Source organism: Euprymna scolopes, chromosome 9 (genome assembly GCF_053919585.1).
Source record: "Euprymna scolopes isolate OS-2025 chromosome 9, ASM5391958v1, whole genome shotgun sequence".
Taxonomy (NCBI): Eukaryota; Metazoa; Mollusca; class Cephalopoda; order Sepiida; family Sepiolidae; genus Euprymna; species Euprymna scolopes.
In genome coordinates this window covers 147,398,745-147,470,833 of record NC_136490.1, presented here as the reverse complement: position 1 = coordinate 147,470,833, position 72,089 = coordinate 147,398,745, and the positions used below count along the sequence as shown (strand labels likewise).

At 32.9% G+C, this 72,089-nt stretch overlaps 1 protein-coding gene across 4 annotated transcripts; it reads right to left on the bottom strand.

The window, feature by feature from the left end:
• Nucleotides 1-30,496: 30,496 nt before the first annotated feature.
• On the bottom strand, nucleotides 30,497-56,283 carry LOC145284897 (uncharacterized). 4 transcript variants are annotated; one of them, XM_080133973.1, is made up of 9 exons: nucleotides 56,118-56,283; nucleotides 50,631-51,107; nucleotides 47,839-47,968; nucleotides 46,773-46,991; nucleotides 44,433-44,641; nucleotides 40,077-40,110; nucleotides 37,114-37,143; nucleotides 33,083-33,149; nucleotides 30,497-31,023 (listed from the first exon to the last, which is right to left on the bottom strand). In XM_080133973.1, the coding sequence occupies exons 2-8, from the start codon at nucleotides 51,075-51,077 to the stop codon at nucleotides 33,088-33,090; spliced, it is 1,131 nt and encodes a 376-aa protein (XP_079990099.1). In that variant the 5' UTR covers nucleotides 51,078-51,107; nucleotides 56,118-56,283; the 3' UTR covers nucleotides 30,497-31,023; nucleotides 33,083-33,087. The 4 variants fall into 4 exon arrangements, with proteins under 4 accessions (XP_079990099.1, XP_079990098.1, XP_079990100.1 ...); XM_080133972.1 differs by lacking the exon at nucleotides 33,083-33,149; XM_080133975.1 differs by lacking the exon at nucleotides 37,114-37,143 and having other exon boundaries at nucleotides 30,824-31,023.
• Between the last annotated feature and the right edge of the window lie 15,806 nt (nucleotides 56,284-72,089).

Sequence of the window (72,089 nt, the reverse complement as noted above, 5' to 3'; positions counted from 1 at the left end):
GTCTTCGACTAAGGCTCTTAATTGATCGTTATGAACATTCGATGGCCGACCACTACGCTCATCATCTTCTAGACTCTTGTCGCCGTCACGAAATGTCTTAAACCACCATTCTGCTGGGCGTTCAGTGGTGGTTCCTGGACTAAACGCTTCGTTAATATAAGCAGCTTTTAATCCTAGCTTAAACTGAAATAAGAAAATTGTGCGAATTTGCTTTTTTCTATCTTGTGTTGAACGTTCTGAAAAGAAGACATACTTGTTTAAAAATGATTGTAATTTAAACGATTAAAAAAACGCTCTTTAAAATGATATATAAAGTAAATGTATTATAGTGATAATTTTTTGAAAATGCATCATTTGAAATCAAAATAAAAACTTCGCAAGAAATTTTTTCTCAGCCTAATATACGTATATTAATAGACTTCTGGATTGTATCACTTTTTATTATATGAAGTTTGATAACGATTATTGAGATTATTCGGATTGCTTTTCTCATCTGAGATAGTATTACCAACATGTTTATGCCGACGTAAACTCTGAGCTGCTCATTATCACTTGATACTTGTGAAAGAGACATAGTTTAAGCTCTGTTTGATTCGCTTTGGTTGTACCTTTGTACAGAATTTCAACTCTTTTGATGTCATTGAAAGTCTAAAGTAAAATACTTATTATAAATGATTACTTATATATGATTAATTGAACACATTTTTATGTTTATCCACATTTGAAAGGAGAAATTAAAGACCATGCCTTTTTCAATAGTATTAGTGTGCAAATGATTGTGATATATCTGATTTTGATTTGATTACATAGTCTGCGACAGTATCCATAAGACAGAAAATGCACCTTGTATTGAATAAATAAAACTAGTAACTATCTAATAAATACTTTAATATAATAAAAATTAAAGCAAGTTTTTTTTTAATTAACCGTGAGGTTTCCGCGGATTCCGCAGCAGAAGTGATTCTTTTATTAAATTAATTTTTTTGTAAGTTATCAGTATCTTCGAAATCTGCAGACTTGTCAAGTGAAACGAGTCTATCGACGCCATTTTTTATCTTGATTTGTAATCTCTGAAAGAGGAACAAGACAAAGTCTTATTTTAATAGGTTTCTCTATTGTAATCTTATATAAGGCTTATATCAAAGTCGGCCGAGGAAACGTCAGTCTATGAGATCTATTTTAATCATTTGAACTTTCATTGGAATCTAATTAAAGTCCAAATCTATGTGGAGCACAAAGATGTTCCACATTTTGAAATAAAAAGAAAAAAAATCACAACTGAGAAAATAAACTTATTATAAAAAAATAAAATAGAATAATATTAATATAAAAAATGCATTTTAAAAATGATAAAATACATATGGCGACCGTTGTTGGTAATATATTGATAGAATCCTTCTACGTCGCTCTTCGTGCCATATTAAGCAAAATTGCGTTGATATTCGCATTTATTTCTTGCGTCAAATACTAAAGAGTGGAAAGGATAATGTTGTAAAAAGTTATAAAAAGTTCTTCTTTTCCTATTCTACTAGCAGATCGCCTGGCGTTGCCCGGTCATAAGATACGCTTAAATATGATATCTTAATTTATGCAGATTACGTATATATTATCATAGAAACAATTCGCCCTCTATTGTCATAATGAACCTAATATATAGTAGTGAAGTCAAAACTAATATACGTACATATATATATATATATATATATATATATATATATAAATTGGGTGTCATCAGCTAGAATCGAAACCCAAGTATACAACTCACCACCCTCATTCCATAGCCTCTGAGCCACGCTCATACGCGTATATATTTATTGCTGTCGTCAAATACTCACGTGGTAATATTTTTTTTAAAAAGTTCTCCTTTTTCATATTCTATTTAGCTGCTACTTAGCAGGTTCAACACGAGGTCAAGTGTGAATACAATGATCTATTTACATAAAAATACTGAAGAGAAATATATAAAGAAAAGCAAAGATATATTTTAATACTAAAAAGACGAATCTAAAGACTATTTTTTTTATCGGACGAGCAAATATCGCATTTAAAGATGAAAACAGTTTTCAGCGCACATATTTTAGAGTGTGCGATGAGTGCTTCAAAAAGTAATCCACAATATGCTTCAATGGTTTAATAAGGTGGAAAGTCGTGGTTTCTTTTCGCATAACAATCAATATTATAAAATCAAGTGATTCGTATTATTTGGGAGGAAAACCCCAGGAATGTTACTTAGTATTGGTTAAGCGAAAAACTGTAAAGCGCAGTATCATTCAAGTGAAATAATGTTGGATAAATGCATGGCATTTAACCAACAGGTCAGCAAACAGTTAGTTGTTGATGGGGGGGGCAGATATGTAGAATAGGGTGTGTGTCACAAAAACTCATTTTTGTTCATTGCTTTCATTAAACAGTATTTTCTTCAATCAGAAAGCAATACTTTATGAACAAGAAATTCAGATGTTGCCATTGTTTTGAAAATCTTTAACAGTAGTTTCATTTAAATAACTAATTTGTTAAATAATAAATAAATTGCGTTGAAATGTTAACTTTTTGAATGTTAGTACAATAAAAATTATATGGATATTTTTATTAATGGCACAATTTATGCTTAGCCCGGGATTTATTGAGTGGAGTGAGAAACTATACTTATTCAACCATCTTGCATAATGCAGTTTTGAGATGGATTATTTATTTAAATCTGCACGGAATTTCGAACGGAATCCTTTATTTAATCATCGAGAATAGTATGCTCTCGTTCCGTTAGTCATGATTGGGTTGAAGTTTTAAGTACTTCGTAATTGTATTTTGAATATCGCTCGCGCTGAGGATTGAACCCGTACATTACAGAAGAGTGTAAAATACAACGGACTTTTAACAATTATGCTATCCATTATGCCACGGGTCCTTGCGAGTTCAACAAAAAGAACTCTGAGTTCTATAAGATAAAACTTGAAGAACGTCGGAGGTTACAACGACTGAAACGTTGTGAAAATAACACTCAAGCTGAAGAATATAAACAATACGATTAATCCTCATTTTAAAAAAAGGTTCAGAAACAAAATAAAATGAATCGGATGAGTATCATGGAAACGGTTTTCTTTAATTTTTTGATAAAAAGTGTGGCGCTATAAAATCCTTACTCAGAATATCGACTTGTAATATCAGTCAATGAAAATAATATTAACAGCTTCGGCTGGTCGCTTTGAATCCGATTTTCATAAGTTGAATTCATGTCTCACCGGCAGTGATATATGACAAAATAACGCAAGTTCCTGGGGTGAGCATTTATGGCCGATTAAATTCCTGACTTCGTCTCTTCTAGTCCAAATCTCATACATAAGGTAATAATGTTTCCTTTTCTTTCTCTTCTCCTTGGTATCTTTTTCTTCATTATCGATGTTGTCCGACCGAAACCTTGAAAGCATCTGGCGCTATTTGTCTTTGCCCCTTAGTCTTAGAGATTATATGGACGTCATTCACATGACCGAATGTAAGGGCGCCAACAATATGTATGTGCTTCATATGTATTCTAGGCAACCGAGCAAGTAACGAGACCACATTATAGTTTTCTAAATTTTACCAACTTTACCATGTAAAGGAGTGCCACCAAAATCATATTCCATCCTCCCCAAAAAGAACAATTCTAATGCTTTAAAACTAATGCTATATCCAGTGTTTATACTTATTCTTGAGCGACCATTCTTCTATTATATATATATATATATATATATATATATATATATATATATATATATATATAAAAGAGAGAGAGTAAAAAATGTAAACTCAAAATAAATATAAATATTATAGAAAAATTCATACAATAATTCAAACCAGATGTAAAAGCTCAATAAATCCAGAAGAGCTTAAATATACTCCGCAGAATAAGGTCTTTCATGTTTATTTTTACTCCTTGTCGAATAAATAAAATTTTGTATACCTTCTTTATAGGTTTAAAATGTTGTTGTTGCATTTTTTTACTTTGAATATATTTTGAATAATAAGATTTTTCTATTATAGATAGATAGATAGATAGATAGATAAATGGACCATCGATTTTGATGTATGAAGTTAGCACAATAACAAATTTGTCAGAAATCCACACAGATGATTTGTTTATGGTCATGAAAGCATTATGTGTGTGTGTGTGTGTGTGTGTGTGTGTGTGTGTGTGTGTGTGTGTGTGTGTGTGTGTGTGTGTGTGTGTGTGTGTGTGCGTGCGTGAGTGCGTGTCTGTGCGTGTGTATGATTTTTGTATAGTGGTAAAAAATTAGTGTGTTTGTACATATATATATAGAGAGAGAGAGGGGGAAGAGAGACGGAGAGGGAGAAAGAGATAAAGAGAGAGATTTAGAAAAAGATAAAGAAAACCAGTGATAGAGCTGAAGTGAGCGTTTGTGGCAGATAGATATTAACAGAATGGTATAATTAGTAAGCTAACTAGATTCATAGCGAGTTGTAGAGGATAGAAACTCTCTTTTATCAGCTAATCCTTCTCCCTCGATCAATAAATCTACTTCCGAAGAATCGATAAGTAATGATTGATTTGCTCATTTGGCTTTTCGAACTTTTTTCGTGCTCTTGTGTTTCTAGCAGTTTCATCGATTCTCATAATTGCAACATCTCTTCATTCCCTTGTTCATTCGTCCAGCCACACAGATCGCAGTATCGAATCCTTAAATGAATAAAAGGAAAATGTCCTTTATTCATGCTTTACCATGTAACGCAGAACTAAAACACTGACCGATTATCTTTTATTATATAAATCTCACCTGTCTGCTAGTGTGTATGCATGTGTGTATGTATTTTGTATGTATGTATGTATGTATGTAAAGGGCGAATGAACTCTTTTTCTGGGTCAACGGCCAACTAGCACCGTGTATATTTGTGTGTGTGTGTGTGTGTGTGTGTGTGTGTGTGTGTGTGTGTGTGTGTGTGTATTGGGGTAGAGAGGGCTCCCGTAAGCCGTGGTGAAGAAAACCTTTCTAGGAGAAGCAAATCTCTGATTTAAAAAACAATAAAGCGGAAGACCCGTACCCGCATTAAGCTGGTCTGCAGTTTAATTTGTTGCTGGCTATCTTGCTCTTGCTTGTTGCTGGATCTCAACATTTTGAACCGAGAGAGAGACTTAGCTGTCGTACAAAGCTAAGACTCTGTAACATCATATTTGTATAGATACTCCCTTAGACATTTGGGCTCATGGACTTTAAATGTCTGAGGGAGTGGCACTCGTCTGACAAGACGTTGCAATCATCATGTATGTATGTATGTCTGATGTATGTCTCGCAAAAACTTACGACAAAGGCAACGGATTTTCACGAGATCAGTATTGTTTTGAAGCTCGACCCTTCGGAAGACAAATATCGAAAGATTAGCCAAAAACATTAATTCCTTCGACCTCAACTGGGCACATTTCTACAGGGAGTGGTCGCTTTTTTCGCCGATATTTTCGAAAGTCATCTCTTTTCGATTGTCTAGCTTTAATTTAAACCTACGTCACTTCCGGTTTGTCAATGGGCGCAACATCAAAGACGTCACGTTGATTTTTCATGTTACTATTTGTAAAACAAATACTCCAAGTCATCATCATATCGTATGAATCTGAAGGTTTTATTTTTGGCATTGCTTTCTCTGATATTTTTAAGTCGGAATTTCTTTCTGAAAGACATTCGGTACTTTCCAGAGGAACCACGAGAAGGTTGTACAAATTCTAAGGGAAAGTGATTTTTATGGAACCAAGCTAAATTCGAATCTGAAACCTTCAAGTCGTCAGTCCTTGTCGTTAACCACTTTACTATCGTCATTTCTCAACACTTCAAGTTAAAGCTAAATAACAATCATTACTTATCAAGTTAAATAAACTTAGCGAATAATTACAACTATCGGTAATTTCCATAAGAACGAGTAATGACTCAAAGGTTTTTAAGTACTGGCTTTAAATTTCACTTAATTGTATGAAACTTAGCGTTAACGTGTGTATGAGCTATACGTAACATACATACGAGGTGCTTTAAATAAGTTTCCAGACTTTTTTGTACATACATTTGTAGACTCTTGAAAATTCATTATATTATCGTTATACATCATATGAGATAATTGATCAATTTTTATGATTTTAGGTTCAAATGAACAGATACAGCAGGAATTGGAATACACCCCACTAAAGCCTGATTGTCACAGCTGGTGAATTTCAAAAATGCAAGCCGGACGTGAGGATACTATAGAAGAACAATATGCAATACAATCCTGTTTTAAACTTGGAAAAATGTCATAGAAAGGTATGGAATGCTTCCAACTGCTTTTGGGCCATTTTGCATGAATCAAACATCAGTTTTTGAGTTGCATAAGAGATTCAAGGAAGACAGAGAGTCTGAGGGATGATGAGAGATGTGGGAGGAGTAAGGAAGATAAAACACCAGAGTTGATTGGCCAAATAATTTCATAGATAAGGACTGCCGTGTGTCCATAAAGACAACTGAATATGCGGATGATTTGCGCAATTCCGTCGAAAGATACCAGGTCTATGCATCAGTCGACAACACTATCCCTGTAATAGACTATTTGATCAAGATAGGCATCAAGACAGTTCCAGACCTTCCTCCCTATGACTTTTGGTTATTTACTAAGCTCAAGAAAAATCTTAGAGGCTGTCGTTATAAGACAATTGAGGGGATGAAAGAGGCTGTGACGAGTTTCATTGAAACGCTCACACAAGAGGACTTCCATGAAGCCTCCCAAAATTTGTTGAAACGGTATAAGTGCATTGCAGTCGGAGGAGATTACTTCGAAGGGGACTAGAGTTACATGTGTGTACTATTAATAATAGTACCCATACGAAAAAAGTCTGGAAACTTATAACATCCAGTCTGTGATAAAAAGCACTATCTATATAATAAAGCTCAACGTATGTGTGTTTGTCTGTTTGTACACGAATAGGTTCCTATATGGTTTACTGTTTACATGGTTTAGACGAATAGGTTCCTATATGGTTTACTCGATGCCTCCATTCAGTTTCAAAAGACAAATGATACCCACCCTGTATAGGCAGCTTCGCGTGTAATTGTGAGGCAAAGGTTGCGCAATCCTAAATCACACCATTTCCTGAATCGACACTGTTTGATTCCAGTCGCAAGGAAAAGTCCAGGACGACCGGAAAAAATGCTGAGATAAGCGGAGAGCGCATACAGCACCTGGAAGCCTCAAATGACCAGGTTCAACGTTGCTTAACTACGGTGATCCAGCAGAAACCGGTCTGCCAACGTGATTATAAACTAACCACATGCAATGATAGAAAAGATATCAAGGATCTGGAATGGGTCCGATAAAGTGGGGCCCCAGGGGGAGGTACCTAAAAAATTTGTCAGGATAACCCACCATTGGGAAGGAGAAGTTGTGACTGGTCACATCGTTCACTCCCATTAACGGTGGGGGGCAGGGTGTCACATAACTGGAAACACTGAGCATGCTAGCAAAATAACCCACTTTGGTGTGTGGGAAGTTTTGACTGGTTACACAGCTCACCCTCACCATCGAGGGTGGGGTCCCAGTTACAACATCGTTTGGCGTAGACTTACCGAACTTGCCATGATAATCCACCATGGAAAGGAAGGTTACGGATTACATTGCTTACCATCCCCCTAACGGAGGTGGGACCTCATGGTGGACACTTATAATGGGGAACCCGAATTGGTGTTCTAACATATGTGTCAATAACGATTCCTTCTACTATATAAATCAGAGCATATTTTTGAAAAAACGGGTAAGACAGCTACTTCTGTTAATATATATATATATAGATAGATAGATAGATAGATATACATATATATATATATATATATATATATATATATATATATATAAAGGTTAGAGCGTTAGAGGAAAAGAGCAAGCTCAATTCTATGAGAGGAGACTTATCTGGACATTATAAAGCTCAACAATTATCAATGGAGCTTATTATATTTTTTGCTAGAATATCTTTTCCAGTTTTAACAACTAGTCCTTTACTTTTCCATGTTTAAGCTTAACCATATTATTTTCATGCTCGCATTTTTCTATTGTAATAATGTATCCATAGGCTGTATTAATCACTTAAACTTTGTAAGAAATAAACATTTTAACATTGGTGGTTTTATTTATTGTCTTCATACGATCAAAATTATTAGTTATTTGATATCTTATTTATTTATTTTTTTTTAGAATTAGTAATATTTATTACTTTATATATAATACTTTATGCTTAGAATTTTCCATATTATATTACATTTTATAATATAGATAGCTAGATAGATAGAAAAATAATCATATTTATAGATAGATAGATAGATAGATAGATAGATAACCATATTCATATTTATAGACTAGCAGGGAGACCAAACGTTGCCCGAAATTAAATGATGATCAACGAATATTTCACACTCCTATATTTTTATTGTTATCGAAATTCGTGAAATCGCCTGGGAGGAAACGTCACATGCATCCATGCAGTAACTTAGTCCAAAAGATATGTTATTCTACGTTGTACTCTAGAGAACCTACAGTTTCTTTTATAAAAGTAAAATTATTTATTATAAACTTCTTTCCAGTTAGCGAAAAAAGGCATTAAGAAATTTACATACGAGGTCTGGACGTACCACGCTATGCAAAAGCAAAAATTTCAAGTCTTATAAAATTCTTTGTAGTTTATGAAAAAAATTAAGAAATTTACGTACGAAGTTTGAACCTACAGACCACGTCATGCAAAAATTTTAAAAAAAAAACGCTATCAATTTACCCACTGTAGAATTTTCACGACCCGTTGTTCTATCATTGTTGCTAAGTAACGATATGGAAAAAATGGCTTTACAATGATAGATAAATTAAAATAACGGTTTCGATTATCGATTATTGGTAATTATCGGGGGTATTCTGAGACAAAACTTAACTAAAATCACTCCCAAGCTGATACGCTAAGGGACTGTAAATTTCAAAGAAAATCTGTTCGACCGTTTTGGAGTTTATAAGGAACGATTTCACAAACACACACGCAAAATTGCATTTAAATAATTGTAGATAGATAGATAGATAGATAGATAGATAGATAGATAGATAGATAGATAGATAGATAGATAGATAGATAGATAGATAGATCGGCCTGGCCATGGTTGTGAACTCTGCAATTCGACAATGATAAATTCCAGAGAGAAATCTAAAGTATTTTAAACGGACACAGAGCAACGGTTCGTAAATCGATGTTGCAGACAATCGTTCAGAAAGAACGTTTTCTTTAAAACGAATCGGATCATCGTGATCGATTTATCACACAAGACTTGAGGCGGACATCTCACCAATCAAACGAACACTGCGGAAGAGACCATTTTGTCCATTTTATTTATTTTGCTTTTGAATGACGTAAAACTTTCTTTATATTTCTGAGGAACTTACTTAAGCGAGCTACCGTATCTCGTCTATGATACAGAACACTGTATTGATAACCAGAATCGATTGCGCAGCGATAGAAAAGTATCGCTGGAGGTCCCTTTCCAATACGTTCCTTTGATCTTTCAAGCATATACAATTCGTCTCGTGATTCCGTATAAGCGATTGGATCTCCTTGTGATTCGAGATGAGCAAAACTGGCCATCAAGTGTTTGTCAATGTGACCAAGTGTTGACCACAGGTCAGTGGCAAAGGACTTTTCCGTTAAAAAAATTAACGTATGAGTTTAGCATCGTTGCTATCTACAAACTTGAAATTTGGTATGTAGGATATTCAGACATGTGGAAAACTTTTTTATGTTTTCATCCGAGAAAAAAGGGCTACTAAGGAATCAAAATTTAAAAAAATGAGTACTTGGGGGTCATCAGTTTTGGCAAGCTGGTCTAGTGGTTATCGTACTTGATTCACTATCTTTAGGTTTTTGTTTCGATCTTAGCACGAGTATTTTTTGTTTACTTACAAGAAGTGAGCTGTTTATAAAAAAAATATATAATACTCGGATGCACATGTCTCAGGTTATTTCCGTTTTTTTGTTTTGTTTTGTTTTTCATTTTTAAAGGAATTTAACGTTACGTTTAATACCGGGCAACGCCAGGTACATGTAGTCATTATTTTCTACGGAATATTTACATAAGTTGTGGGAGGAGTTATGTGATCAACATCAGATGGCCCGTACTTCTTTTTATATCATTATTAAAGCGGGTAGGGAGGGGAGAATTGTATTACCCGGAATCAAGATTGCCATTATATTTTAAATAAATGTAAGATTACAATATTATATTTAAAAGTAACAAACAGTTGCTCGAGAATTAATGAGCATCAACAAATATTCCACACTATTAATACTTTTATTGTCATTGAAATCAATGAAAACGCTCATTTCTTAATCGAATCAATTGATTGCCTACTTTAGTCGAGGACCCACCCCGGTGCACTAGGAGGAAGCTTCACATCCCTCCTCGCAGTGACTTATTGTATGTAGTCTATATTGCACTATAGAGAGCCTACTGTTGATTTTATTATTTTTTATATATAATGGCTTGAATACAGGTTTAAAATACAAAAGTTAAGTATCATGGTCCAGTTGTTCTCTAAACAGAAATATTCATTTCGAACGCACATTTTCTTATCAAGGAAGCAAGTCGATTTTATACACCGGGCCATTCTGCTAGGTCAGTGATAAAACTTCACAAATCCACTTCTGGTGTTAGGCTGTATAACTTTGTTCAAAATCGGACTCTTCCTTCTTTTAAAAAATATGATGACGATTTTTTTTAGACTTATCGGAAACATTTCCATACAAAACCTATCTAGAAAAACTCCATACACATAAAGTACATTCATATAAAAAAAATTTAAAAATTAGCTCAGCCGTTTCGAAGCCCATAGGAAACGAACTTATCGCACACACATACAGAAAAATGCTTTTGTAAATAATATGTATATATTATTTGAGGGTAAACAGTTACATATGGTCGCTACAAATAGCCATCTGTTTCAGATAATGAGACTTCCTCAGGCGACCTGGGTCGAGTGGTTCCGGGTCGCCTGAGGAAGTCTCATTGACTGAAACAAATGTTTATTTGTAGCGACCATATGTAGCTGTTTACCCTCAAATAATAAACTAAAATATTTTGCTCTGTTTATCGAGCACTATCTAACAATCTCGTTGTCTTAATTAGTCCCGACTTTTAAACACCCCAAACATGATCCAGCAACGATTACTGCTGGTTGATTGTGTGTAAAACTACATACAAATAAATATTAAGAAGATTGCAAATAAAGATTGTTTTAGTATACAGAGTAAAGCGACATATCGCAATATTTGGAATTTTACTGGAACATAAAATACCATAACAGTTAATGTCATATATATTCACTCCACTGAGAAAAAGATAGGAAAAATTATTTATTTCATACTGTTCACATCTGTTTTAAGCAGTAAATTTAAATGATTTAGTTATATTTTGTTTTGTACATAATTAATATTGATCACATCAATATAACACGTCATCTAACAATATTAATATTAGATTTACAAGAAGGTTCTTGCGGAATGGTTAATTTTAATTTCAAATAATGTATTTCCAAATAAATTTTCACTATAATACCTTTACTTTATATATCATCTTAAAGAGTTTTTTTTCACTCTATCTAATCATTTAAATTACAATCGTTTTAAAAACAATCATGTCTTTATTTTAGAACGTTTTTTTTTTACATGGAGGTCACCACTTATCAAGGCCCGAGGGCCACTCAGGGATACGGGTTATTGCGTGTACAGTAATCAATGAGATAGTATTGTAGTAATCATTAGTGTTGGGGGTTTTGATAGATTGTCTTACTTAAGGGGGCGTCTTGTCAGGAGTTTTTTTTTATGTTGGACTTGAAGACGTCCAAGTTGTAATCAGGTGGGAAACAGACAAGCGGCAGAGAGTTCCACTGGCGTGCAGTTCTAAGTAAGAAGCTTTGCTCATGGAATCTGCGTTTGGGTTTAGGCACAGATAGAGAGTGGGGAAAATTATTGACAGTAGTTTCAGCCATTTCTAATTTCAATTCAAGTTTAATCCGAAAATCTGCTAAAACAGCCTCACTTCTCAACGCACAGGTGGTTTAAGAGATTTTCGTGGCGGCGACGAGAGTCTTTAAGATGATGAGCGTAGTGGTCAGCCACCGGATATTGACAATGATCAATTAAGAGACTTAGTCGAATCCAATCAACACACAGCTGTTCGAGAACTAGCTTCTGTATTAGAATAAACGTATACGACGATGTATTGATTGAGGTTACTCTCAATATCATTAGCGATTTAACTGCTTATGTAACAGTTTCTATAACCGAAAAAAACAATAAATAACTTTCCTTTTTTGAGAGTACAACGAATGACAATTTCTGAACGTAATTCTTATTCTTAGACATTAAATTAATATTTGTTATGTATGATAAGTTGTACTAATCATTCTATAATAGTGATTTAACAAAATCATAACGATTTTTTTTAATTTGTTTAATGAAACCATATCTTCCCGTACTTTCTTCTGCTACATAAAAAGCGATGGAAGCAGGTTTAGCAACAACGGTACCCAATAAACTTTTACAATATTAATATCATGTTGGCAAATCAATATAATATCATGTTGGCTTATATAAAGTAAAGGTATTATAACGAAAATCTATTTGAAATCAAAATAAAAAATTATAGAACGATATATAAAGTAAAGGTATTATAACGAAAACCTATTTGAAATCAAAATAAAAAATTATAGAATGATATATAAAGTAAAGGTATTATAACGAAAACCTATTTGAAATCAAAATAAAAAATTATAGAATGATATATAAAGTAAAGGTATTATAACGAAAACCTATTTGAAATCAAAATAAAAAATTATAGAATGATATATAAAGTAAAGGTATTATAACGAAAACCTATTTGAAATCAAAATAAAAAATTATAGAATGATATATAAAGTAAAGGTATTATAACGAAAACCTATTTGAAATCAAAATAAAAAATTATAGAATGATATATAAAGTAAAGGTATTACAACGAAACCCTATTTGAAATCAAAATAAAAAATTATAGAATGATATATAAAGTAAAGGTATTATAACGAAAACCTATTTGAAATCAAAATAAAAAATTATAGAATTATATAAAGTAAAGGTATTATAACGAAAACCTATTTGAAATCAAAATAAAAAATTATAGAACGATATATAAAGTAAAGGTGTTATAACGAAAACCTATTTGAAATCAAAATAAAAAATTATAGAATGATATATAAAGTAAAGGTATTATAACGAAAACCTATTTGAAATCAAAATAAAAAATTATAGAATGATATATAAAGTAAAGGTGTTATACCGAAAATCAAAATAAAAAATTATAGAATGATATATAAAGTAAAGGTGTTATAACGAAAACCTATTTGAAATCAAAATAAAAAATTATAGAATGATATATAAAGTAAAGGTATTATAACGAAAACCTATTTGAAATCAAAATAAAAAATAATAGAATGATATATAAAGTAAAGGTATTATAACGAAAACCTATTTGAAATCAAAATAAAAAAAATTATAGAATGATATATAAAGTAAAGGTTTTATAACGAAAACCTATTTGAAATCAAAATAAAAAATTATAGAATGATATATAAAGTAAAGGTGTTATAACGAAAACCTATTTGAAATCAAAATAAAAAATTATAGAATGATATATAAAGTAAAGGTATTATAACGAAAACCTATTTGAAATCAAAATAAAAAATAATAGAATGATATATAAAGTAAAGGTGTTATAACGAAAATCAAAATAAAAAATTATAGAATGATATATAAAGTAAAGGTATTATAACGAAAACCTATTTGAAATCAAAATAAAAAAATTATAGAATGATATATAAAGTAAAGGTGTTATAACGAAAACCTATTTGAAATAAAAAATAAAAAATTGTAGAATATATAAAGTAAAGGTGTTATAACGAAAACCTATTTGAAATCAAAATAAAAAATTCCGCAAGAACCTTCTTGTAAATCTAATATTAATATGGTTAGATAACGTGTTATATTAATGTTATCTATTGATTATGTATAAAACGAAATATAGTTAAATTATTTAAATTAGCTGCTCCAAACAATTGCGAAAAATGGAATTTCAGTATGAAATAAATAATTTTTCCATCTTCTTTGTAGCAGAGCGAATATATACGGCATTAACTGTTATGAAATCAAAATTAAAAATTCTGCAAGAACTTCCTTCTCAACCTAATATATATGCATATATATATATATATATATATATATATATATATATATATATATATATATATATATATATATATATATGTTTAGAGGTACAGAATTTAAATAAAGTTTTAAATATAATGGGCGGAAGTCTCTCGAGAGCTCTTTCAGCTATCATCTCATCAGGAGAAAATCGATAGCGTAAAAATAATACTACGTCGAAAGTAAAGAGTTCTGATGGGGAACTATTCAATGTGTCAAAAATTACGGGGACACTAAAATAAAGTTTATTAACGTTTATATATATTATTAACGTTTATATATATTTAAAACTATATATATATATATATATATATATACATATATATATATATATATATATATATATATATATATATATATATATATCATTATCCAAGGTCGATGAAAAATATTTGAAGACTTAATCCAACGACTGAATGAGCAAGACTTGATTACGTACGAAAGCAGTTTTTGCCAAATTTTGGTTTATTTCGGATTCAAGTTTGTTTGTTTTTTTTTTAATTTAGCAGATAATGCGTTAATTTATGTTCTTCTTTAGCTGATTTGACACTCCCATCAAACTTTGTCTTTGTAACTCTGCTTGGGCATCGAAATCCGGTTTCTAACGATTTACGTGTACTTTATCAGCAGAAAATCTTGACGTAAATGGCACGAAACAGTGAATAAGCATGCTTGGTTTGAGTCAACGAACAGGTTTTCTATTAAGAAAGAGAGTGATTTGGTTGGCTGGATTTAAAACTTGACTTATTTATGGTTATATTGTATTACAATGTAGATTATGAATCAGTCATTTACTTACGTCAACATTCCCTAAAGTTTTGTTTTATTACTTATTTCAGATGACTTTAGCTTTGGACTTGGATAATCGAAAAACACAGCTGACCAATCTACTTTAATTTAACACCCGATTAAATTTGCATATAACAGAAAATAACATTATGTGCACGTTCATTGCTCATTAACATATTGAATTTTTAAAACTTTATTAAATAAATTACTAGCAGTAGTTAGTTTATATTGAGATATATTATAAATAATTTCGTGGATAAATCTTAAGAGAAATATAAAAAAAAACGTAAGAATAACTGTATAAGAATGAATAGAATTGTGTTATTTATTCGTAAAATAACTGTCATTCATTGATAAACATAGAACTGTTACTACGACACCTACTTCGAAATGACAGTAGTAGTAATGCTTTCGTATTTCTATTTGATCGACGTTTGGTTTGTTTCAATCATCATCATCATTATCATTATCATCATTATCATGATCATATCGTGTGAATCCGAATATTCTATTATCGGCATTGGTTTCCCCGATATTTTTCTAGTCATGATTCTTTCTAGAAAGACATCAAGGATTACAAGAGCGACCACGTGAAGATTAGCAACATCCTAAGTGAAACTGGTTTATGTAGAACGATTGGATTCGAAATTGGGGCAGTCCGTGTCGTTAACCACTAGACCGCCGTCACCTCGATGTTTATTTAATTTTTTTTGCTTTTGCTTTTTTAATTTTCACACTTTTGCATCGATTATCTCTCGGTAAACTCCAAATATAAAAGTACGCATGAGTTCGAATACCCTATATATTAAGTTTCACGTCTGTAGACAAAAAACTGACAGAGGAGTTTGGTAGGCATTTTTTAAACACATATATACACGCATACATATATATATACATATATATATATATATATATATATATATATATATATATATATATATATATATATATATATAGAAAAAGGTTTGTGTTTACTATAATCTTTTTACGCAAATATTACGCAAGTATAAATCATGTAGAATATCTGCATAAATATAATTACACGTTAACTAAATATGATCATCCCATAAGAAAACTGAAAAAACACTAATAGGGAATTAATTAAAATAGATGTTTAAAACAATATGCAAATTAGCTATATTTTGGCAGATGAATGCAAATCCACGGTCCATATATAACAAAGTTGTATTTTCTTTTTAAATAAATAGGAAAAAGGGTTTTTAATATGAATATCAATCAACAAAATAAAAACAAATTTATAGGAGTATAGATTGTGATGTTTGCGGTCGTGCCTTTTAGCAAAGACGGCATTTTACTTAATTTCATTGCATTAAAAATGGTACTATGAGTTTTAGATTTTATAGCAAATTCATTCCCGAGTAACGCCGACAGCGCGTCTTAGTCTAATATGAATTTTTTAATGTAATTTTCTCTACAACTTCTTTCTCTCACACAAGTTGCTAGTCTCTATCTTTTCTATGACTGCTATTATGGCATCTGTTTATTAGAATTGTTTAATCTTTTTCCTGCTTCCTTTGTTTCAGCTCGTTTGACTTGTTGGTCTAGTGGTTTCCATCAGTTCGCTGTTTTGATCCCTCATAGTAATTCAACTTCTTTCCAATAACTGAAGGGTTTTGTAACTATCTCCTGATGACAGTTTTCATTCTACCTATAACCTTTGTCTTTTCAAGACTAAGGCTTATAAACATCTCCTGTCTTTGTGATAATCATTTTTAATTCTGGTTAGCTTCTTAAATCAAGTGAATTCAAGCCTTGTCTGGGTTGATTTTCAATTAAAAAAACACGCTATGAACAAAAGCTGCTTGAAAGTCAAGGTTGGATTAAGTGCCCTCTCATTTATTTTTCTTAACCAATCTTCATCTAGCGATAAACAAATAAAAATGTGTGTATGTTTTAACGCGCTAATCTGTATATTAGTAAAATGATATGGACATTTCTCATGTCCCTCTTTCCGTGTGTATTTTTCTCGTCTTTACGTGACTTATGCAATTTTATTTTTATGGCCAATCAAATATATATCGAAATCTAAAATTGCAATTCCATTCAAATAATAATTTAATGGCGAAATTAAATCCATCAGAATGTATTTCGGTTTCTCGTAAGCAATTGTTGGAAAAATGAATGAATTATTTGAAAGAAATTCAGAAAGTGTTTTGGGACCATAGACTGGAGCTCAGACGAGCACTTGTCATAGAAATAAACAATAGAACAAATACAGACTCGCAACGTCCCTTCTGTAGGAAAGAGGTTGTAGAGAAAAGAAAACGTCATCACCTACTAGATTTCATAGCTGGTTTTGAACTCTATGAAGGCAAGATATGAAAAACATAATTATTAACCAATGTTAAAGTTCCAAAATTCTATATTAAATAATATATACGAGCGAGACCTGTGGCATTTCCACAGCCGCATCTTTCGTGTGTAATCTATTGATGCTGGACATTCTGTGGACGTTCAGTGTGAGTGGAGATCCCGCGGTATTATTGTAGCCCTTTTGTTAAAACTGTCAAAGTATTTTCTAAATAATCTGGTTAATATAGTGTCAGACTATATCTGGTTATTACGGTTTATCTCCAATATTCTTATAGAAGTCTCTGAGATATCTACCTTGTATGGACGCCCGGTACGAACGGAAACCCCATGACATCATTATACCATCTTTAGACAGAACAGATACAACCCTTAGATTCAAGGAAGTATATTTTAGTTTCATCTACGGCCTAAAAGCGACATCATTTGTTTTTATCATTATTTTTACATTGCGCTTTCGGTGATCGGGAGATCCTATTTATTAAAAAGGAAGATAGAAGCTGATAATATATTACGAACATTAAATTAACGTATCTATATATTAATTTAATGTGTGTAGTATGTTATCATCTTCTATCCTCCTTTTTAATAATTAGAACTTGCCGATCGAATAATTTATATTCTGGAAACCGTGACACACGTACGTACGTTAAAGGTACTACGATATTAATATATAGATAAACTAGATAAATATCTATTCCAGAATAGGTAAAATTAATTCCGCGACTAGAATAGTTTTTTACCACTTTTATGTCGCCTTACGAAAATTAAATTCGCGATATAACAGATCTAATTCAATGCAAATCTGATACCTTTGCATTTTGAAATGAGAAATGGTATCCATAGTATCCCTCTCCATAACAAAACATTATTTAAAATGCTACAATAGACCTAAAACGGCTTCGAAACTGAGTAAGCTATGCCCTTTTCTCTTCCCTGTGACCTCTTTCATGGCAGATGCTCGTCTGAGCTTCAATCTATGGTTCGCTCTGCCACACTTTCATAAAAAAGCACTCATCTATCTACAACCACTATCAACAATTTCCCTCACTCTCTCTCTCTTTCTCTTTTTCTCTCTTTCTCTCTCTCTCTCTCTCTATCTCTGCACCTAAATTTAAACGCAAATTCCATGAAAAAAACTTATTTCCTAGAACTGTGTAATTCTGTTCTGTGGGCCTGCTTTCCGGCTTACTACAATATGATCGTCTTCAAGTCCAATGTAAACAAGTTCTTGTTGGGCCGTCCTTTTAAATAATCAAATTATATCCAATTTCCTCAATGAACGATTACTATTCTGTAGTCCCGGTGACTACCGTGCATTCATTAACCCTTACCCTTAAGTGGCCTTCGGGCCTTGATAAGTCGTGACTCCTTCGTAAAAACATCATTGAAATATTTGTTCTTGGATGTCTAATACGTATCGTCATAATTTCACAAAACTTGAAGGTACCTGAATGTTCGCAAAGAGCTTCCATCCTTTTTGCATCCTTTGCATGAAACTAAATTGAACTAATTATAACTAACATTTGAACTCCTTACGTGTGACCGATGTGCTACAAAATTCATAATGATCGGTTAATTAGCTTAGTATTGAATCTTGTATATAGAAAATATATAAAAATTTAAAATACTTTTATATGAATAGATGTAAATGCTGACACCGAAACACGATAATAAAATGGTTGACAAAATGATGCAAAAAAAAAATATGAAACACTAAAAATCAGATGCAAATGAAAACGTAGAAATTCAAAATGGCGTTGGAGTGAAACAAATCAGCAAGGGAATCATTATCAATATTGACCTATAGATTAAAAACACGATAAACTATAACGATAATGATAAATGTAAGAAAATCAAAACCAAAGGTGTAAGCCTCATTTGTGGCCTCTCATCAGATTACAAATGACCCCATGATTCCAAAAATTGTGATAACATTTAATCTTATTACTTCGTTGTTGTACTTATCCGGCGTTGTCCGGGTAGACACATATTTGTCATGTGATGGGCACTGAGAAAAATAATTCAAAATATTTTACTGTTTACAATTGTTTTAACTAGGATTTTTTAAATTCGATTTACTCTTTTCATTTTAATTTTGATTTCAATAAATATTCGAGTAATAATCAAATAATCATTCACTGTTAATATATTAAAGTTAGGAACATGCGATAAACACGCGAGAGGTCTTTTCTTGTATATAATTAAGTTGTATTCCTGTCTGCATGTATGTTTGTTCACAAGTTAATTAATATGTACAAAAGGTACGCTGTTTCACAAATTAATTTTCATACTTAAAACGAACATATACGTTTTAAGTCTAACATGATTTCTATTATGATTATATTAGTATATGATACTATTTATTCAAAAGAAATCTACAGTCAATGAGTAACCTCATTTGCATATTACATTAAAAAATCTATTTTCGTAATTCGCTCGATGTTATTAATTGTTTATTATAAAAAACATTATTTAAAGATGATTTATTTCATTTACTTTTAATTTAATTTATATTTTAAATATTTAATATTTTTTAAATATTAAATATTTTTTATATTTAATTCATATTTTAAATTATTAATAGCTGAAAACAGTTGCGTTTAAACGCTATTTAATATCTATTTAATTTTTAAGTTATAAGAGTTATTTCCTGTTTAAGCTATGAAAATTATTCCTGCTTGATTTTCATAGATCAAGATGAATATGTTTTATGCTTTCCTAAACACGCTATGAGATCACTTTTCGTAACAAGTTGGGATATTCGGTGTATCTTTAATATTAGATTGGTGCAAAAATAATGTCGTTTTTATCATGTGTCAGTGGATAATTATATTTTTAAAATAATATATATGTCGCTCCCCATTAAAAGGGGGTACCAGATTGGTCAATGGGAAAATTATTCCCAACAAGCATTTAGGTAAAAATGCACTTTCGTATAAATACTTGAATTCATTCAAGAAAGTATCGCTAACAAAAACAAATAAAAACATCTACGTAAAAGTGATACATTTAGTAGTCCGGCGAGGTTAGCACTGTGGTAAAGGTTTAGGCTTCTTATCACGAGGTGCCGCTTTCGAATCTCGCTAGATTCAGCCACTCTGATGAGTCTTGGACGACGAAACACGTGTCAGTGGATAATTATATTTTAAAAATAATATATATGTCGCTCCCCATTAAAAGGGGGTACCAGATTGGTCAATGGGAAAATTATTCCCAACAAGCATTTAGGTAAAAATGCACTTTCGTATAAATACTTGAATTCATTCAAGAAAGTATCGCTAACAAAAACATCTACGTAAAAGTGATACATTTAGTAGTCCGGCGAGGTTAGCACCGTGGTAGAGGTTTAGGCTTCTTATCATGAGGTGCCGCTTTCGAATCTCGCTAGATTCAGCCACTCTGATGAGTCGTGGACGACGAAACACGTGTCAGTGGATAATTATATTTTAAAAATTATATATATATATATATACATCAAAAACGACATTATTTTTGCACCAACCTAACAGTATGTGACAAATCCCTTTGCTCGGGTATACATAGATAGTAGTTTTATAATTGTAGAGATAAGGAAATGTTTCTAAGAAGTCGCGTTCAACAATTAAGCCGGCAAAGAGCATGCGTTATATTGAATTGGTCAAGACGTTTGTCCGTTTCCTGCATATCATATTTCCGACCTACTAAATATGAAATATGTCGGCAAGTTAAAATGCAAAATATTTTTAAAATTTAAAAATTCAAAATGGCATAATGGAAACATATTAAAGGTATATGCAGCTTATCTTCCAATTTTCGGATTTTAATCATGTCAAATCACACTTCATTTCCTTTTAACGGATTGATTGTTGCTATTTCTTCTGATGAGTTAAGGGCATAATAGATTCACTGATTGATATAATAATTAAGTGATTGCTTTTGCGCTACGAAACAGACACTGTGAAGAATTGTAAAAGTCAACTGAATTAAAGGAATAAATTATAAGATGGTCAACATCATGAAATTTTGAATATAGTTTTTGTCATTTATTCTCTATACTGCATTGCTCCGTAATTACATTGAGCTTCTTAAATAAGGATTGGTATATATTATGAGAAAATATATTTCTATAGATATATATATATACATACATACATATATATATATATATATATATATATATATATATATATATATATATATATATATTATCTTCATGTGAAAGGAAAACATTTTGTTACTTACTTTGTTTATCAGTAAAGCCAGTTGTTGTTTCATAGCTCCAAAGTGTAACACATGTAGACAGATAGACTGATGACACAAGCATATTAATCGTATATGATGAATAAGGCTTTTTACGTGAGAGTCACTACTTATGAAGGCCCGAATGCCACTCGAGGATAAGGGTTAATGAATTAAAGTGGTAGTGTAGTAATCGTTAATGGTGTAAATTGGGTAGAATTGGATTATTTATGGGGGATGGTTTAACAAGATCTTGTTTACATCAGATTTGAAAGCAACTGTGGTGTATTCAACCAGGAAGCAGGCCAACGGAACAATGTTCCACAGGCGGTCAGTTCTGCGAACTAAGCTTTGTTCATGAAATATGCGTTTAGATTTAGCACAGATAGAGAGTGGAGGAAACCATATATAATGGTTGTAGTTAGTCGGGTATTTTTGTGAAAGTTTGGCAAGGGAGGGGGACAAATGAATGTGAACTTTTTGAAATGATGTTGTCAACATATTTATAATGCCATTTGTTACTTAGAGTTGTCTAATTGTCTGGTTAAAGACTACGTAGTAAAAGTTATTAAATATAATAGAAGACTGTTTGCATGTCACAAAAAAAGATAACTACAATAAATACATAACGCAGAACACGGAAAGGATAATCATGCCAGCAAAGGGCACTAAGAAATTCAACAAAACAGAAAAACAGAGAGATGAAGGATAAGACAAGAAAATGAAAAATAGGAAGAAAAACATGGAAGATTCATAAGGATGACAAAAGACCAGAATAACGAAAACATTCGGATATGGATGCGAAAAGGACACATAAGCTGAGAAACTGAATCTCTAATACCACAGCGCAAGATAACTCGATAAGAACCAATCATATCAAAGCAAAGATGCATAAAACACAAGAAAACAGTGAATGTAGAGTTTGTGAACAAAGAGGCGAAACGATCAACCTTATAGTAATTGATTGCAGCAAACTGGCCCAAAAGCAATAAAAGAATAGACATGACCAAATGGGAAGGGCAGTACACTGGGAATTATGCAAACAACTGCATCTCAAACGCATAGGCAAGTGGTAGAAACATAAACCAGCAACTTGAAAATGAGAATCACAAAATCCTTTGGGACATGGACATACAGACGAACAAGCCCATCCAAGCAAGAAGACCAGATGTAACAAGAACGAAAAATCCAGTCAAATCGTAGACTTTGCTGTTCCAGGTGACCACAGGGTGAATATCAAAGAAACGGAGCAAATACACAGAGCTAGCCAAGGACCTGAAGTGGATATGGAAGATAAAGAGAACACTAAGAACAATCCCGAAAAACTTTGAAAAAAGAATGGGAGAAATTGGAATCAGAAGAATGACTGGAAAATACAATGAACAACAATAATGAAAACAGCTGAAATATTAAGGAAACCCCTCGAATGTGGAGACCAGCACACACAAACAACGAGTGCAGACCAGACAAATACTTCAGAGACAAAACATGAAGGACTACATGAAACCAATAACATTGAAGCTGCATGCCTATAAGTTATCTAACCCCACCCCCATCCCCCATTTTCACATCACTACCCCAGAGTGAGACCGAATAGCCAAGTAGTCAAAGAGTAAGGAAAGACTGAGAAGTGGGCACTGACCAGACGTCCACTGTATAAGTGCGAAAAGAACTGGGACCTTGGGGAGGCTTATTGCCACTCAAATTCCAGTAAAGACCAATGGCCGCCGCCAACAAAAACTCAATGGCAAGCCACTGTTGCGATAATGCAAATTTATTTCCAAATATTATCGAAAAAGGTGGAGAGTACTGGAAAATCTGGGGAGACTTGTTGTCACTCAGCTTCCAGGGAACACTACAGGCTGTTTCCAATGAGATCTTTGATACCCTGTGTGAAGGCTCCTTGTGAGCCGATAATAATAATAATAATAATAATTATTATTATTATTATTATTATTATTATTATTATTATTATTATTATTATTATTATTGGCTCACATGGAACTTTCATACAAGTCAAAAAACGATCGGTTTGGAGACCTGTGGGTTCTCTGGAAGCTGAGTGACAACAAGTCTCCCCAGACGTCCAGCTCTCTCCACCTCCCTCGATAGCATTTGCAAATAAATTTGCGTCATCACAACAGCCTCATACCATTGATTTCTCGCTGGTAGTGGCCATTGGTTTATACTGGAATTTGAGTGGCACTAAGCCTCCCCCCGATCCCAGTTCTTTTTGCGCTTGTCCAGCGGAGGTCTAGCCAGCGCTCTCTCCTCGGTCTTTCCATCCTCCTTGATCCTTCTCGGCTCTTTGGTATCACTTTTCTATTGGGGGGAATGGTGATAAGACAATGAGGGGATGCATGTGTAGAACTTGTAGATATGCAGCTTCGGCGTTCTTCATTCCTTGTAACGCTTCTTTGTTATATTGTCTTGTGTTATTCCCCACATTCTAGGGTTTATCTTAATATTTCTCGGTTTATATGTCCTTTTCGCATCCATGTCCAAGTGTTTTTGTAATTCTCATCTTTTGTCATTCTTATGAATCTTCCGTGGAATTGTTTCTCTTCCCATTCCTCTTTTCTCATTTTGTCGTTTGTCTCTCTGTTTTCTGTTCTGTTGTTGTTGTTTTGTTTTTTTTGTTTTTTTTTCAGTGTCTCTCACTGCCATAATTAACCTTTCAGTGTTTTGCATTATATATTTTTCTAGGCTTTTTTCGTGTCCTTCACACAGTCTTCTATACAGATCAGTCCTTCTCGCCGTCTTTCCTTTTCACGTAGAGTCTGTCAGTATTGTCCTATGGGTGTAGTGCATTATTCATGGTCATGAGTTTCCTGGTTTTCTGGTCGAGTTGTCTCAGTTCTTTTTTTGTCCACCCTATAAACGGTCCAGAGTATCTTACTAGTGATACTGCCCATGTATTTATACCTTTTATTAGGTTTCTGCTATATAATTTTGTTTCCAGGAGTTTTCTTCTTCTCCTGAGGTATTCCTTTCCAATTTTCTCTTTCATTTTTGTTGCTCTGATGGTGTCCGCTTCCAGAATTCCCAAGTATTTATAGTCGTCTTGTTCCCCTAGTGCCCTCATTTCTGTTTGGTTGGGTAGTTCCATGCCTTCTGTCGTTTCCAGTTCTCCCTTTCTTATAACTAGGTGTGCGTACTTTTCCATTCCAAATTCCATTTGGATATCTTGGCTGAAGATCCTGGTAGTGTTAATTAGTGTCTCTAGCTCTTTTCGGCTCTTGCAAAAGGTTTCAGATCGTCCATGTACATCAGGTGGTTCATTTTTTCCTCTGTATTGGAGAACTTGTATCCGGCTTGGTACTTTCTCAGAATACTGTTCAAGGGCATCATGGCTATGATGAACAGTAGTGCTGATAGTGAGTCTCCTTGAAACATGCCTCTTTGTATGTTAATTCTGTTATGTGTTGTCCATCAGCTGTCAATTCCAGTCTTCATGTTTTCATTGCATTTTCTATTACGTTGGTGATCTTGCTTGGTATTTTATACATATTTAGGCATTCTATTATCCATGCTTGGGGGATCCTGTCGTACGCTTTTTTGTAGTCGATCCATGCCATGGCTAAATTCTTTCTCCTCGTTTTTACCTCCTTTAGAATCTTTTGATCAACATATAGCAGATCATGTGTTCCTCTTTTTCCTTTTTGGCATCCTTCCTGCTCCTCGCAGATCAGTCCACGGTTATTCAGGGAGTGGTAGATTTGTTCCCTCAGTTGCGCTGTCAGTATCTTCCACATAGTTGGTAAGCACGTGATTGGCCTATAGTTGCTAGGGACGGTTCCTTTCTCCGTGTCCTTCTGTAGCAGTGTGATTCTACCTTTTGTCATCCAGTCTGGTACGCTTGCTTCCTGTATACATCTTCTCAGACTTTGGGCTAGGCTTTCATGTAAAGTTGTGAAATTTTTAACCAGTATGCATGTATCCCGTCGTGCCCTGGTGCTCTCCAGTTTGCCATTTTTCCTATGGTTTTCTTTAGGGTTTTCTTGTTGATTTCATTCCCTGTTCCTTCTTCTATTTGTTGTAACTCTTCTTTCATGTCTTTCAACCATTCGATATTTCTATTGTGATCACGTCGCTCTTCCCATATTTTACTCCAGTAGAGTTTTGTTTCTGTCGGATTTGGTTGTTCTGTTTTTGTTTTTCCTCAGTTCACATTTTGGTAGAATTGGCTTTCATTAGTTTCAAATGTTTTGTTTTGTTTGCATTGTTCAGATTTATATCTATATCGTCTCAATCTCGCTTCTTTTGCTTTTATTTTTTTATCTAGTTCTTCATGTTTCTTGTTTAGCCTCTCCCTGCCAGTTACATTTCCAATATTCGGTTTTCTCCACATTGCTTTCTTCCTGTTGATCATTTTGGTTTCTTTTTTTTATGTTTGTGTATTTGGGTTTCTAGTCTTATTTCCCATCCAGGTTTTGTCGGTCCGCTTGTCCCCGGTTGTTTTTCTGATTTGAAATTCATACTTACCATTTTGGCGCCTGCGTAAATGAGGTTGTTTAAGTCTGTGATTGTATTTGTTGGGATGTGTGGGAAGAGCTTGTTAACCTTCTTTGTTTCTGTTTTTAGTTTCTTCTGCTCTTGGTTCCTTAACGACGGTAGCTTTGTTTTTTCCTCATTCATCAGCTGTATTATTTTATTTACTTCATTTGCTTCATTCTCTGTTAGTTCTGTTTCATTGTTCTCGGTTTCTACGTTTGTGGACTTCATTCTTTGTTGGTCCTCAGCCTTTGGTGTTTTTATTTGTGGGGCTTCAACTTGTGGTGTTGCTCTACGTGCGGTTCCGTTGGGGGATGCTTCTTGTTCAGTTTTATCATTTATTTTTCGCTGCATTTCTGTTAGTTCTAGTTTAGAGAGCCAAACTTTCTTGAGTATCAGTCTTGCTTGGTCCGCAATTCTTTGTTCTGTCGTATGGAAGTCACTGGATAGGTCCCATAGTTCTTTCATTCGTTTCCGATAACCTCAATTATTATTATTATTATTATTATTATTATTATTATTATTATTATATTAATAACAATCACGAGGGGAAACAAATGAACACATATCTAAGGAAAGACCTCCAATCTGTGGCTGAATGGGGTCAAAATGGATAGTCACATTCAATGCAGCTAAGACTAAGCTTGTTTCCTTCAATAATTACAAGAAACTTTTTCTACCACTAATAGCTATGGCTAAAGATACATTACCAGAAAGTACCTTTTTCAAACTCCTCGGCTTAACGTTCACAGGGAACATGAGTTGGAACATATACATTGAGAGCATTGCCAGGGCCGCTACAAGGAGGGCGGGCTCTCTCTTCCGTGCTAGAAAGTTACTTACGCCTGAAAGTATCCTGTACATCTATAAGGCCACCATTCGCCCATGTATGGAGTACTGTTGTCACGTTCAGGCTAATGCACCCGCTGCTAGTCTCTCGCTCCTAGACAGGGCTCAAAAAAGAGTCGCCAACCTGAAAGGTACTGAACTGTCATCTAGGCTTCAACCTTTATCCCATGACGAAATGTTGCATCCCTCTGCCTGTTCTACAAGTATTTTTATGGTGGATGCTCCGACAAACTACAAGCCCTTGTACACCCTCGACGTAAATACTTTCAACAAACCTTACAAGCAGCAAAATCCCACCCCTACAGAGTAGAGATCCCTAGATTTAAGAAAGCCTTCTACTCTAATAGTTTTTTCCTGGAACGTCCTTTCAGGTTCCTGCTTTCCCAACTGTACTGGCATGCAGAAGTTCAAGTGTAATGTGAACAGACATCTTGCTGCTCAACTCCCTACATAGCATCCCTGTAACTTATATCCCCGATAGTAGCCCCCTACATCAAAGTAGCATTGTGCCTTGTTTGGGGTGAAAATGGTTGAAAAATATTGCTATTATCATCATCATCATCATCATCATCATCATCATCATCATCATCATTATTATTATTATTATTATTATTATTATTTTATCTCACTTTAGAGATTTATTCTTTCTTACTATAACTTTCCAATGACGTCATCTTTTACTCACGTCTTCCTATTGGACGAATATAATGCAGCTTTAACTTCCTTCTTCTGCATCGGGTGTTTTTCTATTTTATAACAAAAGATTTTCTGCTTTTTTTTCATTTTATTCGTCGTTTTACTTGTGTTTCTACTTCAACTACAGTGTCCCTATTATATTTTCACACATATTGCTTCAACAAACTCGTGACCTACATTAGTATTTGTCTATTTTTTTTCTTATTTACAAAAGGCAGCTTTTTTTACAAAAAAAAACAACTACAAAGTAAAATACACATTATCAATTTCTCTCTCTCTATATATATATATATATATCAAGTTAGGTACGTGTATCTGCTCATTTTTTTTACATAGGCATCACAGCTTATCAAGGCCAAGAAGCCACTCGAGGATAAGGATTAAAGAGTGTACAGTAGACAATTGGACAATATAGTAATTGTTAGTAATGGAAATTCGGTAAATTTAACTTATATGGAACAGCTCATCAAAAACTTGTTTACGTTAGACTTGAAGACAACCATATTGTAGTCAGCTGTAAAGCAGGAAAACAGAAGACAATTCCATAGGCTTGCCGATCTAAGAAAGAAACTTTGTTCATGGAATCTACGTTTAGGTTTAGTCACAGACAAAGAGTGGGGAAATTATTGGTAGTGTTTCCTGCTATCGGTCTTCACCTCGGTCGATTTCCGACGATTTAGAAGTGAGTTACGCAAAAGTATTGTCGTCGGTTGTCAGCACACATCCAAACCATCTGAGCTGCCAATCCTTTATCTTGCCCTCAAATGATGCTGTGCCTTATCGCCTTTGAGTATCCTCACTACAGATGTGATCGAGTAGTGTAATTTCTAAGATGGAGTGAATATTCGCTCTGCCTTCCTCGTTGTCGATGAGAACTCGGAACTATACAAAGCGACAGGTCCCACAATTCAATAGGTCTCCGATTGATTAGTGGTCGTGTACCATTTGAGATACATCACATTGATGCAAACAGCTGAATGTATTCGCACCATCTCTGAATGTTAGCATAGATACTTAAAAGCGTGCATTCGTGGTAGATTCTGTCTGTCGATCATGAAGAGTCCGTGCACATCTGTTTGGTGATTATAGATTAGTATTAAAAATTTTTTTAATAGACTTACTTAAAAGAAAAGATAATTAGGATGGTGTTCTCCATTCTAAAAACCCTTTTCGGTCTAATGCATGAATTTTGCGCAACTATAATATCATAAAGTTTACAATTTGATTATTTGTGTGTAAAAAATTCGATAATTTATGCAAAACAATCAATCAGAATATTAAAAAAAACGATATTTACTTTTTTTTCAAAAATACTTTATTACAATTCATAAAATTTGTACATAATTTGAACATAATTTACACGAATATATTTTAAATAGTTTCTGTTCAAAACAGATATATAAATAAATATATATATATATATATATATATATATATATATATATATATATATATATATATATATGGAGACACATATAGACGCATACACATAAAGAAACATGCATGCAATCATATGCATATAAATGTACACGCACACATACGCATATACACAAAAATACACGCATTTATACGCATAAAATGAGTTAATTGGCACACTTTTCCTATTTGTCTCAGCTTAAGGTACACAACATGTGTATATAAAGGTTTGACTAACAAATTTGAATCAATTTTAACTATTTTATAATTGATTTACGGAGTTTTAAGTTTAGCTCCATCTTCGGGATATTGAGCACATTTGTCTACATTTTAATGCCAGTGGATGGCACACCACAATTCATTCACACGCACGCGCGTGTGTATGTGTGTGTGTGTATGTGTGTCTGTGTGTGAATAAAAACGAATCTGATTGGATAGTTAGCTACATTATATTGCTATATAAAACAATCAGTAATACAAAGACACCGCTTAACGATTCTCTGTGGGAATGAAACGCGGACGCCTCTGTAGTTTAACTGTCATAAACATATTTTCATATTTTAAGAGTATATATATATATAATTTTAAGAGTATATATATATATATATATAATTTTCAGAATGTGAGAGATTATATATAATTAGTTTCACAGCCCAAAAAACACCGCAGCCCACAAGAGCCATAATGATGAGGGCGAAACTCGAGTCTATATATGTGTGTGTGTGTGTGTGTGTGTGTGTGTGTGTGTGTGTGTGTGTGTGTGTGTGTGTGTGTGTGTGTGTGTGTGTGTGTGTGTGTGTGTGATGAAAAAGGAGGTGGAAAGACCTAAAAACTCGACGAAGTTTCGCCCGTTAAGTGCAGGCTTTTTCAAGAGTAAAAATGTTATATATATATATATATATATATATATATATATATAATTATTTCTTGTATCCACATGAAATGCTATAAGGAGATATAATGCTTTATGTATCAATTTTCAGCATTTTCATCGACAGTGCTCAATACGTGGATAGATCGTACGTAGTAAGTTATGAAAATATACATGGCAATTAAGCTACAGAGCGTTTTTGCATTTCATGGAATTGTCAGACTAAAATTTTATCATGACGAGATGTTTTAGGGATGAAAAGTGGAAGATGATGTAGTTTAATTGCTATGTTTTTTCATAACTTATGAAGTATCTAATATATATAACAAATACTTGCCCAATGAGTCACAAATTGATAATAATCTTGCTTTGGATCGTTTGTTTTCTTTTGTTTTATAATATCGTAGTAATCGTTCGTAGTAAAAATTTGGTAAATTGGATTATTAAGGAGATGACTCATCAAGAATTTGGACTTGAAGAAGACCAGTCGGGTTAGGGTTAGTCAGCTTCAACGAAGGGAAATGGAAGAGAGTTCCACAGGCGTGCAATTCTAAGAAAGAAGCTTTTTTCATGGAATCACGTTTAGGTTTTACTTTTAGAGAGTTTTTACATCAGTGTTGTGTGCCGAGAAAGTTTGTATTTTCCTGAACAAATCCCTTAATGACAAATTGTTTGAATGTCAGTCATTTTCTTATTTGTTGTTTTGTTTCATAAATGAGGTTTAAATAAATAAATATTTGCTTTGCTGTTTTTATCAGCACAAGCAAGTTTTGCGTGCCATTTTTATCAAAACAACAAAAAAAAATGTAATTATATCAATTATATTGAAAACGTCGACCTAAAGATGATTGAACCGATTGCTATGAATAGATAAGTCTATTCAATTGATTAACAAAAAAAAAAACGTTTCAGATCGCCAGTTCAAGAAACAACGTTTGAACTATTTGACAATTTGTATTCATTACAACTTGGAGGAGAAATGAATAATTGGTCTGATAATTCTTCAAATAAGTTCTTCAAATTATTGGAGGCATATTTGTCCGAGGTGGAATAGATGGTGGTGTCTTCAAGCTTATGCTGTCTGCCGAATCTGTAAAAAAAAAAAATATATATATATATACATTGATTACAAATAATTAGAAACATTATAATAATTTTAGCTAGAAAACGCAAGCGTTCAAAAGTTCAAGACATTCTCCCTGCTATATTGCTCGAATAACTTAAGTAGCTTGATATAAGTTAATGGAGTACTGTAAGGAATACTATTGTCAAACCTGGGTTGAAGAATCTCTATCCCACTTGAAACGCATCTGTAATTTGATCGGATCCACTCTTTTTTCTTCTCTTCAGCGCCTCTCTCACATGTATTATATTGATCATTCTTTATAGATACGATTCTGGCATGTGTTCTTCTGGATTGAATTTATGCCCTGTTTCATGTGTTCCAACTCGTTTGACTCGTTGACCGAGTGGCTTCAATCTGATGTTTCAATATCTCATTGCAATACAGTTTCCTATTCTATTGACATACGAAACTCTCTTCATGCTAACTGCTTTTCTCCTATGTATAACATTGGTCTTTTCAAGAATAAGGCTAATAGGCATATCCTGTCATTGCAATAATTATATTTCGTTCTTGTTAGCTTCGTGTCTTGTCTGGAACGATCTCCATTAAAAATTGTATCAAAAGTTTTTGCTGATTTTCTCTCTTCTGGACTTAAGCATGCAATGCAATGGGTAAAAATGATTGCTTTATATACGTCAAGCACTAATCTTCTCTCTTTTAACCGCCAATGTTCGGATCTTTGTTTTGCTTCAGTTGAAATGGATGCCTCTCTCCCTGAGAAAGAATTTTGTTTTGATAAGATCTAAGACTTGACTTCCACTCTAATTTATATTCAATCTCTTGTATGTTGTCGGGAGAATAGTTGGATCATGGTACCGCTCCCGAATGTACCTGGTTACTGATAACATGAAGTTATTGAAGACTCAGAAATGTCCTAAGATGAAGATCCCTTCCGGATCTGAGCAGGTGTCGCTCAGAATACTTTTTTCTTTGGCAGTTTAAAATCGACTTCGTAATCTAGTCAGGTATTAGCTCTTCTGTTCTCTACAGCTCCTTTCTCTACTTTATTGTTATTTCTATTTGAAGTGCTCGGCTGAGCTTCAATCTCTTGTTGGTTCTTGTAAGATTTTCAAGACAAGAACTCGTCTAGTTATCACAACTTTAAAGAAATGTCTTTTCTTCCTTCTTAAAATCAAACTAAAGAAGCGGAAAATATTAACACTGGATTACTGCCCTGTGAGCTATAACATGGTCGTTTTCAAATCCAATATGAGCAAATACTTTATCGAAACCGTCTTCATGAGTAATCATATTTTGTTCATTCCATTCCTCATTTTCAATCCTTTCATAATATTCTTCATACTAACTGAAAATCTCTCAATATCATTAACATTTATCCTCGGGTCGCTTTTAGCCTGATTATTTGGGACTAATTAATAAATATAAAAGTTACTTATATGTATATCCAGTTCAATCTCTAGTGTCGAAGTCTGTGGTTTGAATTTAAAATACTGTTAAAAAAATTGCAATAATTAAATTTAGTCATTTTATTTATTTATTTATTTATTTATTTATTGTGGACTGTTATCCTCATCTTCATAGTTGTTATTGTTTCGCCGCGTTTCGATCAACTTACCATCTGGGTTTCTTCAGGTAATTAACCGCGACGGGATAGGAATGCTGAGCCTTGTAACTGTATCCCCAGTAATTACTACTTTCCATAGTTGTTATATCACCGTGTTTTGGCCAACTAATTCTCTGGCCTGCTTTGAGTAGGAGTGAAACCACTATCATCAGACAATGCTCACATTGAGCCATAGAAACTTAACGCCTCTATCTACTGATTACAATAAAAATAATATAAGGTTAATGCAAAAATAATGTCGTTTTTTGATGTTCAACTATATATATATATATATATATATATATATATATATATATATATATATATATATATATATATATATATATAAACGAAATTATTTTTGCACCAACTTAATATATAATTAGTAATTTTATTAGTTAATATCGCATAGGTTACGCAGTTAAATAGTGAGAGCGACATTGAAAGCATAAAACCTACCTAATTTAGGAAAAGCCTTTCGTGTGATAGAATGCATGTGTCTGTCGTAAAAATGAATGAGTCTTTTCTGAAACAGCCAGAAAGAAATTTATAAATTTAATTCACAATTTACGGTATAAGTTTTTCAAACTGTTTCATGCGACAATAAAATAACAAGAAAAAACGTGGCAAACAATTGATCGCCATTTTAAGAAATAATTAGTTTTCGGTGACCTAATAAAACTTTAAGATGGGACTGCATGCAAGATTCATATTCCTCCTATTCATTTTTTCAACAATTTTATTTACATTTTGTTTTATTTCAGGCTATGTTATCCTACTAAATACCAGATATTCACCCAGTATCTCATATATACCAATATATTGACCAAATATCTCATACATTTCAATATATTCACCCATTATCTCATATATTCCAATATATTCACTCACTATCTAATACATTCCAATGTATTCATCTATTTTCTCATACATTCCAATATACTAGTAACTATCTCATAAATTCCAATATATTCACCCACTACCTCATACATTTCAATATATTCACCCACTATCTCATAAATTCCAATATATTTACCTATTTTCTCATACATTCCAATATATTCGCCCACTATCACATACATTCCAATATATTCACCTATTTTCTAATATATTCGAATATATTCACCTATAATCTCATACTTTTTAATATATTTACCCACTATCTCATACATTCCAATATATTCACCCACTATTTCATACATTTCAATATATTCACTCATAACCTCATACAATTCAATATAGTCACCCACTATCTCATACATTTCAATATATTCACCTATTTTCTCATACATTCCAATATATTCACCCACTATCGCATACATTCCAATATATTACAACCACTATCTCATACATTTCAATATATTCACCCACTATCACATACATTCCAATATATCCACCCACTATTTCATACATTCCAATATATTCACCCATAACCTAATACAATTCAATATAGTCACCCACTATCTCATACATTTTAATATGTTCCTCTCTTTTCTCATACATTCTAATATATTCACCCACTATCTCATACATTCTAATATATTCACCCACTATCTCATACATTCCAATATATTCACCCACTATCTCATACATTCCAATATATTCACCTATTTTCTCATACATTCCAATATATTCACCCACTATCTCATACATTCCAATATATTCACCCATTATATCATACATATAAATATATCCACCCATTATCTCATAAATGGCAATATATTCACCCTCTACCTCATACATTTCAATATATTCATCCAGTATCTCATACACTCCAATATATTAATCCACTATCTCATACATTTGAATATATTCAACCATTATCTTATACATTTCAATTTATTTACCTACTTTCTCATACATTTCAATATATTCACCCACTATCTCATACATGCCAATATATTCACCCACTATCTCATACATTTCAATGTATTCACCCACTATCTCATACATTTCAATATATTCACCCATAACCTCATACATTTAAATATATTCACCCACTATCTCATACATTTAAATATATTCACCAACTATCTCATACATTTCAATATATTCACCCTCTATTTCATCTATTCCAATATATTCACCCACTATCTCATACATTCCAATATATTCACCCACTATTTCATACATTCCAATATATTCACCCATAACCTAATACATTCCAATATATTCACCCACTATTTCATACATTTCAATATATTCACCCATAACCTAATACATTCCAATATATTCACCCACTATCTCATATATTTTAATATATTCACCAACTATTTCATATTTTCCAATATATTCACCCATTATATCATACATTCCAATATATTCACCCACTATCTCATACATTTTAATATATTCACCAACTATTTCATATTTTCCAATATATTCACGCACTATATCATACATTCCAATATATTCACCCACTATCTCATACATTTCAATATATTCACCCTCTATTTCATATATTCCAATATATTCACCCAGTATTTTATATATTCCAATATATTCACCCACTATTTCATACATTTCAATATATTTACCCATAACCTAATACATTCCAATATATTCACCCACTATCTCATACATTTTAATATATTCACCCACTATTTCATATATTCCAATATATTCACCCACTATATCATACATTCCAATATATTCACCCACTACCTCTTACATTTCAATATATTCACCCTATATTTCATATATTCCAATATATTCACCCACTATCTCATACATTTCAATATATTCACCCTCTATTTCATATATTCCAATATATTCACCCAGTATTTTATATATTCCAATATATTCACCCACTATTTCATACATTTCAATATATTTACCCATAACTTAATATATTCCAATATATTCACCCACTATCTCATACATTTTAATATATTCACCCACTATTTCATATATTCCAATATATTCACCCACTATATCATACATTCCAATATATTCACCCACTACCTCATACATTTCAATATATTCACCCTATATTTCATATATTCCAATATATTCACCCACTATCTCATACATTTCAATATATTCACCCTCTATTTCATATATTCCAATATATTCACCCAGTATTTCATATATTCCAATATATTCACCCACTATCTCATACATTCCAATATATTCACCCACTATATGATACATTCCAATCGGGAGATCTTTTTTAAAGCAACGCCGTGTCTATTATAAAGTAAAGTCGCAACGTCTTAGATTTCTTGTGTTTATTTCTAATTTCAGAAGAATACAAAATTAACCTAGTGTTTACTTCCGACTGCCTCCTAACGCTCAATGCCCTTATATTGTCTTTTTATCTTCACATTCTATTAACGATTTCTTCTGACAAAGGGGAAAGATTTGTTGTTTTCTGCGTTGGAATTCATCCATTTAACATTTATCGTTCGCTATTATTATTATTTTTATTTCTTTTATTTTTTTTTTTTTGCTTTGTAGTGATATTTTAGCTCCTTACATTTAGTGGCTTCATCGCTTGTCTTGAGCCATTTCCATAAAAAGAAAAAAATGTTTCAGATTATTATTCATTTTTGCTTTTTCTTATTTTTTAACGTTGATATATTATTTATTTAAATAGAAGATATATATTTCTACATCATGTGCTACGTAAATAATTCATTTAGATAAGGTATTTTATTTCATGCATCAGTTAGCTACGAATGCAGATGTTAGTATATTTATTAATTAGTTATATTTATTAATTACTAGTTATATCCAACGCATGATGGATTACTTATAACAAGACACAACCAGAAGCTCAACCGGAAGCAATTTTAATATAGCAAAATGTATTGATAAATGTAATAGAGCGTGTGCACGTGTATGGCAGCTGTATGCAGATGAACAAGACGTGTGCAAAGTGACATCACGACAGGAAGAATGAAAAAGATAAAACGAAGCACATGTGCGCAGACCGGGGATTGCACTCGAGAAGATGAGGATCACGTTCAGTAGGACGTTAGATGATCACGATTGGTTTGTGAGGTGGAAATAAATGCCCGTTGTTCCAGCAGAAAATAAATGAGCCAGTTATTACTCGTCTTCTGTCTCATTGCGACAGAGTCTACAACGTGCTGGGTCTGCATATTAACACATGTGTAAATTTCAGCTTCTATTATAATAATCTAATTTCTTCATTTTTGAATTTTAGAGATGAGGATAGGTTATTTAGATTCTTCGGACTCCGCAAGGATCCGTGCAGTAGTGAATTAAGTACTTGGTAAAAATCAGTTGAAAAGCTACAGTGTTCTGCATGTTGCAGGTTCAATTCCAAATACGGTCGACACTCAAAATATAATTGCAAATTTTTAGAACTTTTGCCCAGTCATAAGTGAAGTAATGAGAGTATACTACTGCCGTGGATTAAATACAGGCTTTCTGTTGGAAATTAGTAAGCGCACAAAAAGCAGACAAGCATATATTAGTAGGTAAATATAAATTGGGGTATTATCGCAAAGTGTGACACTTACGTCTTCTTAGCATATTTTTTGGTGCCTTATCTGTAATAAAATAAAAAATCGAATTTTAGAAAAGGCTTTTTTTCACTCACAACAAGACATATTTTCACTTAAGCATAAACGATACTACGGAAAAGGATCACATTGTTGTGGACATTCTAAGTGGGGAGTTGTGCAGCAAGATGTTTGTTCACATTACATTTAAATTTCTGTATGTTGGGAAAGTTTGAGGAACCGTCGAACAGGAAGATTTCTAAAAGCAAGAAAAGCAATTCAAAGTATATACCTAGCCTGATGAATAATTGAATACCTATAAAATTATCCCCTTCAAAAATCATCATCATCATCATCATCATCATCATCATCATCATCAACGACGACAACATCATCATCAAAAAAGTGTTTTTCATGAACCGGTGAATATTATTTGAATACTCTACTCTCCTATTTGACATAATCACGTTGACACGCCGGTCCTCACAAGATTATCAAAGTTCAGCAACGGTGAGCCTGCCCAGTACCGTATGGGTGACTATTTAGGAAGTCTAGGTACAGTATAAGATAGTGGGACAACACTACTGTTAAAGGAAAAGTAAGTCGTCTCCTTCCCTCCACTAGTCTGTGGCAGACCCTTGGGCAAGGTCGAGAACCAACTTTTACTTGAGTTTATTGTGGTAATACTTCACTAATTTTTACTTTCCTATCATTAGCAGCATCATTATAATTATTGTTATTATTGTCATAACCAACAATTCAATACCATCTAGGATTGTATAGGGATATGTGCATAGTCCAATTATATGTGAATATAGATATAAATCGTGAAGCATCTCCTCTTAAGCCTATGCAAGATCGCAGACGCACAACTACACTGTTATATGTTGAGTACGCAACTAGTATAACTTTTGTCTTCTTTATCTTACATTATGCCAATCCTTTCCGACGATTACATAGTTTAAGACTACTTAAGATTATCTTCTTTGCATATCTTTCAACGTTTTCCCTCAGCATCAAAGCCAATAGCCTAGGCCACTAATGAGATAGCGTGTTTCATGTAGATTGAGATGTGGTTTTAGTTCTGATCAGTTATAGGGGGTCCACCCTCACAGGCTTTACCTTCTCTCTTTGAGAAGGAGTTCGTTTATTGCTTGAGACACACCTGCTGAGGATTGCCGATAGGGCTGACCAGGTATTTTTTCTGGGCCAGAGTGCTCTTCCTCTCGGGCGTTGGCTCTTCAATTCCAACTTTCCAACTCTTGTGTCACATCACCTTATCGTCGGGGGGGGGGGATAGAGAGTAACAGTTGTTTACGTGTTTGCGTGCACATCAACAAAATGGCTAAAATGGAGATACCTAAACCGTATGAGGAGTAAAAGCAACAATTCAGTCTTCACTGATTAAATAGGAATAGGTATATGATCAACGCATATGCGAGTAGTAATATACTATTTGGATCAGGAACTATGTCTTCGTTTGATTTACCATATGAAACTGATGCAACTTCGAAGATTTGGCAACGTTTTTCTACAGGGCTATGACTTGAATAGACACACGAGAAAATATATCATTTGAAATTCTTACTAGATATAACTTGAATGCTTAACAGATACTGCCCTCGAGTGTGTAACGTGTCTCTATACAAGGGATTGCTTTACCCTATATGTAAATCTTGACTAGATATTCAGCATAACATAATTTAAAATAAGATCGCCTCAGTATGGCTAACCTACACTGGCTTATACAAGAGAATGGCGCGTCTTCTCTAAGTCATATTGCTAATAATAGCAGAAATAATTTGAATACTACATTCTTGCCCTGAGATCCAATAAGACTAAGTATACTATAACTAGGGCTACGACAAGAGAATATTATTATTATTTTGATTCTCGAGTATACATCCGACACAGTAAGACATGGTTAATCAGTCGAGAGCCACATCATTCTATATAAAAGTATATAAGATATTAACTGATATATACTCGAGAGTCAAAATAATGAAAAGAATATTCTCTTGTTATAGCCCTAACTATAACATGGTCAGTTAGTTGGAGGAAATTAATGTTGCTAATGTTTGGGAAATAAAGCTTTAATGGAATATTCGAATATCTGTGTATATTATGTAGAGATGAAGTGTTAGCCTCACGAAGGAGCCATTTGGATGGTGAGAATTTCGATTGAAATAAAACAAACATGTTTTTAAAAAAATCAGAAAAAGGGGAAAGGTTTTATTGTAAGATTTTAAACGATACATGTTAATAGAGTGAAAGGAAGGTAATTGCAAGGATATTAATCCTGCGTTAGTCACATGGGGTGTTTTGTCAACTCAGCTTTACTTAAGTGCTCATAATTCATATTTGAAAACTTATTTCTTTTCCTCCCTCCCAGTACTCTCCTGATTCAGTGAGGTATACGTGGGATGGCGCAGTTGTATCTCAGTTTTCCTTGGAGGTAGACGTGTCTCTTTTTTCCTTTTGGAGTGTCTTGTCACCCAGCTGACTAACGTAGGTATGATTTTATGATTTATATAATATTTTTGTATTCTTCCAATGGGAATGAAAATGTGTAAATCTAAGCGCATATTATGGATCATTAAGCTACTCTGTAATATTGAATATGGAATTAATATGTTTTCATATTTTTTATAAGTTTTGATGGGATTATTATTTTATTTACAATTTATTACACTTTCAATCTTGTAACTACGAGCTTAGCTAATGTGATACCTTAATTTTTCCTTAGTTTTGTAATTTATTATATTAATATCAGCAAGATACAAGTGATTACAACTGTTCCACAGGGATTGTAGATATATCCTGACTAGTAGGATAACTATATTTTGCAAAATAATAACAGTATAAACATGTTTGTATTGATGTGTATATACACACCATGGGACTAACTATGTTTGGATCAGCCAGGTGACTAACGCAGAGTTAAAGGGGATTATTAAAACAGTTTTTCATTTTATACTTACGTAAGTCTTTTGTCATATCCATGTACGTACTATCCTGAAAAAGATCAAAAGAAAAGAAATCAGATTATACCATACTGTATCAGTGACATAAACAGAATTATTTTATATAAAGTTAGTTATGTATATATGTTATATATTTGTATGTACAGAATTCACTCATAAACTAATTAACCGATCGTTATGCATTTAGAACATAGCTAATGTGCATTATAGGTCACAATGTGAGATATATTTAGTTATAGTCTATGCATGGGGGTTAAAAGTGAAGTTGAATCCTTTCGTAATAATTCAGATATCTCCCACTTTCGATAAATTTTAAGAATAGGTATTAAGCGCTAATTAATATTCACAATTTCAATTTTTAAAACGTGTAAAATTGACTCCGCAAACAAAATAGTTTTGCACTACTATATCCAGCTCATATAAAGATTTGAATCAATATATGATCTTATGTCTAAAATCCTTTTATCCATTTTGATTAGATCATTATCAATAAAATAAAGCCAAATCACAACGTAATATTAGGAAAATAAACAAATATTTTACTTGTTTGAAATTTATCACAAATATATTTCAGAGGTATACTCCATCTTCAGTGTATTGTTTTGTTCCTTTTTTCCTTTTCTTCTTTCTTGCAATGTTGTAAAGATGGAGAAACAAGTCTGTTTGTAAAGAACCGTGCGTTGTATCTAGCGGTTGTATTTTGAAATGTTTGATGCCTATTTATTTTTATTTTATTCAAATTAAAACAACGTTTCTATATAAACTCTCATCCTTGAGATCATTATCAGTCGATAAAATGTCTAAAATTAACTTAAGCTTAAGGGGTCTTAATAAAAAAGGAAAATTCAAGGAAAATTCTTGTGCAATGACTATGAATCAAATTTAAGGCAAATCTGAAATATTTTAATTTTCAAATATGAGCTTGTTCTAATAGTATGCTCTTAAACCCTTTAAAATCCCCTAAAGAAAATAAAATTTGATAAATACTTATCAATTGATGCCAAATACTCATAGTTAAACTTTTACAAAAATTAGGGTTTTTTTAATTTTCTTGGCGAGTTTTCTCTCGCTGTCTCTGGTCATTTTATATAGAACAATGTTAAACTAAATAACCCCGTATTATCTACGCTTAGACCTTGCAGCAGTGTTTCGCAATACTCGGTTAATTAGTATGGGAGTTCATACATAAAAATATTTTTTTTTAAATATACGCACATAACTAACTTTATATATACAAAGTAAAGCGATAAAATTGTAGCATTAGAAGGGATAAAGAAAGTTACATTCCAAGATTCAAATATTTATTTTTATGCAGAATAGCTCCTTCAGCTTGTTAAAAATTTCGGTACACTTTACAGATCCATTTCATTATGTAGCAACAAACGGTTATTATGTCAACACTGGGTCTTTTCGTGTATATACTCTTCAGAAAAAAACAAATGTTTTGCGTAGATAGAAAAAATACATGACCTTTTCTCTACTCTGCAACCTCTCTCCAACAGAAGAGACGTTGCGAGTCTATCCTTGTTTTATCGTTATTTCCATGGCAGGTGCTCGTCTGAACTCAAATCTCTGGTCCCCCCTCGCCAATCTTTCACAAAAAACACCCGTCTAGCTGAATCCACTGTGAAAAATTTCCCCCACTCTATATCTGTGCCTAAATCAAAACGCGGATTCCATGAACAAAGCTTCTTTCTTAGAACTGCACGCCTGTGGAACTCTGTTCCGTCTGCCTGCTTCCCTCCGGACTACAACTTGGATGTCTTCAAGTCCAATGTTAACAAATTCCTAATGAACCGCCCCCTTAATTAAACACTTCATCAAATCTCCACACTAACGTAATGTACTTGCAATAACCCTTATCCCTGAGTGGCTTCCGGGCCTTGATAAGTGTAAAAAAAAAATTCATAGAACAATCAACATTGTGTGTTTGTTCTAGCTTTATAAAGAGAAATATAATTGAAAAACATATTTTACCAAAATAACAATATATATATATATATATATATATATATATATATATATATATATATATATATATATATATCATTATTTCCATGGAAAGTGCTCGTCTGAGCTCCATTCTCTGGTCTCCCCTCGCCAATCTTTTTCAAAAAACACCCGACTAGCTGAAACCACCGTCAATAATTTTCCCCACTCCTTATCTGTGCCTAAATCAAAACGTAGATTCCATGAACAAAGCTTCTTTCTTAGAACTGCACGCCTGTGGAACTCTGTTCCGCTTGCCTGTTTCCTTCCCGACTTCAACCTGGATGTCTTCAAGTCCAACACAAACAAATTCCTGATGAACCGCCCCTTAAGTAATGACACTTTATCAATTCTCCAATACTATTACTACACTATCCCATTGATTACTGTATACATAATAACCCTTATCCTCGAGTGGCCCTTGGGCCTTGATAAGTGGTGAACTCCATGTATATATATATATATATATATATATATATATATATATATATATATATATATATATATATATTTAAAAGAGTGTAGCCATCAACAATTGTGGTTTTTTTTTAAAGGTTTTCATCATATTTTTATTTTAAAATATTTTTATAACGCGTTTCGAGCTTAGGGTGTGCTCTCTTCAGATGTTTTCGTAAAAAGTTTTTCTTTAAAATGGGAGTTTGTAGAGTTACCTCCGCTGATATCAAATATGTTTTTCAGAGTGATGCGTGTGCTCAGACATTCTGACTCCAACTGTAAGTGTTCAAAGTGTCCGGTCAAAGTTATTTTCAAAGAGTGTTTTTTAGTCCATATGGTGAAGGTTTTTATGGGTTTTTTAGGGTTCTTTTTAAAGATTTTCTTTCCCCATGTATAGCATACACTCACACACAATCACACACGCATACATATACATTCATGTACATGTACACATGCACACGCACACGTACGCAGGCACACACACATACACACACGCACATACATAGAAATATATGTAGGAGCATACATATATACATACCCACCTACACACTCACACACGTACTCGCATACATCCACCGCTAACAATTATTTTTATTTTTTTATTTTTTATATATATATATACTTTTTTTTTCCAACCAAAACACGCATGTATATATGCGCTTAATCATTCAGACATACGTACACGCACCCACACACACACACAAGTAAGATGGAGAATAGGTAGAAGATATATATACACACACATACACGCACATACACACACATATGTACACACATATATGTATGTGCACATACACTCACAAACATCCACATACTATGTAGGCACATACACATACACACACACATGCACACACAGAGACATATGCAGGGGCTCACACATACGCGTACATTCATATCCACACGAACACATTTACCCACTCTTACATGTGCAGACATATGTATATATATATATATACACACACATACATACGGATGTGTATACACTCATCCACCCATATATATATATATGGGCACATGCACTCACAATCACACATATACATACATATTCATACATCCAACTTATGTATATATTGGTTGAAGTTTCCTTTCTAATCCAAGCACATATGCATACATGGATTCGGTCACCCAAACATAAGTGCACGTATAGCAGTATCAGAATTTTCAGCCGAGTCGCCATTTTGAATAGACACCTATCTGTCTATCAGATTATAACAATATGAAAACGTAATTTAAACCCGTAAATTTTATTTCAATAAAACGAGCAAAGACCAAATTTTAATATCATAAAAACTTTAATAGAGAAATAAACAATTTTATTTATTTTTCCTTTGATTTCTTCACTTAACATTTCACGGAATGTCGAAAAAAATAACACTAGTTGAATCTTACGATATAGATTTTATCTGGCCAAATATTACTTACCTGCTACATGAGTAAGATATACTTTCTTTTAATCTTCCTTTCTCTCTCCCCCCCCCTCTCTCTCTCTCTCTCTCTCTTTATATATATATATATTTGCTTTACATAAACATTTATATATCGCTACACATTCATTCACATATGGAAACATTAACCTACAGTTGTATATATATATATATATATATATATATATATATATATATACACACACACACACAACTGTAGGTTAATGTTTCCAGATGTGAATGAATGTGTAGCGATATATAAATGTTTATGTAAAGCAAATATATATATATATATATATATATATATATACAGAGAGAGAGAGGGGGGAGAGAGAGAAAGAGAAAGAAAGAAATGTATATATATTTTATGTGATGAAGCATATCAATATATATGTGTGTGTGTGTGTGTGTTTTTGAATTGATCAAACTTAAAACACTATGTTAGTTAAACCTTCCATATATTCAATACAAAAGTAATACTTACGTCACAATGTTTCTGTAAAACTGGGACTAATGTACTTGAATGTCTCGTTTCCTTTGCGATGTCTAAACAATTTTTATCTTTATCGTTTTTGATTTTCGGCCCTTCTTTGGCTCCTGGAACCGCCAGTAAATATTCTAATACATTATATAATCCATGTCTGGATGCAAAATGCAGTGCGGTTGGAAATTCGGGAAATTCTGGATTAGGCTCTGCAACAAAAAAAAAAGCGTAAATAGATATTAATGATCGGACGATTTCAATATTTTTCCCAATTTCGATACGATTACCGATTCCGATTCAATTACCGATTCCGTACTAAATTCCTGATTCTGATACAATTGCCGATTCCGATTCTTTATATATCTCTAAATATTTTACTGTGAAGTTGTTATTTTTTCCCCCGATTACCTATAAAACCACATGTTAAATGTGCATACATTTTCTCAAACGTATGTGTGTGTGGGGGGGAGGTGATCTCTAGATTTTAGCTTGACTAGTAGTTTAAAATCAATAAATATTATTTTATTATTACTACCAACACTGGAAGTTTTTTTCAAAGCAAAAGCAATTAAAAAAAGATAATTATAGAAATCGTTAAAGAGGATATCGTGACTTATATTTTGTATGATCAAAATATATAGGAAAAAAGTCGGCATTAAATTAATTTTCCGTGTCTTTTAAAATCAAAATCATGTAAAATGGTCACAATTAGATTAAAGATTTTAGACATAAGATTTAATAACATTATTTTAGCCTTCATAAGAGGATATAAAAGTGGTGTAAAAATAATCTGTTCTGGGAATTTATTTTACCTGTCCCGGAGCAAGGATCTTTTTAGTATGTTATATATATATATATATATATATATATATATATATATATATATATATATATATATATATATATGTATGTATGTATGTATGTATGTATGTATGTATGTATATATACATATATATATATATAACTCGCTAGCTGAAAGCACTATCAATAATTCCCCCCACTCTTTATGTGCCTAAACCTAAACGTTGATTCCATGAACAAAGCTTCTTTCTTAGAACTGCACGCCTGTGGAACTGTCTTCCGTTTTCCTGCTTTCCAGCTGACTACAATATGGCTGTCTTCAAGTCCAATGAAAACAAGTTCATGATGAGCAGTTCCACTTAAATTAACAAATTTACCGAATTTCCATTATTAACGATTACCATATTGGCCAATTGACTACTGTACATTCTTAACCCTTATCCTCGAGTGGCATCTAGGCCTTGATAAGCCGTGATGCCTATGTAATAAATATATATATATGTATATATAATTACAGGGTGGAACGATAAATTTATTGCCCTAAAAAAACAACACTACAGGTTTATTTTTAAACTTTTATTGCGAAAATCAATTCAGCCAACTTGATTATGTAGTAGAGCTATCTATTCAAAGAAGCCGCCTTCAGCCTCAATCACTGCCTCGATACGGGTCCGGAACTGGGAGTATGCCATTTCCACAAGCGCTGACAGGAGCTCGGCGAATACTTGGCGTATGGCAGCGACCAAGCTGGCTTTGGTGTTATAGGAGGTCATGTTGACGATGTTCTCGACGTGTGACCAAACGAAGTAGGTCAGCGGTCACGGTCAGTTGAGGCAGTGAGAGGTAAAATGTCGTAGTCAAGCCTGGGCCCTTTTGAACTTGTGGGCCAATCCAAAGTTCTGCCAGCAGCAACCTCTTCAGCACATTCAGGTACATTTTGGTGTTGACTTTCAAACCGACTTCCAAGATGTGAGGTGGCATGATGTTGCCCTTTCTTGAAACCAAAGGCTATAACCGTGGCCGAGAAACTTTGTTTTCATCATTTTGGGCACGTTTCTGTTATTCGTGGCAATCCAGTGATGCATTTTGATGGTGCTGGAAATTGTCCTGTTGTCATAACTTAGATCGGTAGAGGGGATAAGTTGTACAGCGGCGCATCTCTGATCTCGCTAATTGAATATTGTGTCACTTTTAAACATGATAGAAGATTCCTATCGCTCTATTTTCTCTGATTTGTACATAACTGGCCAATTAGTAGATGATCCGAAGCAAAAAAAGAAGGCCGGTTTTCATCATTATTCATGGAATAATGTTACCTTTTGGGGGCAATTTTATAGGTCCACCCTGTACGTGAATTCATATATGTGTGTGTGTGAGAGAGAGAGAGAGAGAAGACAGAAACAGAAAGAGTCGCAAAGACAGACAAAGGCAGAGAGAGAGAGAGAGAGAGAGAGAGAGAGAGAGAGAGAGAGAAACAGAGAAATAACTAACTGCCACGTTTCTAGAAGCAAAAGAAATGGAAGTCCAATTTGCACTTACTTGAAATTCGTTGGTAAAACAATCGGTTGCTGTAGTCGTTTTCCATTACGTGTCTCAAGACGTCGTCGAGTGGCTGAAAATCGTCGGAATCCAGAATTTTCAGAATAAAATCGCATGGACATTTGCTAGGTTTCGTATTAATAACGGTGAGTGTGAGGTTTGTCGGAATCATTTGGTTCGATACGAAGACGTTGATTTTGTAGCTGCCTGTGGCTAGTTCTGAAAAAAGACGTTCTCATATTAAATACCGCCCAAACAAAATCTGTTTCAAACTGAAAAGTGACAGATGGAGGAAAAAGAGGTGGGGTATATTTTAAACTGACGAATAATAGTATAAATAAAATATTAATTCACATTTAAGCTGCTTCTCAGACAACTACAAATATTTTTCAATACGCAAAAGGTGTCGTCAAAGTAACGAAAGCAAAGATACGGTTTATAGAAGCCAGATAATAGACACTCTTCGTGATAACCGACAAAGATATTAGCCAAAGCTAACCTCAATGGAGAACCCATGGATATACCATCAATTTATCTGTACATAAATAATATCATTAAAACTGAATTCACTCGACATAGTGGCGAATTTCATCAATTCCACGAAAATATTTTCAGGAATGTGTTCATGACAATTTTTTTTTTTTAATCGCAATTTTTCCTCGATTTAGTTCTGTTGAGCGAGGAACGAAACCCGGTTAGCTAGCCTTTGCTAGCCCTTTTTTATTTGTATTTTTTAAATCCATCATAGTAATTGGTCTTTAGTCAGCCATAATAAAATTGTGTACCCCAAAAAAAGTCTTCATATATATATATGTGTGTGTGTGTGTGTATGTGTGTGTGTGTGTGTGTGTGTGTATCTGTCGGTCATATATATATATATATATATATATATATATATATATATATATATATATATATATATGTTTGTCAGATATATGTATATATATATCCGTCTGTCTGTCCGTCTGTCTGTTTCTCTCTCTCTATATATATATATATATATATATATATATATATATATCTCTCTCTCTCTCTTTATCTATCTATCTCTAATTGTTTTACTTACCTGGTACATTAAAGATATATGTTTTGGCGTCGGTCTTTGTGGCAGCAAATTTTCTTCGTTGACCATTAATTAACACATCAACTTGACCCAATACGGCTTGAGAAAATAACAATACGCAAGACTGGCTCGTCTAAAAAACAAGAAATCAAAATGAACATGGAGGGCATAGAACATACTTTTAAATCTTTAGTTTTACGAAAATGGGAGCAAGGAGGTGATTTGAGCCCTTCGAAAAAATCCAGATTGTCTTCCGATTTTTGTGTAATTTAACATACATTTATTATACATTGATTCATAAATATTCACCAAATTTCGGGATCATTTTTAGTCTTTTAAAAATATTTAAAACCTAAAGTATCCTCCATTGCTGAAAAAGAGCACCGCTTAACTAAAATACTATCTATTTTAAAGTGATCCTCTTTCTACAAAGACGTTTTCCCTCGACACCAAAGCCAATAGAACATCCGCCATTACTGGGCTGGCCTTGTCCCGTGTTAGCTGATATAGCTTTACTATCATTTACATTACAATTATAATTATTGTTATTATTTTTATAAGCAACACTTCAAGGTCATCTATGATTGTATAGGGATATGTATATGGTAGTGTTAGAACGATTAATCGGAATCGGGAATAGAAAAAATCGGAACTTTTGTGGTATCGGAATCGAGAAAATTTTTGCATATCTTCCGATGCCAAAACAAATTCCTTTAATTATCTTTTTTAATTTATTTTTTTAAACAAAATCTTCAACCGCTGGTAGTAGTAATAAAATAATAAATATTTATTGATGTTAAACAACCACTAATGCTAAAATTTATAGATACCCCTCAACAAGTGTGTGTTTATGTTTGGGAAAATATATGCACATTTATCATGTGTTTTTTAAGATAATTGGGAAAAAATAACAAATTTATGATTAAACATTTAGAGATTTATAAAGAATCGGAATCGGTAGTTGTATCGGAATCGGAGAAAAATATATTAGAATCGTTCCATCACTAGTATATGGTCCACTTATACGTGAATATAGATATACTGTATAAATCGTGAACTAGCACCTCTTGAACCCATGTAAAATCGAAGAGGTACGATATGCCTCTAATAAGTTTCCAGACTTTTTTTGTACAGGTATTTAAAACTGTCGTAGACTCTTGAAAATTCAGTATGTTATTGCAATACATCTTATTAGATGACTGACAAATTTCTATGATTTCAGGTTCAAATGAACAGCTACAACATGAATTAAAATACACCCTTCTAAGGCGTGATTGTCACCGTTGGTGAATTTCAAAAATGCAATCTAGACGTGAGGAAACTTTAGAAGAACGATATGCAATTAAATTCTGTTTAAAACTTGATAAAAATCCACAGAAACGTATCGAATGCTTCAGACTGCTTTTGGCATGAATCGAGTATCAGTTTTGTTTTGGGGGGGAGGGCATTAGAGATTCAAGGAAGCCAGGGGATTTGCGAGGGATAATGATAGGTTTGGGAAGAAAGTCAGAACACCAGAGTTGATTCGTCAAATAAGGAATTTCATGGATAAGAGCCGTTGTGTGTCTATAGAGACAATAAGTGCACAGTTTGATGTCAGTGTGGGAACTGTCACGCAGTTGTTCGCGAGGAACTGAAGATGCGGATGATTTGCGCAAATTTGTGCCAAGGATGCCCATCCTTGTTACACACTATTTGATCCAGATGGGTATCAAGACAGTTCCTCACTCTCCCTATCATCTAGATCTTACTCCCGGTGACATATGGTTATTCCCTAAGCTCAAGGAAACCCTTAGATACTGTAATTATGAGAAAATTGAGGATATGAAAGAGGCTGTAACGAGAGTCACTGACGCGCTCAAGCAAAAGGACTTCCATAGGGCCTTCCAGGAGTGTTTGGAGCGGTACAACAAATGCATTGCAGCCGGAGGAGAATACTTTTAAGGGACTTGAGTTTCATGTGTATACTGTCAATAAACGTGTCCATATCAAAAATGTCTAGAAACTTATTGAAGGCATCTCGTACACCTTCATAATTTGAGTACACAATCAGTATGATCTTTGTTTTCTTCTTTTTGCGTTATTCTAATTCTGGCGATGACATCTCTTCGAGACTATGTAAGATGCGATTCTTTTGTCGTTTCTCCTCGGTACCAAAGCCAACAGAGTCTAAATCATTGTTAAGATGGCTTATTTCCAGTTGACTAAGGTATACCTTTGGTGCCTTCTCCTTTTGAAGAGGACTAGTTTATTGCTAATCACTTGAGGGTGCTCCCACCGAGAAATACCGACGGGGCTACTCGGGCATTTTTTAGGCCAAAGTGCTCGTTTTACTCTTATTCGCCAAGGCACTTACCACTTGGGCTTTAGGGGATACTATTTTGGATCATGTCTACGAGGCACTATATAAGGAGACGAGTGAAATGTCTGTTTACATAATATTTAAACTTCTGCATATCAGCATAGTCAGGGAGCAGGAAGTAGCGAGGGATTTCCATAGTTTAACAGTCCACGGGAAGAGTCTATTAGAGTAAAACATTTGCAAGTATCTAGGGATCTCTATAGTAAAGGGCTGGACGGGTTTATCAGTGTTATGCTCTTTTAGAGCGCTAGCTCTTACAACACCCACTCTCCGACCCTTGTGTCACATCATCCGGTCGTGGAAAGAAGATAAGTATCTTGATACCGATCGACTATTCAGCTCTTTTTTGTGTGTCTTTCGTCTTCCTGTCGCTATTAAACACCGAACATTAACAAAAGGAAAGAATCAAGAATCAGAAAAGTAAGATGGTTACCTTTGGAACAATTGTTCCCGGAACGAGTGTTACAGCATTAGTAATTTTCTCTTCATGCAACCTCTTAGCAATAGCCGTGTAAAACTTGTTAGCAGAATCTTCGCTGGAATTGACGGTCAAAATATCGCAATCGTTCCACGACTTACAGCAAGTAAATTGGTTCATCACTTTTAGGGGAACTCCGCATAAGACGACAATTGGATTTGGAATGTAACTTTTCGAGATTTGTATGAATTGCTTGTTCGATTCGAGCATGGCTGGCGACAAGATGATGCAGACCACTCCTTGACTTATTTCCTTCCATGGCATTGTCAAGTTCTTGTCCAAAATATATCGATTTACATTCCCCAAATCCTCGATTTCTTCAGACAGAAATCCATTCCATTCGTTAGCATCATCAGCACTGATTACGGATATCCTTGTCTTATCATTTTCGTCAAACGACATTTTTGTCAGGTTTTTTTCACTCTTGTTTATCTAGAGAAAAAAAATGAAATAGCGAAAAATACTGATTAGTACTTCGTGCATATCCTAATTATTAGTATTTCCGGTCTGTCATACTTATTGGCATTGTCGTAAGTATTAGTACTTCTGGTCTCTCATACTTATTAGTACTGTCAATTATTAGTACGTCCATCTCTCATATTTATTAGTACTGTCATAATTATCAGTACATTCGTTTGTTATACTTATTAGTACTGTCATAATTATTTGTACTTCCGGTCTGTCATACTTATTAGTACAGTTATTAGTACTTTCGGTATGTCATAATTATTAGTATTTTCATAATTATCAGTAATTCTGGTTTCTCATAAATATTAGTACTTCCGTAGTTACCAATATTTTCGGTGTGTCATAATTAGTACTGTCATCATTATTAGAACTTTCGGTCTGTCCTAATTATTAATACAGTCATAATTATTAGTACTTCCGGTGTGTCATAATTATTTATACTGTCATAATTATTAGTATTTCCGGTCTGTCATAAATATTAGTACTATATAATTACTTTGTGCATGGTGTTTTGACGACAAAAAACGAATGCAATTCTTTAAATAATAATGTTGTTAACCTCCTCAGAAGAAAATGGATTAAATCTACTCAATATGTAGTAATTTTCAAGAATGAATATTTATTTAAATCTTTTTTTAACAATACAAAAAAAATTATTACAGAAAAAGATAATGACTTTTTTTGTATCTTTGTTTTGCAATTTTTGTGGAGTTTTTTGGGGGGGGGATGGAGGCAAATTTTAGTAGGAAAATTAAAAGTGACACCAAAAGCGATCAGAAATTCTTTAGATTAAAGTATTTTTTAGGGTAGTATTTTCTTAAATTTTTTAATGAAAATTTTCCAAGTACTTATGCAGAGAATGTAATATTATTATTTAAAAACCCATTTTTAACATGGAGAGGCAGGGTATTTTGTAACTATTCTGTACTATTTGCTGACAATGTATTTATGTAAAGTAGGTATCGTGTTTTTGTTGGAAATGTTTAATTTTATCATAACTTTGTCAAACCCCATTTTTAACATTGAGAGGCAGGGTATTTTGTAACTATTTTGTACTATTTGCTAACAATGTATTTATGTAAAGTAGGTATCGTGTTTTTGTTGGAAATGTTTAATTTTATCATAACTTTGTCAAAACCCATTTTTAACATGGAGAGGCAGGGTATTTTGTAACTATTTTGTACTATTTGCTAACAATGTATTTAGGTAAAGTAGGTATCGTATTTTTGTTGGAAATGTTTGATTTTATCATAACTTTGTCAATAAATTGATTGATTTTCTTTTTCGCCTGCTTACTCGAATTTCATTGCGTTTCATCTCGATTTACACTATCTGCCGGAAAACACCAATAACACTTGTGCTTCAGCACGGTGCCTCCTCTGCATAAGTACAATTCGGTATACATTTCTCATCTTGAATGGTATTCTCACAACGTTTCGGCTGATGAAACCTCTGATCTCTAAGTGGGCTTCTTATTAAACAATGGAATCTATATGTCGAACTCGTGAATCTGTACGTATAATAATTTCGAACGAAATACTTTATTTCATACAGAAGAGGTTTTCGTTTCGTCGGACATGAACGGATGAAGCTCCTAAGTAATTCGTATTTATATTCTTACTATCATCCGTACAGAGAATTAAACCTTCAACTCCAGAAGACTGTCACTTATAACTGGTTATATACTTAGCGCTTACGTCTGTTGCGCAATTAGTATTTGCAAATTAAATAAATAGTTCCGTTCAAATTTCCGTATAAATTTCAGAGTTTGGCATAACCATTCCAGAGACAAATCGAACGTTACATCAGTTTAAATGTTGTGAAAATAACAACCAAAATAATCCAAATTATTAATCCCATACTTACAAATTTTGAAAAGTTAGAAAATTTAATGTGAAAAATATCAACAATTTCAACAGTCTGAGAATTCAAGAACAGAATACCCGTCCCAGGACTGGTATAATTAATTCCTCCAACGGAAGAGTTTTGCGCCATTTTTATGTCCCTTATAAAGATAAAATCAAGATATCATGATATTAAAGTATATGTGTAGAATCCTTATCTCAGTTCTGAGAAAAATACATTACATGCTTTTGATTTTGCAAATGACTTAATATATGGCTTAAGCTTAAGGGATATAAAGAAAAATTAACATTCCGGGGAGCTTGCTTAATTAGTGTATCATGACAATGAATCTGATTTAATGTAAATCTGAAATATTGAAAGTTTTAATGAGAGACACTGCCCATATTATGTGGAATATTTATTGATTGATATCTATTTATAATTGTTAAACTTTCGCAAAAAATTGGAGAACTTTAAGCTCTCTATGCATGAAACTAAATATAACCCTTATTACTTACAGTTGTGTTAAAAAATTCATAATGATCGGTCAATTAGTTTAAGAATGACTCCTGGTCATACAAAGATATAAACGTATACACATAAAATAGAATCATCAATCAGGATATAATTTTTGTCGTAACTTTTGAAACAGTAAAATTGCGCCACAAGATTATTTGCTTTATTTTAATGTTTATTAATACATGTTTCTTGGGAGTGAGGCTAATACGATTTGAAAAGTATAATTATATCGATAAAACCTTGCTACCTATATATATATATATATATATATATATATATATATATATATATAGAGAGAGAGAGAGAGAGAGAGAGAGGCAAGGGTTTATATATATATATATATAGCTAGAAAGGTTATATATATATATATATATATAATATATATACACACAGAGAAAGAGAGACAGACAGATATATATATATATATTCATACATATATATATATATATATATATATATATATATAGAGAGAGAGAGAGAGAGAGAGGCAAGGGTTTATATATATATATATATATAGCTAGAAAGGTTATATATATATATAATATATATATATACACACAGAGAAAGAGAGATAGATATATATATATGTATATTCATACATATATATATATATATATATATAGAGAGAGAGAGAGAGAGAGAGAGAGAGAGAGAGAGAGAGGCAAGGGTGTATATATATATATATATAGCTAGAAAGGTTATATATATATAATATATATATACACACAGAGAAAGAGAGACAGACAGATATATATATGTATATTCATACATATATATATATATATATATATATTGTTTTTAAAATACAATTACATTTTAAAAACAATATATATGCCGCTCCCCATATGGGGGTAACAAATTGGTGAAAGGGAAAAGTGTCCCCCAACTTGCATTTAGGTAATAAAAAACTCACTTTCGTAGATAATTGAATTCATTCAACCATATGGCAAAAACAAAAACAAATCTATTTGTCTGTCTGGTACCAAAAACACTTAAGCTTTTATGCATTTTTATTCACAAAAAAATTATATGCTAAATAACATATCGCTGAATAGACCTATAATCTTATCATTAGTAAATTTATTATATATATATTATTAATATTTTATATATATATATATATATATATATATATATATATATATATATATATACTAGCAAAAGTACCCGTCGTTGACTGGGTTCAAAAACAGCCTACTGAAAATGGACTCTGATTTATGAAAGTATGATAGGTTATGAAAAGGGAGGGTTGTAAAGAGATAGCGTCGAATTTTGGGGTATCAAAACCAAAGCAAAATATGATGAAAGTAAAAATAAAATAGATAAACCCCATAATTTATTATACCATACCTGTTCACACTGAAACACTTATCACAATATTCTGGTGATCTATACTAAAAAAAACCTTGTTAAACTGTGTGACACATTTCCATTCTATGGCGATCAGGTGCGAACGAACACCTCGGTATTTTATTATACCATATTTCTTCAAACTGAAACATAATTATCAAAGTATACTTATGCAGATTGATATGAAAAGTCTTTATTAAAGTTTGTGCCTATTTCCATTCTATGGAGGCCAGGGTCGAATGCAGACCCCACAATTTCATTATACCATCCCTATTTAAGTTAAAACATACTTATTCAAATTTTATGATGTACATCTATATCGAAAACACTTGTAAACGTTTTTTTATAATTTTTAAGCTTTTTATTTCCATACTTTGTGGACCAGGCGCGTACGCAGACCCGACAATTTTAATGAATCATCATTATGCCAGATCAAACATACCCATTCCTGTGTCTCGATACATCTTCTATCATTATATGTGATCAGTTTCAGTGTGATCAGTGTGATCAGTGTGATATAAGAATTGTAAGGGGTCTAACCGGAGGCTGATGAGACAAAGAAATGTTCAAACGTTGATATATATATATATATATATATATATATATATATATATATATATATATAATGTTCAAACGTATATATTTATATATATATATATATATATATATATATATATATATATATATATATTAAATTTCACATTATTTTATACTCGCTGGGGATGGGGGATCCTTGGTTCACCAGGCGGTTTTAAAAATTTTTTTATTAGTTCAGTTCTTCATATAATTACTGTAATAATGGAGATCTTCCTAAAATTCTAAAGAATAAAGTGCAATACATACATATATATATATATATATATATATATATATATATATATATATATATATATATGTGAGATAGATAGATAGATAGATAGATAGATAGATAGATAGACAGCTAGATAGACTTTCATCTTTTGACGTAAAAATGTTTTAGAAAACATTTTAAGTTATGAGGGGAAACGAGACAGCAAGGCAGACAACCATTTCAGACTAATCGCGCCGTCCGAAGCAAATCTAGAAAGAACACCTCACTCAATAATAAATTGCTGTGAATATGTTTTTTTCTTTAGATCATCAGAAATGACTGTAAGGATGAAAATCAACCAACTGTCGTAAATCTATTGTTCATACGATATTTTAGTACTTAGACAAATAGCGACTACGAACACTGTCCAAGCATAAATCTTTCCGGACACATTTCGGAAGCTTACTTACCTTTTGGTATAAAATATGTCGTTCTGTTCGTACTTTATAATTGTTGGTGGACAATGTATTAATCTTTCTGTTTCCTTTTTTCTTTACACGTTTTTTTTTTTTTGTTTTTGTTTTTTGTGAGAGCAAATGTTCGTTTCAACCAAATGCGTTTGTCAAACAAGTGTTTGGACGTAAATGAAATACACTTGCTATAAGTGGGTTCTTAAAAGGGGCGTCAACATCAGTAGGTTAAACGGACCAATGAAATAAGTTTATTTTTTCTGAGACAAACAATGTATCTTTTATCTTTGCATATGCGTGTATGGGAGAGAGGGAGAATCTATTAATAGTGTAAGCGAAAAAGAGAAGGGCGTACATTTATAGTGTGGTTGTCTTTCGTACGGAGAAGTCGCGCGCGCGTGTGTGTGTGTGTGTGTGTGTGTGTGTGTGTGTGTGTGTGTGTGTGTGTGTGTGTGTGTGTGTGTGTGTGTGTGTGTGTTCAGTGATGTGTGCAAGTATGCGTGTTTGCTTAGTCCTCTACCACTGCAAGAATTTAGACACCAGGGTCGGAAAGTGTAATTGAGAAGTCAGCGCCCACGAGCAGGGGCATTCTGACCTCCTGCAAGAAGGTACCTGGCCAGCCCCGTCGGAATTCTCCGGTAAGGGCGCCTCAGGCGATTAGCAATAAACTAACCTCTTCTCAAAGAGAGAAGACAAAGCCTAAAACTGCACATAACTAAACTCCCACCGCAACGGTATAAGCATAAACTGGTGCCATCACATTATTGGGGGAGGGGCGAGGGCGGATGCGGTTTTATTATTATTATTATTATTATTATTATTATTATTATTAATTACTCATTATAAGTTTTTTTATATACAAACTGCTATCAGTGATTGCTTACTCACAATAACGAGTGATTTTCCATGGAGTTTGAGTGATAATAAATCTTTGCAAAATTCTCCGCTCATTTCAATAACTGCTGCAAATCACTTTTCATCGTCGTAAACAACATTTTACAACTGGTTCCACACGTGTGTTTCTTTGAGGATGTTCATTATTTTATGAAATTTTTTGCAGTATCATTTACCTTGGTTTCATATCATGATCTTTCGACGTTGTTGTTGTTGCTGTTGTTGTTTATATATATATATATATATATATATATATATATATATATATATATATATATATATATATATATATATATATATATATTAGTATTCATATCCCGTCGTGGTTAATCACCTAAGAAAGGCCAGAGGATGAGTTGGCTGAAACGTGGTGAAACAGCAACAACTATGAAGATGAGGATAACTATCCGCAAATAAATAAAATAAATACAAAATTTTTCATCTCAAAAGATTCCAATAAAAAATAATATATAATACCATTCGGTACGTACCCGAGAATGGAAGACCAGATAAGAAGGAAAACTTTGATTTATAAAACCAAAAAGTCCAAACTTGATCGCCCTTCGAGGCCCGTGGCTCAGTGGATAGAGGCGTTGAATCTCTATGGTTCCAGGTGGGCATTTCAATCCTACTCAAACAGGCCAGAAGATTAGTTGGCCGAAACGTGTTGAGACAACAACAGTAATTACTGGGGATACAATTACAAGACTCAGCATTTCTATCCCGTAGCAGTTTATCACCAGAGGAAGGCCTGCGGATGAGTTGGCTGAAACGTGATGAAACAAAAACAACTATGACGATGAGGATAACAGCCCCAAATTAATAAAATAAATATTTTTGTTTGTTATTGTTATTTTGTTTTTTGTTTTTTTATTCATACCAAACAAGGTACATCGCTACTTGGGCGTAAGGGGCTACTATTTGTGACTATGCTTAGATAAGATGAACAAGATGTTTGTTTACATTACATTAAACTTCTGAATATCAGTAAAGTCAGGGAAGCATGTGGCAGGAAAAGAATTCCAAAATCTAGCTGCTTGATAGAAGAAACTATTAGAATAGAAAGCTTTCTGGCATTTAGGGACCTCAACAGTGAAGGGGTGAGATTTTGTTGCTAAGCAGGTTTATCGAGGGTATGTACATCGAGAGGGCACAAGTGCAATGAGTTCAACAGAGCATATTCCATTTAAATATATGTAAAACAGGCACAGGGATTCAACATTACGGCGATGGGACAGGGATTGGAGCTTAGTTGACAAAGTGGTACCTATTAGATTGAAGATTCTTTTCTGTGCTCTATCCAAGAGAAGAGATCAGCCCAGATATGACAACACTACTTCATCCATAGGCGAATGGTGGCTTTGTACAGTTACAGAATACTTTCAGGTGTGAGTAATCTTCTAACACGATAGAGGGAGCCCACTTTTTACAGCAGCCTTCGCAATGTCTTTAATGTATTTGTTCCAGTTCATATTGCCTGTGAATATTAAGCCGAGGAGTTTGAAGGAAGAATTCTTAGGTAGGGTTTTAAAATTGTCATGGATATTGAGGGTTGCAAAGGCTTATTATAATTTTTGTTTCGGAAAGTAGCTTAGTCATAGTAACATTAAATGTTACCATCCATTTACGGTCCCATTCCACGACGGTCTGTAGGTCAGTGTCTTAGATTTTTGTATATCCGTTCTTATCTTGTGCATATTATAGAGCGTTGCATCATCAGCAAATATACCAATCTCATACACAATATTATCAGGGGAGGTCGTTAATGAATATCAGGAATAATAATGGTCCAAGGATCGACTTTTGAGGTAATCCTGCATTAATGTTATGCTGTTTGGATATACGTGCATCAATGACAACCTGAATGGTCCTATGGTCTAAATAGGATATAATTATATTTAGTATTCGTCCAGTTACCAGTTATACCATACGGTTTGATTTTCATGCCAGATTTTGTCAAAGGCTTTGGATATATCAAGAGCTACAGCCCTGGCTTTGCGTTCGGAGATGGCCATAAAAAATCTGCAGTAAACGACATTGCCTAAATCCATACTGTTTGTTAGAAAGAAGATTAACTTTTGCGAGGTGGTGGATTAGTGCCTAATTAATTAAGATCTCAAAGATTTTAACGAGGAGAAAGGGAGACTTATAGGGCGATAATTGAAAGGGACAATCCTTTCACAAGAATTCTTGCACACTGATACTACAGAAGTGATTTTCCAGCTGTTAGGGAAGCAAGATTCAGCAAGGCATTTGTTGTAGATTTCTGAAAGTACGGGGGCTAGCTCAGCTGAGCATTTCTTAATTAGTATAGTAGGGATGAGATCAAGCCCACGTGCGTTAGAGGTGTCTAGGTTTTTTATGATATCGCGGACATGAGAAGGGGGGAATCAAGGGTTGTTTCAGTCCGCATAGGGAAATTTGGGAGAGAGTTGTTTATTGGCTCTAAAGATGAAGTTGGAGGCAATCGCTGAGCAAGCAGTTCTGGCTTCTTGGTTTCCGTGCATGCGATACTCTTGGTTGTTAGACAGTGGAAGAATTACTGATTGCCCTTTATTCACTGCACCATCATAAATTTTCCAGCGATCACGAATTTCTATCTTCTGCGATTCTATGCGTTTCCTGGTTTTTTTCAGCATACCTTCTTTTAACTGTGGCTATTTCACTCTTACAAGTATTTCTAGCATCTATAAATTTTTGTCTATTTCTATTTGACCTATGACGTACGAACTGGCGGAATGCATGCTGTCTTTATGCAGCTGCACAATCTGTAGTGAACCAGGGGGAGAGTGGAGTTTGCTATAATACTTCTGTGTAAGAACATGTGCTTCAATGCCCGCTTTGCACATTCGGTTGTTTCATTGGCACACTGTTGAGCAGGAAGAGAAAAAATATTGGTCTATGTGGCATGCCCTTATTATTGGTAGTTTTTAAACAACTCATTTGCAGTCTGACAATAGATTGACTTACAACGTCTTCTCAGATTTAAGCATTTTCCATCTTTTTTGATATTACAAATTACTGAGCGTTATTGACATAGCTGTTTTCATTGATTACTTTCTAGATACGACTGTTGACCCTCATAAGAGTTTGAGCGGCCAAAAACTTCCCCCAAATTTCCAATACTCTCCATACCCTTCCGGTGGAGATCTGGTTAATGCTATTCCTCTTCGGTTTTTCCATCTTGACGCTTTATGGCAACTGTGGGCGGTGTTATGTCTATATGATATGAGTTATAAGCTCTCTGCCTTTCTTTGGTAACAGTACTGTTGTTAAATGATATCGCCTGTTGCTTAATTAGCGAAATGCAACGCACTTTGTTTGTAAATCAAACAAATGGAGCACGTAAAGAGTAGCAGTCAATGTTTATACTAAGATATTGTAGATATCATCTATAAGCACCGACACTCTCAATGAGTAAACCGGCCGACTATAAAGTAAATAGCTGTTGGTTCGATTCCTGTTTTGGGATGAATATTAGTCTAGCAGCACTGAAGTATTGTAATACAGCGGAATGGTGTGTATGTTGGTTACTATATATTTATATACCTTTTTTTTACATTTTCACCCCAAAGAGTGCTAATTTTATGTTAATTTTTTTATATACTTTAGAATGACATATAATTTAAGCAACTTTTTTAAAAATTATTTTTAGGTATTTTTTTAAAATTTAAAATGAAAATAATTTATGTAGAATAAACGCGATACAGCAAAGGATTTCGCCGAATTTATTTGTACCACTCGCTCTCTTCGCACAAATTCATAAAGATATGAACTAAACAGATTCATCGATTCGTTCCGTTTTACTCGATCTTGATTTTTGATCAAGGCTGCGTCTTTTTTTTTTTACACAGGCATCACCACATTATCAAGGTCAAGAGGCCACTCGAAGATAAGCGTTAAAGAGTGTACAGTAGAAATTGGACAATATAGTAATCAATTCAGTAAATTTGTTAACTTATATGGAACGGCTCATCAAGAACTTGTTTACGTTAGACTTGAAGACAACCATATTGTAGTCAGCCGGAAAGCAGGAAAACGGAAGACAATTCCACATGCGTGCAATTCTAAGAAAGAAGCTTTGTTCATGGAATCTACGTTTAGGTTTAGGCACAGATAAAGAGTGGGGGGAATTATTGATAGTGTTTACAACTAGACGAGTGTTTCTTGTGAAAGTTTGGCGAGGGGGGACCATAGACTGAAGCTCAGTCGAACACTTTCCATGAAAATAACGATACATCAGAGACAGACTCGCAACATCTCTTCTGTGAGATAGAGGTTGCAGGGAAGAGAAAATGACATCTCCTACGAGGCTACGAAGTCTATTTTGAACTCTATCAAGGCAGGACAAGTCCTTTCTAGCAGCTCCTGCCCAGATGTGGCAACAATATTCCATCCTTGGATTACCTGGCTCTTATATAGATAGATAATTGCATCAGCAGTGAGATATCTACTGGATCGATAGAAAGATCCCACCATTTTCCAGCGGCCTTGGCAACAGATTTGATGTACGTGTTCCATTTAAGATCAAGAGTAAGAGTCAAGCCCAAAAGCTTGTCAAAACTTGAGGCCTCCTGAAGACGAGAGCCATTCATTTCAATTGATTATGTAAAGAGAGAAGCTTGGTTTTAGATGCATTAAAAGTAACCGACCACTCCTTTCCCCATTGTACTACGTGCTCAAGATCAGAGGAGAGAGAATCGGAGAGAACTTGGTCGTTTACTGTCTTAGATGTGCTACCATAAATGGTAGTGTCATCAGCATAAATGTCTACAAATGATGTAAGGATGTGATTTGGAAGATCATTAATGTAGATCAGGAAAAGAGTTGGGCCCAGGATGGACCCCTGAGGGCCTCCAGCATTAATATTGTGAGATTCTGATTTTTGCCCCTCAACTACTACTCTTATGAACCTATCAGAAAGAAATGATTTAATAATTGAGAAGACATTTCCAGCTATACCATAGCTAGAGATCTTGTGAAGTAAACCTTTATGCCATACCCTATCAAAGGCCTTTGATATGTCAAGAGCGATTGCCCTAGAAAGGTTTCCTCCGTCGAGAGATTTGCTAATCCTATGAGATATAACTGTAAGCACATCTGTTGTAGATCTAGCAGAACGGAAACCATATTGAGTGTCACTAAGAAGGTTGTTTTTGTTTACTGATTTTTCCCTTTTCACTAAAGGTTAAAATTTCCACAGAATCTAAAGACACCGATATCCAATATAAACTAATATACGCCCCAAAGACACGTACGCGCATATGAAGCCAGTTGTAAAATAGTGATTTGCAATGATTATTCAAACTGACGATGAATACTGGGAATGTGCAGAGACTTATTATCACTCAGACATTCAGGGGACATCACTCATTATTGGATTTTTCTGTTCGATTCTATAAGGAGCAATTATCGGATAAGTAATGTAAAAAAGAGATCCATATTTAAAAAGATGTTTATCGCTTCATCAACCAAAAATAGCATTAAACAAAGAATATTTAAATGAAGAATGTATTTTTAAAAATTTCGTTTAAATAATTTTTTGTTATTTTATGTACGAATTCTTTTCGGGTCCTTAAAACCGTCATTTTACAGCTCTCTTTTTTTTACTACTGTAGTATAAGGGTTAATGTGGGTACGGTAGTCATTGGGACAATAGCGTAGTAATCGTTAGTTGTGGAAATTTGGTAAAATTATATTATTTAAGAGTACGGTCCAACAAAAATTTGTTTATGTTGAACTTGAAGACGACAAGGATTTAATGAACTGGATACAAACCAGCAGAACATAGTTTTATAGGCTGACGTATCTAGGAAAAAAGCCTTTTTTCATGGAATCCACGTTTAAGTTTAGGGGCCGATAGAGATTGGGGGAAATTATTGATAGTGGTTTTGTCTAAAATATTTTTTTTTACTTTACTATTCTTTATTTTACTAAGATTTATTTACTAGTTAGTAAGTATTGGTTTATTACTAAAATGCACAAAGGTATAATAGTGCAATAAATATCACGCTGACAGTTTTAATTATTTGAGCTCATATTGGAAATCTTATTAACTTTTCTTCGGGCAAAATATATAAACATGAAAATATTCTTGATTTATTTCTGTTGTATTTAAAATAATGACGAAACACTGATATATGAAAATATAACAATGTATCTTTATTGCGTGTGACGGTGATTTATAGTTGATTGTTGGGAGGGGATGCAAAAATCGTAATTCAATGGGTTGATTCTTCTCGGTCCCAAATCGCTAACCAACAGAGCTATCCTTTTCATTTGTTATTATATTACCATTTTTGATCATCTGAAACGCCTCCTTGAAACGTCATTGTCACTGTAGCAACACTCTAAGGGCGTTTTATTCAGCCATTGTTGTTTCACTGAAATGACCTGAGTTTGGTATGACATGATTACACCTGTGTAATCTTTTGCTGAAAATGACCTTTCAAATATTATACGTTTAACGTATCTTTTTTCTTCTTTCTTTTTTTTTTTTTGAGAAGGGGTAATTGATCAAGTTTGTTGTTTATTCTCATACAGGTGCCTGGTGTCAGTTTCACAATTTTTATTCAAATGACCTTTTGGTACATTTGATAATTATTTTATGTTGTTTCTTGCACATTGTCTCCAGATGCACGCTTTGTAAAAATGATTTCTCGGTACACAGGTCCTAGATATTTCACATTCGAATTTATTTCCAGAGAAACCTTCAACTAGCATTTAAGAGAGAGATACAACGCTTGGTGAATATGCAAGCCCAGAACACTATATATTTAAAAGTTAAAGGGAATAATTTTCAATAGTCGAATTAAACTGAGAATTTCTGCAATACTAACTACATAAATTATAAAACAAATTCGAAACAAAACAATTTAGAAAAAAGTATCTAATACAGGTATATATATACTGTCTCATATATATATATATATATATATATATATATATATATATATATATATATATATATATATACTGTCTCATACAATAATTGTCAAAGAATATATATCGTGGAAATTCAAGAGAACTAAATAAAAACCTATGTCAACTTAAAAGATATTTGCAAAATAACAATTCCCAAAATGCGCTATTCCATCATACATTATAACATAATCATTATTTTCACTTGAAACAAATTAGACTCGTTGAATTATTTTTAAAAATTCCGGTGAAAGTTTTCTTGAATCAGCCCTTATTAAAAACTCTAACAAAATTAAACTACGTAACGGCTTCTTCAATTTATCTCCATAAATCAGCAAACTTATACTATGTTTTTGAATTTTTTTCTTGATATAAAAAATGATCGTTAATTCCATTTCATAAACTCATCACATATTTTGAATTTTAACGGCTATGGCTCGCCCGAGAAAAAAGAACAAAAACATTTTTTCTCACTATAATCGTGCTACATGTTTTTTTTAATTCTGATGACTATACTTCGTTTGAAAAAAATATGTCAACGTTACACCCGCATCATATATTTTCAAACATCATACTTGTATGTTTGTTTTTCTTAAAATCAATCATATTCAGAAAGTCTTGGAATAAAAGGGAAACGTTGAGTAATATATAAATAATTTTGGGTTTTCCTTTTTCAGTTTCCTTTTCTCATCTTTGTTTACATACACACAATATATATATATATATATATATATTGTGTGTGTGTGTGTGTGTGTGTGTGTGTGTGTGTGTGTGTGTGTGTTAGCTTTTTTTCACGTCTGGGTTTTTCCTGTTTCCCCCTTTTAAAGCTTTTGTTATTGAGCTTCGTCGATTTTCTTTTATTTTTCCACATGAATGCACGCATGTGCAAAAGGCATGAATATTTAAGTTATCTAATCGTTGTTGGAAAAACCATTGACCTTTTGTGCAGTGGATTGGTGAAGGGAGGGAGGGGTTACCGGGCGGTTAGACATTTGCGGTTCTGTTTTCATTCATATCGAAACATTTTGGAAACCTTTTGTCCATTAACATGAGGAAGCAAATATGTGAACATATTATGAACCTATATCAGCCTGAACCTTTTGGAAATTATTTTTGGATTATATATTTTTCTAATAGTGAATTTGTCTCAGTATAGTGACTTTATTTTACAACTGGAAAAGTTATTAATAACAGTAGTGTATCATAAAAACAGTGAAAACGATGCTGTCCAATGGAAAAAGACAATTTTTTCCAATAATTGATTAAAATCTTTTTTTAATATATTTTCATATTATTGTAACGATTAGGCACAAAGTATTTTGCAATCTTTAGTAGTTCACAAAATGCTCCCCTCTACTTTAAAAAGTTCGGGCATAAGGAATATATAAACAAAATTATTATTCAAAATTAAAGATGTAATTGCTAATTTTATATCTTTATTGAACAAGTTTTACTGTACTATAATAATAATAACTTACCCATGTTACTCATAGTGTTGCTTAAAATATATATGAAAAGTTTATAATAATTTATACATAAGTTTAGGAGATTACCTTGAGCATATATATGTGTGTGTGCGTGTGTGTGTGTGTGAGTGTGTGCATGTATGTGTGCGTGTGTGTGCACTCGTATGTGCGTATGTTTGTGTGTACAACGTAATTTTCTAAACTAATGAATAGATCATTATGAATTTTAATAAATATTCTAGGCAACACGGTGAGAAACATGGGAACATAATTTTTGTTTCTAAATGCGGACATTTAATGGCTGCCTATTTATATATATATATATATATATATATATATATATATAAAATATAAAGCTGAATGTGTGTGTGTGTGTATGTGTGTGTGTGTGTGTGTGGTGGTCACGGATAGGCTCCTATATGGTTAACTATTTTAAAAACTGGTTACATATAATGATAGAAGATGTATCGAGGATCAGGAATGGGTATGTTTGATCTGACAGACCGGTGGTTCATAAAAATTGTGGGGTCTGCTTTCGCGCCTGGCCCTCAAAGTATGGAAATAAAAAATGAAAAAAAAACATTTACAAGGGTTTTTTAATATAGATGTAAATAAGAATACTTTGATAAGTATGTTTCAACTTAAATAGGGATGGTATAATAAAATTGTGGAGTCTGCGTTCGCGCCTGTACTCCATGGAAATATGGCACAAACTTTAACAAAGACTTTTCATATCTATTTGCGTAAGTATACTTTGATAATTATGTTTCAGTTTGAAGAAATATAGTATAATAAAATTATTGGGTGTTCGTTCGCGCCTGACCTCCTCTTATGTCAGAAAGTATAACAAGGTTTTTTAAAAGGGGTTAGGGTCCACAATAACACCTTAACTTTAATCTTAATTCACGTTAGCTTTTATTTGTTTTTGTTTTTTAGTTGAATCATATTGTGTCGAATAAATTCACATCATAAATCCACGTTCTTATTAAAGTGAAAGCCAAAGAAAAGTCGGAACTTTAGACAATTCTCGACACAAATTTTGCATAACTCTGTGTTTTTCCTTCTCCACTTGCACGTGGCACTCTTTCGAAAATAGATAAATAGATAAATCATAAAAAATAAGAACGTTACTTGTTATCGTGTCAAAAGAAGGAAAAAATCCTGCTCACGTGATTACATGTCTTTTTAAAAACATTTACATAACCTTTTTATTTTTATTTATATATCTGTTTAAGCTTTTTTGTCAGTGTACTAGAAGGAATTCAGTTGATTCCAACCCTTTCTGTGTGTTATTTACATTACAATAGTACAACCCTGAATCCGACGGCGCAATACTACACCGTTCAATACTGTAAAACTGAAACGAAGCCGTTCTGCTTGAAAAGGGCGTCATTTTCTTCTCATTCATATTTATATCGATTCTTTGCTTTAAAAACTAAAGTAATTACGTGCTTACTTTTTTAATATCCCATTTTACTGTTTCGGATTATTTTACTAAATTAAGTAAAGCTTCATTATTTTTCAAAACTGTTTTTATTTCTTTGTTTTTCGATATTTCGTCGATATTATTTAGTAAGAGTGTTTAGCAGAAAAGTCAACAAACGACTACCCGAAAAAAATAAATATACAAGAAATAAATGTTACCATAGTTAATAAAAGTTCAGTTCATGTTTTTTTTTGTTTTGAAATAGTTTTTAATGCTCTTTACTTGAAATAATTTCAGCGAACCGAAATTAAACCGAAATTTGAGGCGATAACTACTTAAATGAATTTTTATATAAACTACACATGTCATAATCGAATATTCCTCAAGCACAAAATAACAGAAAACATTAAAATATGTTTATAAATATTCCTTACGTTGACGGAACTCTCTTAAATTGTTAACACAGAATGCTCAGGTGCTCCTCCTTTAAATTGAAAACGGGGCTCTCCATTTCAAAGTCACTGCCATTTTGAATTTTTTAAACTGGTTCGTGAATTTTAAAAAAAAAATTTTTTACAAACTACTTAAAAATACAAACCAATGAACTTTTCTACCATAAAAGTAACTTTTATTGACTATGGTAACATTTATTTCTTGTATATTTATATTATTATTATATATATATATATATATATATATATATATATATATATATATATATATATATATATATATATATATATATATATATATTACATTTTCTCTTTGTAAGGAAACATCATTTTCTTGGTCACTCTTAGCTACGAATGGAAACACAGTTAATATAAAAAATATATTTTCGCGAAAATTATCTTTACTTTCATCATATTTTGCTTGTGTTAAAATTTTTGAGTATCAAAACCTATCTCTTTACAACCCCCTCCTTTTCATAACCTATCATACTTTCATCAATCACAGTCCATTTTCTGTATGTTGTTTTTGAACCCAGTCAACGACGAGTACTTCTGCTAGTATATATATATATATATATATATATATATATATAAAGGTGCGCCAAAAAAAGTCCGCACTTGTCATTTTTTCAAAAACCGCAAATTTAAGCTAAATTGAATATAACTGTTTAAATAACCTATACCTCATTTCATTTGCCTTTTATTCCTCTACAATTTTGCTTGTTCATATTTGACTTTTAATTGAACTATCCTACTGTTCATCTCAATTTAAAAAATTAACTTAATCGAGAAGACAAAAAGAAACTCCGCACAATTGAAAATTCTTATTTAAATGTAAATTTAGGACATTAATGCATAAAAATACAACAGGAACACAATGAACTAGTTAATATTTGTAAACATAGCCCTTCTGCAATTTGATAGCCTGCAATCTTTTGGCCATTCCTTGAATTAGTCTCCGATGAAAGGGCACCCCACTTCTCTTTAATTTTTGTCCCAAGTTCTTCCAGATTTAAAACGTAGCAGTTGCTTGATATAATGCCATACGTTTTCAATAGGATTAAGGTCTGGTGTGCAAGCCAATCTAAACACAGAATATCATGCTTTTCCAGGAACCTCTTGATATTGCCAGCTGTGTGAATGGGAGCATTATCCTGCATGAAAATGGGATTATCATCCAAATTCCGGCCAAAGTAGGGTAGAAAATGCTCTGTTAGCATATTAATGTATTTGGTCGAATTAATTCGACATTGCAAGCAACCTATAGGCCCTGGACCATTGGCACTAATGATGCCTCACACCAAAGCTGAACCTTTACCACTTTGCTGCGTTGAAACTGTGCACCTAGGATTATATTCTTTGTCCTTCCTTCGAAGCACGTACTGCCTACTATCATTGCCTAGCCAATTGAATTTGATTTCATCGCTGAAAATCACTTTCAACCAATATGTAGAGTCATGATCTTCATTGCATCTGACAAAATCCAGACGGTGCTTTCTGTTCTTTACAGAAATCATTGGCTTGCGTTTTGCAACACAGCCTCACCAATTAAATTCCTTTAGGCTATGACATCTTCGTAGTTTTTTTAACGTTTAAGAGTTTAGTTTTTTAGTTCAAAATAGAAAGCTTTACCTTTTGAACGACACTTTTATATATATATATATATATATATATATATATATATATATATATATATATATATATATATATAAATCCCCGAAACAGTGTTTCATGGTAAACAACTGATGATCCCTTGAAAAATAAATTATTGGTATTATAGTAAATTCGAGAGCGAGTTGATGCAGTGATTGCAGGTGAGTAAATGACTTACTGACTAGATGGTTTTCTAACGAATGATAAAAAATATTTTTTGTATAGTTTTAAAGGTTAAAAACTTCAAAGACTATATATATATATACAATTAATTTATTATGTATCTGAATGAATATTATTTTGTCTATGGGCAAGCGTAGTTGTCTGAAGTTCTCAGATTTGTTATAACGGATTTGATTTGCTTTTTCACCAATTTTCATCGTTTAACTCGAGATCCAGTCTTTGTCTTTTCGCATAGTAGTTTCGAACGTCGCAAACATCACGGATGAGAGGTTACAATTGACAGTTTGACAAAGCTCATATGAGGTAGCATTTTTCAAGCGTACGTCGAAACTATTGAACCGATTGAATAGTTCTATCTAGGATGCATCATTATTTTTCAGGTTAGAAATGTCGTACCTTGACAAATTATCGATCCCAATCTAAACGATTTCGATGATTAAAAACGTTCGATCCTTTTGATAATGCTCTGTTTTCTTCAGGTTTGCTATGTAAATGTAAAGTAATATGTAAGGTAATATAGTCTTCTTACTCGATATTTTGGCCCGAATAATCATCGTTTACAGGATTGTAACTTTATGGTAAATTGCCACAGTAAAATGATCCCTTTTGAAGTGGACTTGGTGAGTTTTTGAAGTGTTTTATATCATCTGAGAAAGTAATGTTTAATAAGGATATGAACCAAAAGATAATATTTCAAGAGAAAATGGGGCAATGGGCTTTTTGAAACATTTCACACATTATCGGTTTTCCTTTAAATAAATATTTTGAATAACATTTTTAATAGTAAAAATTTATTAATAATTCGTATCATTTTAATTGGTCCAAATACCATTCTGATGTAACCTTCGACATCCTTCAATCCTTGACTAGGAACAAAGCGTTCTGTTCTGATACTATATTTAATCTTTTCTATCATCGATCGGTAAAAAAGAAATTATTCTAGCCTGGGGAAAATTTTATTATTATCCTAATCCAAAGTGTTCGTTTTGGCGAAGCTGGATTTTCTTTCATATTAAAAATCGACTTTGTATCTAATTCCGTTCTTTTGGGGAGGGATTGAAAATATGGATCTTCTTTAGGTGCATATCGCATATGGGACTTTTTGTTGAATTTGGGATTTTATGCGGAATTTCGAAATAGAACATTTATTCAATCCACGAAGGTAGATTGTTACTGATCAGTCAGCCATGATCGGGTCGATGTTTCAATGGGGAGTGTACATAGATACTGAGGGCAACAGATACAGCCGTAAAGTTCTAAGTGACTGAATCCTTGAAGTTTAAAGTTTCACATTTACTACAGGAGATAAAATTGAAAAAATTACTTATCATACTTACCATGGCTGACAGAAGGGGAAAAATCTACTTTGTAGTTTAAATAAAGTTTTCAGTTCGAAATTCTTTATATATTTCTTGAGTTTGATCAAACGCACTTGAAAAAAGTAAGTAGGTTACCTCGGCCGAAAATTTATAAAAATAACATCCAAGGTGATACTTTATTTATGATTATAATTTTACAATAGGATTTTGCAATGTAATATTTTGAAAAACTATACAACGATTACGCACAAGATATTTTGCAATGTAAGATTTTGAAAAATTATGTAAAGATTAGGCACAAAATATTTTGCAATGTAAGATTTTGAAAAATTATACAACGATTACGCACAAAATATTTTGCAATGTAAGATTTTGAAAAATTATGTAAAGATTAGGCACAAAATATTTTGCAATGTAAGATTTTGAAAAATTATGTAAAGATTAGGCACAAAATTATTTGCAATGTCAGATTTTGAAAAATTATGTAAAGATTAGGCACAAAATATTTTGCAATGTCAGATTTTGAAAAATTATGTAAATATTCGTTACAAAATATTTTGTAATGTAAGATTTTGTAAAAATTATGTAAAGATTAGGCACAAAATATTTTGCAATGTTACTTTTTGAAAAATTATGTAAAGATTAGACACAAAATATTTTGTAATGTAAGATTTTGAAAAATTATGTAAAGATTAGGCATAAAATATTTTGCAATGTAAGATTTTGAAAAATTATGTAAAGATTAGGCACAAAGTATTTTGCAATGTAAGATTTTGAAAAATTATGTAAAGATTAGACACAAAATATTTTGTAATGTAAGATTTTGAAAAATTATGTAAAGATTAGGCACAAAATATTTTGCAATGTAAGATTTTGAAAAATTATGTAAAGATTAGGCACAAAGTATTTTGCAATGTAAGATTTTGAAAAATTATGTAAAGATTAGACACAAAATATTTTGTAATGTAAGATTTTGAAAAATTATGTAAAGATTAGGCACAAAGTATTTTGTAATGTAAGATTTTGAAAAATTATGTAAAGATTAGACACAAAATATTTTGCAATGTAAGATTTTGAAAAATTATGTAAAGATTAGGCACAAAGTATTTTGCAATGTAAGATTTTGAAAAATTATGTAAAGATTAGGCACAAAGTATTTTGCAATGTAAGATTTTGAAAAATTATGTAAAGATTAGGCACAATGTTCAAATGTCGAATTGAGATAAGAGGATCACAGTTTACCGATTTTTTTTATTCTCTAAACTGGTTTCATTCACTATAATAGCGCAGTCACTATGTGGATTTTAACTACTTAAAATAAAACCCCAGATGTTTTTTTGAAATGAAGTTTACTTACAATTTTTATATATAACACTAGCATGGAGATCCGAGGGTGCCCGGAATAGCATGATGCTCAGTGAATGTTCTACACGCCATATACTTTTAGTGCCATCGAAATCACTGAAATGATTCATTCGTAAATCCAATAGATTGCCTGCTTTAGGCAGGAACCAATTGTGACGAATCGGAAGAAAGCTCATATGCTTCCTCACAATGTCTTAGTCAACTGCACTTAGAAAATCTACGTTTGTTGATTTTATGAAATTATTTTATTTCGATTTGAAAATTTTAAATGCAAAAGTCAAGTATTATGGTTT

What these genes read in the sequence shown, in the direction of transcription:
- LOC145284897 (XM_080133972.1), bottom strand. Translation starts at nt 51,077, where the DNA reads ATGTCGTTTGACGAAAATGATAAGACAAGGATATCCGTAATCAGTGCT. An exon ending in TTTTACAGAAACATTGTGAC is followed by an intron (nt 40,111 to 44,432) that starts GTAAGTATTACT and finishes GATCTTTTTCAG; the next exon opens with GATAGTACGTACATGGATAT. An exon ending in AAAAAATATGCTAAGAAGAC is followed by an intron (nt 31,024 to 37,113) that starts GTAAGTGTCACA and finishes TTTTTTTTACAG; the next exon opens with ATTCGGCAGACAGCATAAGC.